The 72089-nt window shown below is 42.6% G+C and overlaps 2 protein-coding genes across 5 annotated transcripts; one reads left to right on the plus strand and one right to left on the minus strand.

Moving 5' to 3' along the window:
- The first annotated feature begins 6089 nt into the window (after positions 1-6089).
- Positions 6090-43569, plus strand: CCNYL1 (cyclin Y like 1). 4 transcript variants are annotated; one of them, XM_079781731.1, is made up of 12 exons: positions 6091-6529; positions 17180-17254; positions 19167-19201; positions 24101-24201; positions 27289-27324; positions 30281-30332; positions 31420-31539; positions 33988-34154; positions 37684-37846; positions 39012-39064; positions 42016-42080; positions 43432-43569. In XM_079781731.1, exons 1-11 carry the CDS (start codon positions 6304-6306, stop codon positions 42056-42058), a joined length of 1071 nt encoding a protein of 356 aa, XP_079637857.1. In that variant the 5' UTR covers positions 6091-6303; the 3' UTR covers positions 42059-42080; positions 43432-43569. The 4 variants fall into 4 exon arrangements, 3 of the variants coding, with proteins under 3 accessions (XP_079637858.1, XP_079637857.1, XP_079637856.1); XR_013814055.1 differs by having other exon boundaries at positions 6093-6529; positions 39012-39212; positions 43432-43487; XM_079781730.1 differs by lacking the exons at positions 42016-42080; positions 43432-43569 and having other exon boundaries at positions 6093-6529; positions 39012-42008.
- Positions 43570-46211: 2642 nt separating this feature from the next.
- On the minus strand, positions 46212-52884 carry FZD5 (frizzled class receptor 5). The gene is made up of 2 exons (XM_079781729.1): positions 52222-52884; positions 46212-51968 (listed from the first exon to the last, which is right to left on the minus strand). Exon 2 carries the CDS (start codon positions 51711-51713, stop codon positions 49953-49955), a length of 1761 nt encoding a protein of 586 aa, XP_079637855.1. The 5' UTR covers positions 51714-51968; positions 52222-52884; the 3' UTR covers positions 46212-49952.
- Positions 52885-72089: the final 19205 nt, after the last annotated feature.

Below are 72089 nucleotides of genomic sequence, written 5' to 3' on the forward strand. Positions count from 1 at the left end.
CTTCTCAGATACATTCAAAACAGTGTTCCTATTGACTGACACACCTGTATTCACTTATTTTTTTGAAGGCCTCCCTTTACTTAAATGTTAACCCTAGAGGTCCCAATTTTTTGTTTTGTTAACTGATATATCTCCAGCGCCTAGCTTCCCTAAGCCTGGAGAGTAGCAGGCCCTCAAATATTCATGAACAAATGAATACATCTCATGAAGCCATTACAAATCACTCTGCAAAATAGCAATGACAGAGAAAGATGTTAAAGGTGTACTATTTTTCTTTTTAAAGCAGTTTTTTAAAAAAATGCATGTGTAGCATAGTTTCATTTTGAAACCATATACATATAATTTATCTTTATTAAAATAAAGCTTAGAGAGATATGCAACAAAATACTAACAGTAGGTGGCTCTTGGAATGGGATTTTGATTTAGTTTGATTTCTCTCTTTTATGTGTATTTTCTCATTTCATCAGTGATTATATATTGCTTCCATAAGAGGAAAAAGACAATACAACTTGTTAAGTTATTAGGAAATGTTTTGTCAGAACTTTTAACTAATAAGTGAGAAAAAAATACATGGTTTATCTTTTTCAGTGCGGAACGGTGGGATACACAGCAGGTGGGCAATTTCTCACAGCCCCGTGGCTGAGATCACAACCTGTGGAATCAGCCAGGCTGCATTGAGGTCTCCCTTGCCCCTTTCTCAGGCATATGTGTCATGCATACTGCACCTAAGTCTCTCGTCCATAGATTGGGGTGATAATGGTACATGCAAGACTGAGGCTCTCAACTCTGGAGCAGACTGTAATTGGATATCAGTGATTTGGAAATTTGAGGACATGAAGAGTGAGAGAGCAGCCCAAGTATTTGGCTCTCCCTTTATTTCTTTTAAAGGGCAGGCCAAGCAATATCCAACTACCCATCACATTGCTTCTGGGCTCAAGACCTGGACTGCGGGGAGGTGAGTAAGGCACTTGCGAAAGGTGCCAAATTTAAGGAGACACCAAAAAACTTAGTAATCAAGACCAGTAATATTTTAATGGACTATTTTTTTAAAAATCATGTTAAAATCTACCATGAGCAAAATATCAAAAATCGTAATAAAGACAGGCTAAGTGTTACTGTTTTCTCCTATCCCTCAAGTTCCATTACGGCTCAGGACAACACCCCATCCAGCCATAGCCTGAAGGTAGGGCAACCTTCAATAATTCAAGTCATTATTAATTACTACTTAATTACAATCAATTACCCAATTATTCTGAGCCACAGAACTGGCTTGGCTCACTCTCTGACTGTCTGGCCTTCAGTCAAGGCCCTGGAAGGGTGCCAGGAGGGAATGTGTATTTTTCTAACCCCGTTCATTTCTTTCTGCTCTACAGACACCTAATCACAGTTGCTACCTAATCACAGCCTTCTTACCTCATCGAGGACTCCGAGGGGCAAAGCTTTTCCTGTTCTTTTATAGAAACATAAAGTGCCAGCAAAGCATGGTTTTTACCCAAAAGAGCACTAAGCAGACTTTGCAGATGTTACAGACTCCTCCACTTCTGGGGAAGGGCACACTGACCTTGGCATACCTTGCTTCAAAAATAGGCAACAGCAAACAGCGTGCTCATTCCATCTTTTTCCCAGGAGAAGGGAAAATCCTTCTGTGATGAGGTCAGCTGGGTTCCCTGGGGAGAGCTTCCCTGCGGGCCTTTCTTATTACTATATCGTGGGATTTTGTGGGTATTAGTTTATGCGTGTAAAGCATTTCACGGTGCACATTCACATGGAAATTGCGAGTTAAAAGGAGCAAAGGTAACATTTAAAGCGTGGTTTCAATGCAATGGTTTTATTTGACAGGGGACAATTCATCTGCTGATACCATGGATTCTAAGTTGCTCTATTGAAGTAATCACTAGAGAAAAATAGAATGTTCTTAGCATGTAGGTTTTAGAAAATTTCTGCTCTCTTCTCAGTTTGATGTAACATAAATGTTGTTCTCAAACACATAAATCGAGGCATCACGGAATAAACTTAACCTTTGGCAGATTTGTTTCTGAAAGTACCTGCAGAAATCTGTTTCTAGCTACTAAAAAACTCAGAGACCGGAAGGAAAGGGGGATCCCTCGGATGCCAGGTGGTGTATAGGACTTACAGTAAGTTTAGCATCATCCATTTGTAAGGCGATGTTCCGGATGAGCTTCACAACGGTGAAGAAACTGGCTTTGAAAGTTTTTTTCTTTAATTGAAGGAATGTTGCTCCCCACACTTTTCTTTTTTTAAAATACATTTTATTGATTTTTTACAGAGAGGAAGAGAGAGGGATAGAGAGTTAGAAACATCGATCAGCTGCCTCCTGCACACCCCCTACTGGGGATGTGCCCGCAACCAAGGTACATGCCCTTGACTGGAATCGAACCCGGGACCCTTCAGTCCGCAGGCCAACCCTCTATCCACTGAGCCAAACCGGCTTCGGTGCTCACCACACTTTTCCCTTTTTAGATTCATGTGTTTACATGAAAAAATAAAAGTGAAACACTCGGATTATATGGGGTGTCCCCCCCCCCAAATGTATACACACACTTTGAATAATTTTAAAGGCAGTGTTTACTAAAATACATTTCATTTTCAAAATGAGCTATCAGCTGTTAGCTTATGTATACATTTTTGGGGGGACACCCTGTATATTTGTGTCCAGTAAGCAATCTGACTACTCTCAGACCACCAGGCTGTGAGGGAGGTCCAGCCAGCCGCACATGCTCCAGCTTTCACAGGCCAGGCACCTGACATGTGAGGGAAGAAGCCGTTATGGACGCAGGAGACATGGCATGGAGGAGGACTGAGGAACCCAGCTGACATCCACCCAGAACTGACACTCCAGAGGTATGGCTCCAGGTGAGCCATCTGGGCCAAGCCCCGTTGCTAGATACACGCCAGCTGAGGCCCTCGGCATCCTGGAGCAGGGATAAACGATCCCCCGTGTGCCCTGCCTGATTTCCTGACCCACAAAATTGTGAGCGTTATAAAATGGCTGTTGTTTTAACAAAATGCCATGGAGGCCCAGATACAGAAAGCAGAGGCACAAACAAGAATAAAGAACACTAAAAAATAAGGAATAGTTATAACAGTTCTCCAATTCTGATTGTTGGTATTCTCAATTCCACTTTTTATTCATTCATTCATTCAAGAAAACTGTATTGAGACAGCTACAAGGCAGAGATTATACTTTGTGCTGGGGATTCAGAAAAAGGATAAAATAGGTCTGTTCTTGGGGAGTGTCTAGTTTAACGGGGGTGTCAAACAAGTAAACAGTTTCCATGCCGTATGACTCGGGGCTGCTCTTCCGTAAGGGTTTGCAGAGAACTAATGGCACTGAAGATGCAGAATCTTCCAGCCTTGAGGGGATCAGAGAAGCATTGCAGACAAGGCTCTGCTTGAGATAAGCCTCAGAGAACAAGTAGAATAAGCCACAGACACAGACAATAGTGGGGTGGAGGCCTGGGAGGGGTGGGTGTGGGTTAGAGGGGGTCAATGGGGGGAAAATACAAAGGGGACATCTGTAATATTTTCAACAATAAAGATAAATTTTAGGAAAAGAACAAGTAGAGGTTTACTAGTTGGCCAAGGTGGGGTGGCACTAATGCTATGGCTGCAAAGAACAGGGCAGTTTGGATTTGGACACTGTGGTCTCAGTTTTCCTTTGCTTCTCCTGGGAAGAATGCTGCTTGCATAACCAATTTTTTTTTTTTTTTTTTAGAGAAGTATTCTATCTGTGTGGTAAGTACGATTGAGAAGGAACAGCTCATTGGGTGTGGAGGATTAGTCAACCTAGGCTCATAGAATGAGCTCCCTACAGAAGCCTGGCCTGCTCAGCAGAGGAGCCAAGACCTTAGATGTCCACTCCCCTCACCCCTACCCCCACTGCAATGCAAACGAAGTTGTTGGTTTGTTTTTAAAAGCGTGCTTCCTGGTCAAATATGACTTTTTAAATTTTTCAATTACAGTTTATACTCAATATTCTGTATTAGTTTCAGGTGTCAAATGTAGTATGACTCTTAAAATAGGTTTCCTGGCTTCTCCATCCATCCAGTTTGCTGTCCTAATCCCTTCTGATAGAAAAATTCTAGAGGTACTTCAGGGTGGATGCTATGCTGTGAGGATAAAAACAGATTTGTCTCGCCCAGCCAGCATGACTCAGTGGTTGAGCGTCTACCTATGACCCAGGAGGTCGCAGTTGAATTTCTGGTCAAGGGCACACATCGGGTTTGTAGGCTGTAAGCTCAGTCCCCAGTGGGGGATCTGCACAGTAGGGCAATAGGGTCATCATGAGGAAACGATTGTCCTAAAGCCTATGAGCATTGTTTCTAGGGGACAAACTTGGTTAAAAAGACTTCTTCAAGCTTTGCCCTGCTGTCAAGTTTAATGAAACTCCTACAGCGTTTCTAACATCAGCTTGATCTGAGGAGGCTGCTGTCAAAAAGGCTCCTAGAAGAAACAGAGGAGAATAAGTTAAATTATTGCAAGAAAAATGGTTCTAACTTCAGTAAGGCAGGGAAGGGGGGGGGCAGGAACTGAGTGGAGGCAGGCAAAGCGGGGGAGGGGAATGGGGACACCTGTTAACAATAAAAATCAATATAAAATAAATATTTTTAAAGTAGATGGAAGGCAACGTTTTCTAGCAAGGGAGAAAATGTATGGAAATCTTATCCTTTGTAAATAATATGGAAGAAGCAGTTTGAAGCTTACAGACAGTGTGTGCTTGGGTAACAGCATCTAGTCGGGGCTTCCCTGGTTAGTTCTGGGTTAATTTGAGGATAAAACCAGCAGCAGAACTTGGTATTATTGTGAGGGTTGGGGGCAAATGTGCCGTAAGAACCGAGAAAAGCTAATTATCCTTGTTGCCACTGACTGCCAATCATTACACAGCCTTCCTACCAATAATCGAGTTCAATGAGCCTGGGAGTGTTCCAGAAACCGAAACCGAAGTCTTGTGAAACGACCAATTCTAAGGTTGACTTGGGCTTCCCTGACATCGGCTTCATGCAGTTACAATCACTTTCAGAGGATGTGTTCAAAACTAGACACTCCTTTCTGTTTTAAAATTGTTTTGTGCAAGAATGGATACATGTAAAAAAAAAAAAAAAAAGAAAGAAAACGATTCTTTTCAGAATTTTCCGAATGACAAGCTGGTTGATGGATTGGTGTTCTGAGTTTGCAGATTTTGTCAAAGAAAAAAAAAGATAAATTGAAAATATTACAGAGAGAGAGAGAGAGAGAGAGAGAGAGAGAGAGAGAGAGAGAGAAAATCTGGGAACTCCTGCCATGGAAAAGCGAATCGGTGACTCCCTGCGTTCCTGGGAGGGGCTCGCTGGGTCCCTGTTTGACTTATGAGGAAGTGGCAGGGTGACGTGTCCTCGAGTCTCATTGAAGACACACAGTCAGAGCTGTTCTGAGAGCTGGACCATGGCCCCCGGGGGCCGCTACGGCAAGTTGCCGGCGAACACTAACACGTTTGGAAGGCAGAGAGGAGGAGCATTTAGTTTCAATAACGGTCAACTAATTAGGGTAAACTAAGTTCACTCCTGAGCAATACATCACAGCAGTCAGCTGTCAGACCCAGTGAATCCGACTTGCTAACCTAGACTGGCTTCTCACTAACAGGGGCTCCGTAGAGCCCAGTGGCGGCGGGCTTCACTTGGCTTCCCGCCGGACCCGAGAGCTCCGGGCGGCGCGCGGTGAATGGACACCCGGGTCCGCAGCGCGCCGGCTGGGGGCGGGGCCTCTGGGGAAGGGGCGGGGCCGGGCCTTCTGAGTCACGCCTCCTCTGAGAGGCGGGCCGCGGTGGAGAGGACTCTGGGCGCGATTGGTCCCCCGTAACCACGTGATCGCAGGGCGCGTTCCGGTTGGCTGGTGCCAGCTCGGACAACGGCTTTCAGTTGAGAGGCGGTTGCGGGCGGAGGAGGAGCCTGGGCTGCGCTCTCCTCTCGCAGTGGTTGTAGTTTCCAGCGCCGGTCTGGTCCCCACCCCTTTTAAATAAGTCGGGCTGGGCGCAGCCCTCACAGACTAGGCAACTCGGGGGAGGCGGTAGCAGCGCGGCGGCGGGGGGTGCGGCCGGGCCCGGAGCCCTGCCCGGGGCCCGGCGGCCCGGCGGCCGGGGCGGACAGCGGGCGAGGCCGAGCCTGCCTGCGCGGCGCAGCCCGGGGCTGCCGGTGCCGGCCGCGCCATTGTTGGGGGAGGGGGCACTGCGGAGCGCGGCGGAGCCGGGGGTCGAACGGAGGCGGCGGCGGCGGCGGCGACGGCGGCGGCGAGGAGTGTCTACACCCCATGGGGAACACTCTGACCTGTTGCGTGAAGCCCGAAGCCAGCCCCAGCATGGGCCGGCGCTCGGGGCCGGCCGAGCCGGACTACGAGTCTGAGGTCTATGAGGCGGCGGCGGGGGACGCGGTGGCGGTGGCGCCTTCGCCGGCTGCCCTGGAGCCCGCCGAGTTGGATTTGGGCACCGGCGAGGGCCACCATCTGCAGCACATCAGCGACCGGGAGATGCCGGACGGTAAGGAGGCGGTTGGCGGCGGGGGCTCTCGGGGTGGGTACCCCGGCCTCCCGTCGCGCCCAGGGTCCCCCGGGAGGGAGCTGCCGCCTCGGGCTCCTTCCTGCCCGGAGCCGGCCCCGGGGGTGGGGAAGGCTGGCTCTGCCTGGCGTCCCCACCCCTCATTCTTTCCCGGTCCTGCCGGGCCGATCTCCCTCGGTTCTTTCCTCAGTTCCCGTTCTCAGCCCACATCGCCGGGGACCCTCCAGTCCTCGGTCCTGCCAGTTGATGGCTTCATTTAATGCCTGGTGGGACTTTATGAGGACTTTTGGGTATATGTTCTCCCCTTGGCTCAATGAAAGCGTGAACACCGCAACTTCGGAGTGTTCACCCGATCTCCCCTGTCGTTACCTACCCCGATGGCGCCCAAGGGAAGGGACCAGGGGAGGGCCTGGCGGTACCCTGGCCTCCCACCCACGGAGGTGGTTGGTTGATACCCGGGACAATTCAGACGCAGACATTTTAGGGCTGGTTATTTAAATTCAGAATAGAGACTGGCATAGGAGGGTCTATATGTGTTAAGTAGGCAGTTTTCAGTTAATAGAAGCAGCTTTCTTTCTTCCAACTATCATTTGAATACGGGAGGCAAGAAAATGTGGAAGAGGGAACTTAAAAGAACTGAAAGATGTGAAATGTTAACTGCCAGTGCCGTAGAGAATACGTGTCCCCCCCGCCCCGCCCCAAAAAGGAGAACCCACGGCGTCTGATTACTTTAAATTCCCACTTGGATACGACTATCTATGCCTGGTCTCCCTCCAGTGACTTAACAGACTTCACTTTCACATTGTCTGCTCTAAGGGAGAGATGGGGTGGTTCAAGAGACTGTTGGTCAACGTTTCAAAAGAGAAAAAGCAAACTTAAATGGAGACTTTAGTTTGTAATAGAGAGGTTTGGGAGTGAAGATGCCAGGTCCTGCGCAGGAATGTTTGTCTCCATGGTTCTCTCTCCTTCCTCTCCCCTCCTGCCCATAGGATCCAGTTCACCTTTAAGAATGTTGAGTAAAAGTTGTCAAGACCAAACAGCTGGGTAGGGTGGAGGGAGAAGAGAGGAAATGTCTGTTTTAAAATAATTCTGGGTAGCAACATGGCTCATAAAGCCTGTTCTTTGAAGTAGAAAACAATGAGGTATGAGATGTTAAAGGCCCATTTGTTTCATTTAAATGCCAGAGGTTATTTTATTTCATAGAGAAAATGTTTTATAGTTCTTAATCTACTTAAACTTCAGTTGAGCTTTTAATTTCTTTAAAAGTTAGGATAATAAGCCTGTGGATTCACCCAGATAGTGGATTTGGCTTTATAACTGGGAAGTACTTCCTTTTCAGAATATTCAAATATTGTAGGAAAAAAAGAACAAATTATGTGAATTAATTGTACCTTTAAACACAAAGCAAGTAAGTGCTTGTGAAAACTTCTGCTCTTAGGTGCTGTAAGGTAAGCCTCCTAGTGATTTTACGAACCAGTTAGTAGAGGGGTAGTGTTGGGTGAGAGACCAAAATAGGAACTATTCTTTTAAGATTTACAATACATTTTCATGTATATCTCATTTGCCCCTTCTAACTGCAAATAAGACCCATGCATATGTTCTCCCTATATTACCAGTGAAGAAAGCAAGACTTAAGAGATCTGAAATGAGCCTGGCTGTGGTGGCTCCGTGTTTGAGCATTGACCTATGAACCAAGAGGTCACGGTTTGATTCCCAGTCAGGACACAAGCCCAGGTTGTGGGCTTGATGCAGGAGGCTCTCTGTCCCCCTCCCTTCTTCTCTGAAATCAATAAAAATATATTTCAAAAAAGAGATCTGTGTAACACAACTACTGGACAGAAAGGCTGACATGAAGGTGATAGATACACCAAGTTTAGTTCTTGTGGTGTTTAAAAACCTCTTTAGAATGCAGCTTATCATCATCCTACCCAATCCTACCTAATAAAAGAGTAATATGCAAATTAACCATCACTCCACAACAATATGACAGCGCCCATAGCCACAAGATGGCGGTGCCCAGTCCTCTCAGCTCCGCCGGAGTCCCCCAGGCTCAGGGAGGGCTGCCGATGAGAGTCTGCAAAGTAAGTGGCCTGGCGGAATGCTGCCCAGAGGACCTCCTGACCCTTTATAAAAAACAAAAATTCACTCCCCATGGCCGGATCCCCTCCCAGCAGCGGCAGCCTGGGGTCTCAGCCTGGGAGGGGCGCGCACCCACACTGCGTGATCCCCTGCCAGCGGCGGCAGCCTGGGGTCTCAACCATTGAGTTACACCAGCCAGGCAGATATGGAGGAATCTTAAATGTTACTTTTAAAAAATATATATATATTATTGATTTTTTTACAGAGAGGAAGGGAAAGGACAGAGAGCTAGAGACATCTATGAGAGAGAAACATCGATCAGCTGCCTCCTGCACACTCCCCACTGGGTATGTGCCCCCATCCAAGGTATATACCCTTGACCGGAATCAAACTTGGGACCCTTGAGTCTGGAGGCCGATGCTCCATCCACCTAGCCAAACCAGTTAGGGCTGTCCAATATGTTAACCTTTTGCACTCGGATGTCGAGTTTGACTCGACGCGGTTAGCATTAGAATAAAGGAATGGAAGAAAAAAGCAAGCAAGTGCAAAGGGTTAAAGAAAAAACCCTATCTAATAAAGAGGGAATATGCAAGGGAGGTCATTTGGGGGTGACCGGGTTGTCAGAGGAGGACAGTTGGGGATGATCGGGCTGGCAGGGGAGCAGTTAGGCATCGATCAGGCTGGGAGGGTAGTGGTTAGGGGGTGATCAGGCTGGCAGGCATAAGCGGTTAGGGGCAATCAGGCAGGCAGGCGAGCTGTTGGGAGCCAGCAGTCCTGGATTGTGAAAGGGATGTCTGACTGCCTAAACAGGTAGTTGGACATCCCCCGAGGGGGTCCTAGATTGGAGAGGGTGCAGATTGGGCTGAGGGACCCCCCCCGCCCCCCCCTGCCCCCCCCCCAGTGCCTCTAGTATATAATAAAAGTGTAATATGCAAATTGACCCTAAGGGCAGAACAACCAGAAACGCCTGGTTGCTATGACATGCACTAACCATCAGGGGCCAGACGCTCAATGCAGAGCTGACACCTGGTGGTCAGTGCGCTTCCACAGGGGAAGCGCCGCTCAGCCAGAAGCTGGCTCATGGCTGGCCAGTGCATGGGGCCAGGCCTAAATCATTAGACATCCCTTGAGGGCTCCTGGGCTGCCAGAGCGATGTCTGACTGCCAGTTTAGGCCCGATCCCCTGGGGAGCAGGCCTAAGCCGGCAGGTGGACATCCCCCAAGGGCTCCTGGACTGCAAGAGGGCACAGGCCGGGCTGAGGGACCCCCCCCCCCCCCCAGTATTTTATAATTTCTTCATAGAGTGAGCCTATCTTAACTTACTCCAGTCTTGATTTTTCCATCAAAATTATTTTATTTTTTCCATACCATTTATGCCCTCTTCCATCAACATTATTGTACAAACTCAGAAGCAACATTTACCTCTCTTCTATATTTTTAAAGATGTATTGATGTTAGAAAGAGACAGAGACAGAGCTATTGATTTGTTGTTCCACTTATTTATGCATTCATTTGTTGATTCTTGTATGTGCCCTGAGGGAGATCGAATCTAAAACCGTGGTGTATTGGGATGATGCTCTAACCAACTGAGCTACCCGGCCAGGGCTCCGTTCTATATTTCTAAATTCCTTATGATGAATAAGAATAAAAGAGTAGAAGTCATGAAATAGCATGAATTTACCAGGTAAACGAGTTGATATATTTTAAAGAGTTTGTTCTGGTGACTTCAAATTGAAGCCAAGAACGCCTTGTATAGAGGGACTTTCAGAGAAACTGATAAGAGAGCAGGTAAGGTAACAAGGGTTAAGCATAGGACTATGATCAGGAGTGTTAAATCAGAAGAGTTGAAAAAATAGAGTTCATGAGTATAGAATTTACCTTTTTATGTTTAACATGATAGTTAAAATTTCATTTCAATTTGTTTTTAATTTTGGGAAATTCAATAAAAGATACAAGAAACCTCAAATTTCAGCATTTGCTATTAAGTTTCCATAGAAACAAGGTCAAAACACCAAATATAAAGACAAGCACATTGAAAGTTTTCTTTTAATGTCTTTATTTCAGACAGTTTTATATCAATTTCCCTGGAAACCAAGAAATACCTACTTATTTCAGCTTTTCTACAATGGAGAATTGAATTATTTGGTTACTTACACAAAAATCATACATGAATGATGCTTTGAAATACAAGAACATGATTTCTTCAAGCCATTTCAAAGAGATATTCCAAGACTTAATAATAATTTTCTACTACCTTGCCTTTATCTAACAGTATTAGTATATATAATATAACTGATGGTAGTATCAGTAACACACACACACACAAACACTTAAGATTTGTTATCCAACTTATTACTCATCACCTTTTTATACAGCCTTTTATGTTCTGACCTTCTGAGCTTTGCTCATTTCCTGGCTAAAGGTGTTTTCTCAGATAACCCCTTGCTCCCCCTACCCCTAGAAGTGAGTAGGGAAGGAATTGGCAATATTATGTGGAAAAACCTCTGAGCAACAGATCTCTCCTCTTTCCAGTAGCTATTTTAAACCCTCTTTTTTGCTTTTTTTATATGACAATATTAATAAGCATTTGATGTAAAAGATTTAGAAAATCCAGAAAAGTCACTCACTTATACTCAGAATATCAAGAACTTTTATTAATATTTTGGAATTGAACTTTATGTATGCACATAAACACATTTTGTTTGTTCTATGAAAAGGAGGTCACTCTTTATATGCTGCTTGTAATGTTTTGTTATAAAGAGAAGTAATGACCTATAGCTCCAGGAATTGCGTTTGACACCTGGAGAGTGCTCCAGGATGCATTTCCATCCAACTGCATGCCCTTTCATAACTATACAGTGTACCATCAAATGGTCGGACCATCATTCATTTACCCATCCTTTATGGTTGACCAACTTTTAAAGTGAAACCTCTTACAATCCCATAATAATGCTTTATTCTGGGGGCACAGATAAAAGTGGATTCATTGTACTTCCCTGTAGAATTCAGCTAGTATTCTTTCTTATAACTTAACTAGAGGCCTGGTGCATGAATTTGTGCACGGGTGGGGTCATGCTGGCCCACCCGGCGGGGGGGGGGGGGGGGGGCGGGTGCAGGCAGGTGGTTGGCAGGCTGGCCCCGCCCCCTGGTCGAACTCTGGTGGAACTCCCAGTCAAGGGGACAATTTGCATATTACCCTTTATTATATAGGATTAGGATGTCATTTTATAGTTAAGGCATTTTAACATTAAATGTTCTTAGCCCAAATTAAAGTAACCATTGATTTTCACTGGACATTAAACCTCTTTTTGGCTTTTGTGGTTCTTATGTCTTTAATTCTGAATAACTACTACTCTAAGATCTGAAAGTAATGCTGATCTTAGATGATAAACCAAAAGATAGCATTTGATGAAACTATAGAAGATATAGGAAAATTGGGAGAGACTTGATTGGTTTTAGGTGCACTGAAGTGGTTAGATGTCTATTGGGCACCATTCCAGATATAGGACAAACAGTGTTATACAAGACAAGCCCCTACCTGTAACTTAGGTCCTTACATTCCAGAGGAGCCTTGGGCAGACAACACATGAACAGGCAAGAAAGTCAGGGTGGTTAAAGACAGCTGCTCTCCTTAAGTGACATCGAGAGGGAGCCATGTGAGGATGGAGGCGAGGCTTCCATGCTGAGTTCCTCAGATGGCAATATGCCCTAGTGCAGGCAAAAGGACATAAGGACATGGGGATGGTTGCAGCAGAGAGAAGGGATATGCACAGTAATTTCTTGTGTGTGCATGTTGAGGGGGCAGTCATGATTTGCTTAATAGTTTTCAGTCTTACCTTTGTGATAGTGAAAACAGTGTAGTCTCATTTATCAGTCTCCTTAGGCTCCAAGGAAAAGTTAGTGGAGAGTACAGAAATACTGTGTGTGTATGAGTTTCTGTCTAATGGCTTAAATATCCTTTCTATCGAATAGCGATGCAGTATTTGTCATTAGCAAAAAGTACAAGTTATATACAAAAATTGTTTTAGGCTATAAACAAAATACTTTATAAAAGTCTCATGCGAATTGACAACATTAGGTCCCTAGTGGGTACAATACATACAGTACCAGTACATATAAATGATAGGCAACTCACCAAAGTGGAAATAGCACTGTTAACTGTGGCCAAACTGTAATCAAAGAAATGCAGATTAGAGAGACCCTGAGGTTCCTCATTCACATCACTGGGATTTTTTTTTTTTTTCCACATATCCAATGCTGGAGTAGGAGCTAAAACTGGTATGATTGGTGGCATTATACTCTAATATGCCGCCACCCTTTTTAGAAAGCAACTTAGTATTATATATTGAGCCATGAAACTGATCTAATCTTTTGGTCTAGTCATCTTATTTTGAAGATCTTTCCTACGGAGATTTAAAAAAATTGTTTTAAAAAACACCATATGTGTAAAGATTTTCCTTACAGTATTATAAGAATAGAACTTTGTACGTACCTAAACCCCAATAGGAGATTGGCTAAGTAAAGCCTAGGAATAACACTTGATGATGGGCCATTATGTCTTTAAACAGTCAATATGCTGCAATGAGGTAGAGATCGCTTGTAACACAATAGGAAATAAATTGTACACCGATTACAGCTTTCTTTAAAAACAAAGTACATATAAGAAAAGCAACTAATAGTAATGGTTGTGAGTATATGGGTAATTTTTATATTTTTTAACCTTTTGCACTCGGATGTCGAGTGTGACTTGACACGGTTAGCATTAGAATAAAGGAATCGAGAAAAAAGCAAGCGAGTGCAAAGGGTTAAGTTTCGATTTTTAAATTTATTTAAAATATTTAGGAATATTTCCCCCTAAACAATATGCTTATATTAATATGTTGATTTTTTTCAATTTGGTTATTTTTACAGAAGATAAGGATATAGTCTTTTTCCCCCCGATATTATTCTGTATTAGTTTTAAGTGTACAGCAAAGTGGTTAGAGAATCATGTACTTTTTAAAGTACCACTGCTTCAAAAAGTACCCAGCTGGCCCCATCCATACATAGTAATCACAATACTATTGACTATATTCCCAGTGCTGTAATCTACATTTCTGTGGCTATTTTGCAACTACCAGTTTGTACTGCTTAATTCCTTCACCTTTTTTTTAACCAACCCTCCAACCCCAATTCCCTTTGACTGCTGTCAGTCTGTTCTCTGTATCTATGAGTCTTTTTGTTTGTTTGTTTGTTTTGTTCATTCGATTCTACATATAGATGAAATCATGTTGTTTTTCTCTGATTGGCTTATTTCACTTAGCATAATACCCTCTTTCTATCCATGCTATCTCAAAAGGTAATATTTTCTTCCTTTTTGCAGCTAAATAGTATTCCATCGTGTAAATGTACCACAGCTTTTTTTATTCACTCATCCACTGATGGGCACTTGGGTTGCTTCCAAATCTTGGCTGTTTTAAGTAATGGTGCGATGAACATAGGGGTGCATATATTCTTTTGAATTAGTGTTTTGGGTTTCTTCAGATATATTACCAGAAGTGGAATCACTGGCTCATAAGCAGTTCCATTTTTAATTTTTTGAGGAACCTCCACACTGTTTTCTATAGTGGTTGCACCAGTCTGCATTCCCACCAACAGTGCATGAGGTTTCTCATTTCTCCATATCCTTGCCAATATTTGTTTGCTGATTTATTGATGATAGCCAGCCATTCTGACAGGTGTGAGGTTATATGGGTAATTTTTAAACAAAGCATTATGTTGGCTCTTACAAATTTTGGTTTATGATATTTGTTAAAGGAATGAGCAAATGGCTTTTACCTGTTCCCTCCTTCAGTGTGATCATCCATGCTGCTGATTAATCAGGTCTCTTTTAGTTGCAAGTTGAAGGAAATCTATTTCAAAATAGCTTAAATTTTTTAAAAAGTATTGGCTTGTATAACCAGAATTTACAGAATAAAAATCTTGATCCAGGAATTAAATATCTTCTCAGAACTTGTCTCAGTTCTGCTCTCCTGTTGATCTCTCCTGAAAAGGCTTCTTCCTCATGATGGAAAAGGGAGCATCACAACTCCAGTCTAGCTGAGGGTCCTGAGCACAGCTCTGTCTTTCCCTTTGGTTCTTGGGAGGTCCCAGGGCAGCTGTGATGGGTTGGACAGCCCTGGGGCATGAGCCCACTCTGGAACTCTCTGTGTAGGGTAGGGGGATTCCCATATTTTTTCTTTCTTGTCACGTGGGCTAGTTTTGCTTTTTTTCCCTACATGTTGTCATTTTTTTTTAATCCCAGCCTTCATGATTTTGCGTGTGTGTGTGTGTGTGTGTGTGTGTTTAAGCCTCCTCCTTCTTTGATTATGATACTTTTCCTGGACTTCCCATTAAAAATTTTAGGCCCTGGCCAGGTAGCTCAGTTGGTTAGATCGTCATCCCAATATGCCAAGGTTACCGGTGTTCAATCCCCAGTCAGGGCACATACAAAAATTAAACAAAGAATGCATAAATAAGTGGAACAACAAATTGAGGTCATTGATATTCTCTCTCTCTCTCTCTCTCTCCCTCCCTCCCTCCCTCTCTCCCTCTCTCCCCTTCTCTTCTCTCTTTCTCCCTTTTTATGTCCCTCTCCCCCTTCTCTCGCTCTAAAATCAATCAATCACTAAATTATTTTTTAAAATATATTTTTATTGATTTCAGAGAGGAAGGGAGAGGGAGAGATAGAAACATCTATGATGAGAGAGAATCATAGATCGCCTGCCTTCTGCACATCCCAGATTAGGGACCTAGCCTGCAACCTGGGCATGTGCCCTGACCAGGAATTGAACCTGGGACCCTTTAGTCCAAGGGCCGACGCTCTATCCACTTAGCCACACTGGTTAGGGCAATGAATCATTAAATTAAAAAACCTTTATCATGCCATAGGCACTGATACATGATGTGGCTACTTCCGCAAACATTTCTGCTTATTTTTTAGGTTCAGATGCAATATATTTGCTTTATTTTTCGTAGGAAATAGTCTTGAATCCTTTCAGAAGCCTGAGGTTAGAGGCAGCTGTGGAAATCTCTGCCTGTCACTTTGTCAACTGAATAATTTATTTTCCAAGTAGCTAGCATTGTCTCATTTTTTAAATATGTGGAAAAAAGCCTTTAAAATAACTTTATGGGCCTTTTACATAAAAATGTTGAATAGAAGTTCCAGAAGCAGTTTAATAAACTTGAAGGAATTTCCTTAAAAAACAAAGAAGTTGGTTTAGCTCTATAAATTTCCAGTTTTGGCAGTACCAATAAAATGGATGGTTCAGATTCCTGTTAAACCAGGAAGTCCCAAATTATGTTTGTGCAAGATTATAACTGTATTACTTGGAGGGTAAAGGGATTCTAGTTAGGTAAATTTGTGAAATGCTGTTAGACATGATTCATTATTGGATTGATTAGTTTTTAACATAGCAATGTGCATTTTGATTCCCTAAGTAACAGGGTTATAGTGTGTTTAGATTTGACCACCAAACATCCTTTTAAAAAATAGAACCATTATTATGTGGTTAGAGAAATAGTGCCTTAACCATTCCTCTTACCAGGATGTTGGTCCACTTTCTTATAAGATTGGTTAAGTGGTGTGAGTTGGACATTATTGAGTACCATAGGGGATTTATTTTTGTTTGTTTTAATGATAACTTTATTATTTTGTATGGTGGCAAACTTTGTTTAATGGAAATGTAAGTACCTTTTTTGTATTCTTGCTGAAATAGATTATCCCACCTTCGTGCAAGGTGGACTGCAGGCAGACCTACACTTACATAGGTACAGCACAGTTTTTTTTACAAGCAGCCCTATGACCAGCTCCAGAAAGTATTCTTATTGAAGCCCCAAAGTAATTATGTGGCATAGAAGGAAGAAGTAAAACTTTTTAGCTTTGGAAATTGAGGGCAAAAAGTTTAAAAATCACTTTTATAAAAGTATTAAAAATCACTATCATGAAAGTGTTCCTATTAATTGGAACATTGAACTTTTATGCTTTCCTTTTAAATCTGCCATAATGAATAGCCGCAAATAAACCACAGCTAACTAAATAAGTTCATTTGTTGAATAGAGTTAGAATTAGCTTAAATGTCTAACAAATATTTGCCAAAAACAACTAACTTGGTTTTAGCATATTTAACATATTAGTTTGTATCTGACAGTAACTGGCCACAGCGTGATTTGCTTCTTGAGACTGACTGTTCCTGGAATGTGCTAGTAATATCAGCATAAATGAGAGGACTACGTATTTTTAATCAATAAGTAGGAGGAAAGCACATGATTCATGTAAAAGTTGCATAAATTATTTGGGTGCAAGTTTTTTAAAAAGTCTAAGACATAGCCTGGTTTTATTCCAATGTATAAAGAGATTCTATAATTTTGCATTTTTTTTCAGTAGAATTTTCATATTGTTGCCTTTACTAAAATTGGCTTGTTATCATTACTAACACTGTTAAAAGTGATTAATATTGATGTATAGCTCTTTTTAAAATCATATGTTTTTCTACTCAACTAAATTATCATGTCCTTTTCTCTTCTTTTTATACAGAGTTAGCTTTGGAATCAAACCCTTCTGACCATCCAAGGGCAAGCACAATTTTCTTGAATAAATCTCAAACGGATGGTAAGACAATTATTTTTTTCCTCTGAGAAGTTTGAAACTGTTTTTGTTTGCATATTAGAGAAAGTATTCAGTGAGGAGAACTGGTAGGCTATCTGTTTACACATTTTGCCACCTCTTTATCAACACAGTCAATTGGCCACATGATTGAGATGTGGTCTGTTTGGAGAAACAGCTATGTCCTTTTCCCCTTGCTCCAAAGAGCATACATTTTAAAGATGAGTGATAGGATTTAGGTCCCAGTTAGGTTTTCATTTTGAACAAATAAAAAAAATAAATTTATATATGAAGATTGAATTTGTGATTTTTGCCCCACTTTATATAGTGCTCAACCAAATGATGCTATCTCACATCCAGATTCATGCTACTCAGAACTTTTAAGCTATTCAAAATTTTCTCATCGTAATGTAATATTGTGCCAAGGTACAGCAGAGCAAACATAGCCCTCTAGGGTTGCCCAGAAGGTTAGCCTCATCAGCAAGGGTACATTTCCTGTATCCTGCTTATTTTAGGACTAGAGGCCCATTGCATGATGATTCGTGCAAGAATAAGCCTTCCTTCCCCTGGCTGCCGGCACCGGTTTTCCTCTAGCACCTGGAACCCAGGCCTTCGCTCTGGCCGCCACCTTCAGTGTTTGCTCTGGCCGGAGCGCTGCTCCTATAGCTCCCTCCGCCCCCGCCGTCTCCCTCATAGCAGGCATCCTGCCCCACCCTGCCAATCTGCGCCTGCTTATGCAAATTAACCTGCCATCTTTGTTGGGTTAATTTGCATACCCACTCCTAATTGGATGGTGGTCTCGTCACGGATATACGGTCAATTTGCATATTTCTCTTTTATTAGTGTAGATGATCAGAACTGTAGGATTTTAACACTCCTGTTTGCCTGATTATACTCCTTTATGTTATGTTAAATCTAGTTTACTTGCTTAAAAAGCCACTCATGACCAGTTTTTTTAGTTGACTACCACAACAGAAGTACAATAAGTGAGGTTTCTATTTTGTTTGAAGTGATACAGTAAAAAATGGGGGTTTCTAACCTGCCTTTTCATGGTGTATGTGTATTTTGCCTGTCTTGAGCCGATGATTTTTGGTTAGAATTGCTGTATTTCTCAATTTCTTCCAGAGCCATGGGCTGCTCACATGAGAGAAAGTGGCAATAGTAAAGGAAAAACTATCCCATGCCTCTTTCTTCAGTCCTAAGGAGTGTGTGTCTATGATGCCCGTTCTACAGTAAAGAAGGAGTGTGGGAAACAACACCCTCTTTGGAGCTCTTGTTCTTCTGGCCTTTGTTAGAGCAAATAGATTTTGGGTGTTGTAGATATATATGTTCAATTAGGTTAGTACACGTTTTTAAATTTAAATTTAAATTTAAATAGGTTACTTCCCAATTGAGTCAAGACATTTATTTTTTAGTAAGGTATTTTAGTGGATTACCAATAACTGGTCCAGGATGGTTCTGGAAGTGCTGGTGCAAATAGGGATTAGTGCCTGGCCAGAAACTGGTTCTTAGAGCTGCCACTGTTAGATCCTGGTGGTTCAAGTAAGGTGAGAATAAGTATAGAATTAGAACTACTACTGGGTAGTTGTTCAGACATGTAACAAGTAAAATTTATTAGCTAAGTTTCTCACCTGGCCTGATTTGCTTTGCCTTTTCTTCGGTACATGGAAAGTCTTTCATTTGTACCTAATATAGAATATCTGTTAAGTCAAAAAGTAAAACTAAGTTTTTAGATTTACTTTGTGGAGCTCATCTTGCCAAGTGATTTAAATTTATAATTTTTGTTAAAAATTATTTTTAAAATGGAATGGAATTTTGTCTCATTTTGTATATTGGTAATCTGTCACATAATCAGCAACTTTTATTTTTCTAAGGCATTTGTATCAGAATTGATCAGTTAATTTTTTTTTATTCTTAGTGCGAGAAAAGAAGAAGAACAACTATGTAAATCATGTAAGTAAACAGTAAGAAACTAACAGTTTGAAATAAAAATTGTGATGATTTCTAGAAAATATAATGGACCCAGTACCGTTAGTATGGACATCTCTTTGTAGATTTTATAATTCTCTTTTGTTTTCATAATTATCAAATATGTAGTCAGGAAGTCTTTAGCTTAGTAATGCTCATTTTTAAAGGGTTCTGACATTTAACTTAAGTTTCAATAACATGGTTGTGGTTTAAAGATCTACCTTAATTTTTTGGCCTTAATTTTTAAATCTTATTTTTTTTAGAGTAACAAAAGTGTAATAGCTAAGTTAATTTTTAGCACTATTTATTGACTTCCTGCCATAGCAGGTGAAACTTAGCTTTCTTCACCATGATCTTATTTCCCTCCCTCTGTTCCCTCAGCATGTTACACGGTTTTATTAAATCAAAGAATCAGTGTTTACATTATTAGGACTATACAAATTTTTTTTTACTATTGAGCCTTATAGTTCTCTGGCTGTGCCACTTCCTTGGATACCCTTCATTCTTTTTCTCAAGTATAACTGAAATCTAGGCACTTTTATACTTTTCCAGGATAATCTAATCCCCCTCTTCCTAGCCAAGACTTCACATAGCCAAATGCAGTAAGTAGGCTGGATTCCCTGCTGCAAAAAAAGAAAAAAACGAAACAAAACACAATCCCCCCCCACACACACACACACACATTTTTTGTAGCAATTTGACAAAGATGACATCAGACAGAAATACTACATTTATGCTACATTAACTTAATACTTATTCATTTCTATGTGTGTGGAATTAGTTTCCTGACTATATTCTCTTGCCTGTTTTCTAACAACGATTTTTCCTCCAAATGTTGTGACATTTGTCACCTGCCTATCAAAAATATTTTCCATCTGTTTTATCTTTTCCTTGGAAACAACCTTCCTTAGCTTTTTATCATCCCACTCTAGTATAAACTGGTTTTCCCTAGACCTGCTCTGTGCCTGTTTTCCTGGCATATCTCCTTGAAGTCATCTGAGATCTCACATAACTGCTGTCTTGTATTGGATCCCCTATGTCCTAGATTCTGTGTTTTTCTCGGTCTTGTTATACTCCCTTGTTTTATTGGAGCACGTTTCCCATGGAAAGAGTACATAGGCAGAAGTTTTTAGAGATCTGGCCTTTCTGAAATGCCTCCTATTTGAAGTATAGAAGTCTCGGTTGCAACTAATTTTTGCAGTGCCAAACCATTTCCACTGTTATTTGCGGAGTTGCTCTTAAATCTGTTGACGTTATGTGATACATTGCATATTACAGTTTTAATCATTTCCCCCCATCCTTTTGGAAGCTTTTATTTTTAAAAAAATATATTTTATTGTTTTACAGAGAGAGGAAGGGAGAGGGATAGAGAGTTAGAAACATCGATGAGAGAGAAACATCCATCAACTGCCTCCTGCACAACCCCCTACTGGGGATGTGCCCGCAACCAAGGTACATGCCCTTGACAGGAATCAAACCTGGAACCTTTCAGTCCGTAGGCCGACGCTCTATTCACTGAGCCAAACCTGTCGGGGCTTTTGGAAGCTTTTAGTACCTTCTCTGTTCCTGGAATTTTGAAATTTCATAGTTGGTTTGGTATGTACCTTTTCATTTTTTTTTTTATGGCCACTAAGCCTGCAGATCTTCACTTATGGCAGTGAATTTAAAAAATATATATTTTCTGTATTTTTTCTAGTATTTGTATTACTCAGAAGTTGGAACTCTTAGACCAGTATTCCTGCATGAATTTCTAACTTTTTCCCCTTCCTGTTTTCCATTTCTTCTTGTTCTACTTCCTAGAGATTTGTTTGACTTTATGCTCCAATCCTTCTATTGAATTCTTTGTTTTGTCTATCTTTTTAATTTATTGAGTTCTCTTCTATTCTGTCATTTTTTTATAGCATCAGTTTTTCCACCAATGCAATTTTTTGTCTTTCTGAGGTTAAGAATTTTTTTTTAAAGTTTTCATTTGCTCCTGTATTTTGTCACTTCCATTAATTTCCTTCTTCCTGTTTTGATCTCTGTTGCTTGTTGGCTTTCTTCAGATGTGTGGTGGTCCCTGGCTGTATTTTAAGATGTAATTGGAAGCACCAGGAGTGAGCAGGACTTCTGTTAACTGATAGTCCTCATTGCAGGATTTTGGGATCAAGCCTCTGAATTTGGAACCGGCCTTTGGTTCTGTCAGATACACTGGCTTTCTTATTCTTGTCCCAGCCACTCTCTATAAGCACCAAGTTTGTGCTTCTTCTGTTCTGCCATGTCAATTATCACTCCTTTATCTAGTCTTCAGCTTTCAAACTTTAAAAATTACATGCTTTTTGTCCTATATTGTCTATAACCTTTTTTTATGCCTTTAATTCTAATGAGAATTTCTGAAAGGAAGGGGGAGAGGAAATAGATTTGTTGTCAGTCCATCATGTTGAACTTAGATTTACACTTTAAATATAAGTTGTAGCCTGGCCGGTGTAAGTCAGTGGTTGAGCGTCGATCCATGAACCAGAAGGTTACCAGTTCAATTCCCTGTCAGGGCACATGCCTGGGTTGTGGGTTTGATCCCCAATAAGGAGTGTGCAGGAGACAGCCGATCGATGCTTATCCCTCATCAATGTTTCTACCTCTATCCTCTCACTTCCTTTCTTGCTAAAAAAAAAAAAAAAATTATTAAAAACATTAAAAAAATAAATATAGGTTCTAAGTTTAAAGTTAAAGTTTTAATTCAATATAATGATATTAATTCAGAGAATATTTTTGGCTATACCTATAATTAGCATACTACACTTTTCTACTAAAGCCTTAAGAATTATATTCAAACCATGTACCCTGCCATATTGTCCCATTAATATGCAACATAGATGGAGTACTTTTCATTAATGCAGAAAGTATTAGACATTTTTTAGTTAATTAAAAGTCCTTAATTCTTAATATTCACAACTTGTGAAAAAGTAGAAAAAAGTCAACGGCTTTATTTTTTAATGGGTTAAGATGAGGCAGTGAGCACAATGGGTGGAAGCAGAATTTCAACAGGTACTTGACCTTTAATAGTAGGGTTTGGATTGTGACTTATTAGACTTCTAGGTATGATTATTTTTCTAGTCTTTGCCATTGAACCGTAAGTCTACTTAGTAAGCCCTTCACTTTCTTGCAAAGATTGTAAAAGTCCATCTATTCTGTCATTAGTGTTAAATGAAGGTAAAGTATGACTCTTTGTCCCTGTCTATCCTAGTGACTAACTTTAATAATACCTATGAACACTAAATTTGTTTTGTATTTGCATTTTTTTAATGTTTGTCAGTGTAGTGTATTTGAGGTTGTAGGCCAGCAACAGTAAGGCTTTAACCGTAAAGGACATTTGTCTTAAGTTTTCAAGCAAGATAAGGGGAAATGAACCTGCTTGCACCAATGTATCCAGGCTTTGCTCAGAGGCTTAATTCTGCCACCCTGTAGTGAATACTAGATACTTGATCCTGAAAGTTTGAATAGTTGGGAGTAGGCCTGGAGTGATGAGCAAGTGTTGAATGTATCTTTGGCTGGATCTATCCAGTATACTGTAAGTTGCTAATTTACTAAATGAACCCCCATGAGGCTATAAGCCCATGTCTAATTATGAATATTAAATGATTTAGCACTAATATTTTCAAAGAGAAACGAATATTTATAAAAGAAAAAAATTTAAATAAAGTGGAGCAAATATCACCCAAGCTTTACCAACTCATCTGTATTTTGGTACATTTCCCCCCTGTTCTTTATATTTCCCCAATGTATAAGTTTTAGTCATAGTTAGAGTTTGTTATGGTGTATTATATGCCACATTACACCTTAATATTAGTAACCTTAAAAGATAACCTTCCATTTAGAATAAAAGTATTTGAATGAATTTTCATGCTGTATTTGTTTTTTTGAGATCCCAAAAGTAAATTACGTTAACTGCATAGCTTAAGTAACAGAGTTTTAGCTATAGTTAAAGCATTTCTAGCTTCAGGGAGAATTTGTCCCTCCAAATAGTACTTTTCAAAAATGCACTGTCTGGAACTTTTGGTTAATAATAAGTGGCTTTGCAGTGAAACATCTGAAACAAGTGAAATGGTGTTTTATATAATATGTAGATATTTCTGATTATTGGCTATTGGCAATTTTTAAATGTTCTGTATTTTAAAAGGCATCAACTAGATTTTGTCCCTACCCCATATTTTGAGTATTTGTGGGGCATACTGATGGGAAAGAAGGGCAGCATGATAAAACTATTTTATATTGATACAAGGAAGGAAGGCTCATCTGAATTAGTTTTTTAAAATACAATAAAACCAAGCATATTAAAATTGTCACTATTCTGTAATAGTAAAGAATGCTACTTTTACTTTCAACGACTTACAGTGACTGGGATTAGTTATTGGCCTTTAAGGAAGAGAATTGTCCTAACATAGTATAGGCTATTTCAGTATTTGATTATTGCTGTATTATTGGGCTTTTTACAAATCAATGGATAATTCCAAAATAAATGGATACTTCTAAAGTGTTTTGAAGATAGTTTATTCTCTAGAGGGCCTCAAAAAGTTCATTGTCACCTCTCCAATACAACTGCAGATAAATTCTAATTTGTATCTGTAGTTAAGATTTACCTTCCAGTTGTAATTAATTTTAAATAATTTTTCAAACACTAGTTGAACTTCTTTCTAATTTGTCTCAGCAGCTGGAGGTAGGAGAAGAGACGAGTCCTCCCTTCCCTAGAGAAGTTTACTTTTTAATGAGGGGGATTCCCTGTAAGCAGTTCATGGAGTATAAGAAGAATCTTAATGCTTAATTGTTTGACATTTTAACCAAGGAAAAAACACACTTTTATAGGTTTAACTTACTGTGACATTTTCTTCTATTTCCCTTCCCCTTCAGGTATCTCCAGGGCACCTTACTAAAAAATATAGCTCATGCTCAACTATATTTCTAGATGACAGCACAGTCAGCCAGCCTAATCTTAGAACCACAGTACAATGGTGAGTACAACTAGGTTGCCAAGGGCTGAGTGACAGACCCCGTTATACTAAAAGCATCCTAGCCACACATAATTTCATTCATTTGATTGTCCTTTTTAGTGATTAGGTTAAGCAGCTGATGCCAACTATATATTGATTTCAAGGACCTAAATATGAATTTTCAATTTTTATTTTAACCTTAGAGTGGATGGAAGAAAGGAAGGCCAGTTAGCAAAAAAGAAATCCCAGAAAAAGTACTTATCTTTACTTGATAACATTTCTGTTGTTAAGACATTGTTGAACATAATAAAAAGAGGTACTTTTTATTGGATGTTTCTAGGAAAAAAAGTATTTCTTTATGAGACATAAACCTAAAACAGTGAGTACTACTTTGGAAGCTACTCTTGGAAGGAGGAACAGCTTGTCCCCTACTGGCACCAGAGTGTATGTGCATTTAAATTTAGTTGGACTTCGTCAGATTTTCCCCATTATACTCCCCCCCCCCCCCCCCAACACACTATTTCTGTATAAAAATTCACTTCTCCTTCCGATCCCCCAAAGAGGGGGAAATGCATCAAATCAGTATATATCTCCAAGACCCTAAATCAATCCATGTATAAGAAAATCACAACAGAAAAAAAGGAGAAAGGTGAAGTTTTGGAAACATAGCCATAGTCAGGTTTATACTTAAGCAAACATGAACAGCGTGTCATGATGATGAAAACTTCATAAATTTCTGGGAGCACCACATAGTCCACAATTGGTGGAGATGCACTTTAAAAATACCCTAATACGAACCTTTCAAGCATATTTAAAAGGGAACTAAACCAAAACAGGATGTAGAGCTTCCTGACTCCCCACTGGAGCTGTCCAAGGAACATAACCAATGTCTCCTTGGAATATGAGTGTTTATTTTCCAGAACACAGTTTGGAACATGCTATCTGAAAATATTGATACCCTCATCCCTAATTTTATTTTTCAGTCTTAAAAACATAATTAGCTCATAAATTTAATTTTGCTTCTAATGTACCAGCTTCTTTGCTAATTAAATTATCAGTACTTTAATTAAAAATAGCAAGTTCACAATCATAATAATATAACTTTCTTCTCTTACTTATAACCATAGTTGAGATGAAATTGTGTTTCGGCAAAAACAGCCTCATCTCTCTCTAGAGTCCTGAGCTTTGGCACCTATTGAGTAATCACTGAATATTTTTATTCAGCCAAGACACTAAATCATGAGTAAGAAACCACTCGACTTTGGCTACATTCTGTAGATTCTTTTGAATTCAAAAGATTCTGATGTTACAGCATATAATTCAAGAGTAGTTTTAAAGATTAATCTTGCTCAGACAAGTAGGTTTCATGCTTATTTCTCCAAATTAGTCTAATTTTTGAAAGTACAGTAAGTTTTAATTTGATCTCATTAAGTTTTGAAAATGATCATTCAGTACATTCACTATTGGTGAAGTAAAGGTTGACTGAGAAAATTAATAGAGCTACTTGGCTTTTAGGGATGATTTTGAAAAAGGTTTATCATGGGATAGTAGTACATTATTCTCAATGGGGTGGGTGAGCCTTATTAGAATCACTTATGCAACTTTTTTCCAAAATATATGTCTCTAAAGCATGCATCTCCCTCCCACTCCCTCAACACACACACTCACTCTCTACAAGCCTTTTGATAAGCTGAGGAAGGCTCTGAGGCATGATTATATGAACAAAAGCATCCAGGGTGATTCTGATTATTTTATCCATCACTATTTATCTCCTCTAGGTCCTCTTCCCCCTCCTCCCATCCCCCTTCACCCTGTAACCAGTAGGATATTTGGCATGATTATATGAAAAAAGTATCCAGGGTGATTCTCATCTTAACTCTGATTCATATGTTCCCAAACTTTGATGCAGATTGCAATCACCTGGGGAGCTTTAAAAAGAATCCCAAGCCATTTAAATCAGAACTTCTAGAGGTGGAAACAGGCAGTTTTTAAGGCTCCTCAGATGATCCCAGTGTACAGCTAAGCTTGGGAACCTCTGCCTGGTTAGCCTGTAGGGGAAAGAACTGCTTCTAGTTATTGGTGGGACCTTGAGCAAGTCAGTTGTAAGCCTTGGTTCCCTTCTGTCAAATGGGTTGTTGAATTAAATGTTATCTAAGGTTCAGTGGTCATTTTTAGCTTTGAAATTTTATACTTTGAATTCTGTGATTTTTCAAATCAATTTGAAGATGAAACTGAAGCACTATAGAAGTATCCATCTTTGATGCTAACAATGGTATGGGCCTTTTTTACAAGTGCTAATATGTAGACCAAGTTATAAAATTCAGATTTGCCTTCCCTCAATTATTTTGAGCTTCATTTTAGACACTTGAGGACAAAGAGGAGAAGCATATAATTTAACAAAGAAAACCCCTTTGGTGTGTGGTACACAATATCTTTGAATAACATACAGTTATTCAATTAGGAATACAGCAACTTACATGTTACATCTGAGGATTTACATCTCATTAATATTTCATTTAGGCTAACTTGGAAGTAACTTATTAGTGTCACACTGTAGTATTATGCTGCATTGTTAGCACTGCTTATTTCAGGATAGACTGTTTACTTTGTGGGTTCTTATATTTACTCTTAAGATTTTATTTGATATAGAGCACGTTATTTGCCTTTACAGAAATGATGGAAATGGGTGGGTAGAGGGATAGTGAACTAAATTAACTGAAATGCAGAGCCTAACAACCTTCTTTAAAAAGCACAAAAAACTACTATATAGCTTAAATTGAAGCATGTGCACAAATATAACTTGTACAGAATGAAAGGTTCTATGGGTGAAAGGGCAAATGATGGGAAATATGTAATAACATATATTATAATAATAAACCCAAACATGTCTTCTAACAGCATATTACTTAGCATTTTGGTTTTCCTATTTTTGCTAAAAACCAAAGAACTAAAACAAAGGGACAAGTTCCCATATCATACTGTTCTGAATGAGGATTTCAAGGCCACTGGGCAGCTGGGAAGGTCTTCCCCCACCCTAACCCCTTTTTAAAAATGTGTTCGTACCTAACATATTAAAATCAATTGTTACAATTTTTTTTCCCTCCACAGTGTGACGTTAGCCATATATTACCACATAAAGAACAGGTGAGTTTAAAAACCTGTCTCGTTATTCTAGCAGTAAATTTACAAGCTATCAAGTTTAGTGTTAGGTAATAACTATAGACATTATTGGAGTGAACTGTAGAGTGCTTTATTACATTATTGGAGTGAATCATTTGTTTTTGTCTTAGGACTCTTAATGCTTACGTTATTGTGGATCCCAAAGAGTATTTGTTTGTATTAGAAATTAAAATTGAGAATTTAAAAATAAGTCCATTGTGTGTTAAAACAGGATTTTTCTAGCACTCTTGAAATTTTGAGCTAGATACTTTTTGTGCATTAGAGGATATTTAGCAGCATCGCTGGCCGCTCTATGCCTTCTACTCAATAGATGCCAATAACAGCCTCTCCTTAGTCCACATTGTGACACTAGAAAAATCTCTCCAACCATGACCAAATGTCCCCTGGGGGACAAAATCACCCAATTGAGGACCATTGTATTAACATAATTATTTTTTCGCAACAAAAAAATGGAGTGGAAAGGGTGTCATTTATTTACATTTTTGCAAATCTCTTAATGTCTGGCTTAATAGAAGACAGATGATTTTCATGTATGCTTTGTCTTCAATCATTTGCAATTAACTTCAATCATTTGTTTTGTAAAAACCAACATGAAGAAGACCCAGTCTCATGTAGTTACATAGCTACAAAATTGTGTATTTCTAAAGCCTTCAAATAATTGTGGATATTCTTTGATACCATGCCAAAAGTCCATAAGTGCTGGACTAATTCCATTAGTTACAATGGAATTTAAAATCATATCCACAAACTTATAGTAGGTAATTTGTTAAATTAATACCCATTGATCTATCTTGTTATGTTTAATGAATGTTTTATTTGCACATGATTTTATTATAATATTATGTATTGGTCATTTGGAAAGTATTGGTTCACATTTCTTTATAAAGTGGCAAAAGCTCACTTTTGTTAGTATCACCACCAATCTTAAGTATTGAAAAGCTGTCAAGCTCACAAAAGAAGGTACATATTTTCCCAAATCCTGACTTTTAGCTTGAGAGCTTGAATCATGTCATTGGCAACAAACATACAAATTATTTTCCTTGAAGTGCCAGGCTCATTTTTTGTTTTTGAGAGAATGACAGTTGTACTATCAAATAAATATGTTATTCTATGAAAAATAAATAAAAAGGCTTCTTCAGCTCACAACTAAGTCAGAAGTGCTTTTCTTTAACACAACCACATTTTATAATGCAGAAGTGCTTAATGCATACTTTCCATTTATTCAAAATTTAAGAAGAATGATCAAAGTTTAACCTTTTGCACTCGGATGTCGAGTGTGACTCGACACGGTTAGCATCGGTAGCAGGAATCGAGAAAAAAGCAAGCGAGTGCAAAGGGTTAATAACACTATCAATTTTTACTGCTTTATCAAGGATGTTCTTAAGCAAAGCAGTTTTTTTTTTCAACTGCAAGAGGCAGTGAAGAATAGAATGACTACTAGTATAGTGTGGTTCTACTTCCTTGATTCATACTCAGAAATCAGTTTTACTCACTTTTGCTTTTATACAATCACTTAAGGCCTGGTGCACGAATTCGTGCACATTGAAAGGAAATTAATCAAAAGGTGGCCGGCGGGGCAGGACTAGGCAAGATAGCCGGACACTCCCTGGAGCCAACCTCCCACGGTCCCTCCCTGGCCGGCCGCACCTGGGGTGGCACCGGGGCTCGAAGGGCGTCTGCGGAGTGAGCAGGGTCCCTCTGGCAGGTGGGGTCCCTCAGCCTGGCCTGCAGGGATTGGGCCGAAACCGGCAGTCTGACATCCTCCGAGGGGTCCTGGAGTGCAAGAGGGCACTCTGCAAAGTTGCTGTCACTCGGCAGCTCCTGCATTGAGCGTCTGCTCCCTGGTGGTCAGTGCACATCATAGCTACTGGCTGGTCGCTTAGCTTTTTATGTATATAGATAGAAGATTGCAAATGTCAGGAAAAAGGCAGGCACTGCCTTAATATTTCTATAAAAATGGTTTTGACCTCATGGGCTTCCTGAGGAGGAAGGGTTCTAGGGGAACCCCAGAGGCCTACAGAATATACTTGGAGCACCACTCTTTAAATGAGCAGAGTGTATTGGTGTAGTGAACATTTAAATCAAAAGACTAGTCACTTTTAAAATAAAAAGGCAAGTTTTTAACTTAAACTATTTAAAAGAGACAAGAAGAAATACATAATAACAATCCTATATAATAAAAGCCTAATATGCTAAGTGTCCCACTGTTCGTTCAACCATTCAACCAGTTACCATGACATGCACTGACCACCAGGGGGCAGACGCTCCTACCAGTAGGTTAGCTTGCTGCTGGGGTCCGGCCAATTGGGACTGGGTGAGATGGGAGCCCTCCCATGCTCCCTCCCTGGCCCCCATCATGCACTGGTGGAGTCCCTCGGCCTGGCCTGCACCCTCTCGCAATCTGGGACCCCTCAGAGGATGTCAGAGAACCGGTTTCGCCCATTCCCCACAGGCCAGACCGAGGGACCCAACTGGTGCATGAATCCGTGCACCGGGCCTCTAGTATAATATAAGAAACTAATGAGAGGAAAATAAATGGAAAAACATGAATCTCATATTCACATGAATTAAAATTCTAAGGACATTATTGTCTACTACTACCGCTTTATAAAATGTCCGTGTGTATTCCATTGTGAAGTCAGAAGAGTGCAAATGTGTTTGGTTCACTAGCATTGCCATTAGGGAGGGTCAGTGCTTATTAAGGCAACTCTAGCTGGCCATCGTAGAAATGATTTCACAGAATTTGATATGCTGAGTAAAGAGATCAGGAAATCCTCTTACCGAATCCAAGAGAAGAATTTGTAAAACTGCTTTATCGAAGGTTAAGCTCCCTCTACCCATCTCTACTCCCAGCAGTTGTGTTGCTAAGATATTATCAATTTCTGAATTAGTTTTTAAAAACCACATTCTTATTTTTTAGAGATGCAAATAGGTCCTTGGATATTTTTGATGAGAGATCACATCCACTCACAGTAAGTCAGTTTTATATTGAAGTTGTATTTTTCTCTCATACAGTTGTGTTTATTTCATGCCGATTTTCTTTGAAATTAATTACTAAAAGAAAATTACTCCCAGGTTGAAGTCAAAGTCATCTTTTAAATCCTTTTCCCCACCCCATGTTGTATCTAATTATTTTACAAAAGAAGTGTTTTATAAGGGATATGTCAGTAAGAACTGAGCTGCAGCTTTGTATAATTAGTGAGCTAAGGTAAGTAAATGGATCCAAAAAAACCCAAAGTGTATCTTTGTAAAAGATAATTTTCAGTACCATCAAACAATATAAATATTTGTAAATAAACTTAATAGAGATGTTAACATCTCTATGAAGAAAATTAAATAACTATTTAAATCTTAAGTTAATTTAAAAGACAAATACTTTCAAATTCACTACTTCAGATGCTCTATAGCAGTATGTGGCTGGTGACAACTATATAAGGCAGTACAACCTTAGACCTGGTGGTTACAGGAAACAAAATTATTTTCAGAGTTGATTGCAGAGGAGCATGACATGGTGATCAAGACTTTTGAACCTAAAAATAACTTACATTTAAATAAAATTTTGTAGCAGGAAGGTAGAAGGAACACAAATAAATTATTTGAGGTTGTGTCTATATTTTTCTTTAATGAATGGTGGTAGTGAGTATTGAATCACTATTATTTTTTAAGATCCCATTGTTTATATTTAAATGACTAAAAGATGTCATGCCTGCTGGTTTGGCTTAGTTTAATAGAGTGTTGGCCTGTGAACTGAAGGGTCCTGGGTTCAAGTCCGGTCAAGGGCACATGCCTGGGTTGTAGGCTGGATCCCCAGTTGGGGGCATGCAGTAGGCTACCAATCAGTGATTCTCTCTCATCATTGATGTTTCTATCTCTCTCTATCCCTCTCCCTTCCTCTCAGAAATAAAAACATACATATTTAAAAAAAATAAAAAGACATGTCACCCAATAAAAATGTTATTTTAAGGGACATGTGGGCACAAGTAGAAGACTGCTATCATAAGAGGATTTAGGTATTTTTCTTCCCTGGATACTTATATTGCATTTTTTTTCTCCTTTCAGCGAGAAACAGTTCCGGAGGAATATTTTAGGCATGATCCTGAACACAAATTTATTTACAGATTTGTTCGGACTCTCTTCAGTGCTGCACAGCTAACAGCTGAATGTGCTATAGTGACTTTGGTAAGATAGTTTTTCTTTCAGAAAGCATCTTTTCTCTGTCTTGTACACAGAGTATGGTTCTGTTTTTGAAATAAAAGTAGGTTCCTGAAATGATCATCAAGACTTTATTAAGAGAAACCTATCAAAGGAAGTAAAATACACAAATTCAAGCTAAATAGTCATGATTTAAAATGTTGCCATTGCTTTTCTCATCACAAACAATTGCTATTAAAAGCAGCAGGAGAAATTTCTATTTTTCCCTTCTACACCTCAGAAGACACATGCATGTGCAGTGCACACACTTGCACACATACAAGGTGTGCTGGTGGGGTAGGATGGGGCAATACAAACCATCTGGTCCCCAAGCAGAGACTGAATCAGTGTAGGTCTAAGCTGAGTCCCAGGTTGTATTACCCAGGCAGTTCTAATGTGTCCTGCTTGAAAACTATAGCTTTAAATTCTCTGTTCCTTGGATGATGGGTGTTAATCTATCCCTGCTGTCCTCTTGTGCCTGCCTTTGAAGTCACCCAGGATTATAGTGCCAGTAGTACCTGAAAAGGCTTTGCTAGTTGCCTGCTAAGCTACAGCTGTGTGAGGACCTGGGTGTCATCGATACAGAATTCCTATGGTAAGATTTTATCATTTGGAGTAAGTCCTATTCTATTGAGAAGTGGTTAGAATTATATTACCCCTTCCTACACCAAACCTAAAGGGAAAAGTCAACATCGTGGTTTGGAAGGAAAGAATACTTAGGTCAAGGCCTCTTCCTTTAGTACCCTGTTAAAATTTTAGTGAGGCACTGGGTCAGACATAAGCCTCTTCATGGAGCTATCAACTGTTTGGAGTGCATAGCACGTGCTGGAGAATGGCAGGAGCGGTGCTTCTGTACAGAGAGCTAGGTAATACAGGAAGGAGAGCATCTGGGCTAGAAGAGGAGGGGAGTTCTTTTTAGACACGTTAAGCTAGATGTACCTGTGAGACAGCAGGGTGGCAGTGTCTAGTGATCATTTGAATATATGGAATTAGAGCATGAATCTGAGCTATAAGGAGGGAATCGAGAGTAGCTGTCCAAATGTAGAGAAAGCATTAGCAGACAGGATTCTTCAAAAAGGTAATTGTGGGAACAGTGTTCTGCAGACGTGGGATGGGATGGATTTCACTGATAGAAGAGTTAGCTTCAGTGAGAAGGGAAATGTCACTTCCACTGACACGGGAGGGCAAGTGGTGTGAATGAATGAATAATGGCACTTCCAAGTCTGCCAGTAAAGATGACAGGAAGTTGAGAGAATGCCAGTGTTGTGTAAGTGCCTCTGATACTTTCTATAAAGTAGCATTGAACCTTGCAAGGAGATTCATTCTTAGAGTGGGGAATAAGTGCAGAATTTCACTAAGAACATATGTTCAGTAACCATTTGTTTTTGAAAATACAGTTGAGTTTGGAGAACATTGGCAAATCTGAGCTCTCAATCTGATAACTTTCAGACAGTAAACATACTCTTTAAAATTGGACTTTTTTCTTTTTGTCAAATAGCATGTATACTCTTCTGCCGAGCAACCTTTGAGGTAACAACAAATCACAGCTTAGCTCTATAATCTTTACTCAGCTGTTAACTTCTCTGAGTTCTTTGTAGAACAGACATTTAATGCATGTAAAAGAAATCTTATAAGCTACCTGGCAGGTTTAGGAGTACCAGGGATACAGAGGCTGGCAGCTCTCTTACCACCTAGAATCCAACAGAATTGACACTAAGTTTCAGATTATGTAAGACAGAGATGAATTTCACAAAATGATCATGGAGATGTGAGCACTGGGGGATATGAGAAGGACTATCCTTTGTATGCATGTGTGTTCCTTATAAAAAGCACTAAAATGGGAAGACCTGACAGTTGTACAGTCCAGCCTTAAGCACACCTGCTTGTACTGCCTGTCCTGCTGCACCACACAGCAGCCACTGGGAGGCTCCATTGACCCAGTTTTTATTTTCAGCCTGTGTCACAAAAGGACTAGTTACTGTGAAAAGAAGATCTAAATGTGCTCAGTATTATTAGGAATTTACGTGTTCAAGTATTTTGAAAATCACCATGTAACTACCAGCAGGTATGAAACATTGTATGTGATAGGCACTCCAGTATTTATTGGACAACTTGAATCTACACTGGGCCTATATATGCTGTCCTTCACAAGTGGAGAGGTAATACACAATGCATTTCTTCAGGATGACCTTTGCTAAGATGTGCATTCATTCCTGTGACCAAAAATTGAGCTGGAAATTCACATAGGCAAAGTAAGCAACAGAAGTATCTGATTTGCAACTGTGACTTGGCTTCTAGCTTTGGCTGGCCAAGCAGCCTCTGTAGAACCTAAGAATAAAAGACATGTTAAAAAACAGATGAAATCTGTCATTCTAAGAGTTGTTATCACACCACTTACACTGATCTGAAATCAAAGACAGTGCTCTACTTTTGCAGGTTTACTTAGAAAGACTTTTAACTTATGCCGAGATCGACATTTGTCCCACGAACTGGAAGAGAATTGTTTTGGGAGCCGTTCTTCTTGCCTCCAAGGTTTGGGATGACCAGGCTGTATGGAATGTGGACTACTGCCAGATCCTCAAGGACATTACCGTTGAGGACATGTGAGTTTGTAAGGTTTTGGTGAATTTTCTAACCAGTTTCTAGTACCTTATTTGCTCCCATAAAGTTTATATGTTAAGAAATATTTGTAAAGGTTACTTTGTGCAGAGAACTGAAAGAGGCATAAAATTATATACTTCTGTCTATACCTTTGGTATAATAATTCATATTCCTCATTATTAACTAGGTCTTGATGTGTTATTGTAATAACCTACATATATAAAAGGCTAATATGCAAAGTGTCCCCTCAGGAGTTCGACTGGGAGACTGAGAGTTCGATCACTCACTATGATGTGCACTGACCACAGGGGGCAGTGCGGAATGAAGGAAGGCCCCGGCCAGAAGGGAGGCCCTGGCCGGTAGCTAGAAGGAAGGCCCTGGCTGGCCCTGATCGCCGGCCAGGCCTAGAGACCCTACCTGTGCATGAATTTTGTGCACCAGGCCTCTAGTCTGTTTGATAATTATGTCTCTGGTGGTTTTTGACAAACATTCTACAAGCTCATTACCAGAACAACAGTACAGTAAATATCTCAGTGACTTTCTTAAAGCCACCTATTAGATCCAGTCCCATTTTTAAAGGGTATACATCTGACCCTTGAAAAAAATGCTTGGCCACTGTTAATGTCTTAGGGCCACTAGACTATTGAGAGGTTATGGCTTAAATCCGAGTCACACATTGTATATTTGCTTTAACTGGTCTTTCCCTCCTTTTATCTGAAGTTCAGTTGTTAAACCATGATGGAAAATTAGCTGCATATAAAGGCTTCATCCCTGTGCTCTTGCCTGCCCTTTTAAGAGAATTGCAAGTGTTTAAAAATAGGTCTGATGAGTTAGGAAACTCCTACCTCTCCGTCAGTTGGCAAAGCATCACTGGGCACCACCTAGTGCCCATGCCATTTGAAAGTTTTCTGCGGCACTCAGCAACCACAGCGGTGCATTGTGGGGGGCTGTAGGTAACCATGAGGGTGTGCTCCTCAGAGATGGCATGCTAGCATGAGAGTGAAACACTAAACTTAACATGGGCATCTGATCTGGCCACATTGAAGGGCCCTGAGGTTGGTAGGCAGGATGAGCCAAAGAGGTATTTCCAGCAGACTCACCAACTGCCCACCTGACAGTGAAAATGTCTTTCTTTGTGGGTGGCATTTAGGAAAATGTGAAAGAACTCCTCTTGATAATATTGAACAGCATAAGAAGAGCAAGATTGTAGCAGGCAGAGGCAAGAGTTTGTTTTTGTTGCTTTTGCTCATTACTCCTGATAAGACTCATTCAGAATCACGAGAGTTCATATTTAAAACTGAAGTGAGGATACTTGTGACCAAGAGGAGGGACCCCAGTGATTGTCAGTATCTGTCAAAGTGGCTTTTGGGGCAAATGCCCACTTTGATAATAGTGTACACTGAGTAGTTTTGGTGATATTGCTGGTAGCCTTCTTAGCAAACAGTGTGACAGCAAATAATGAATTTGAAACAAATGGAAATACTTTAAGAAGTTGCAGAAGCTCAAGTGACTTTGATCACCATTGTCATGAGTCTTCAAACTGGTCCCTTGAAGGATGGAGAATTTGTGATCATGAACACTAGCTCTGCCATGATGACAGCTGATCTATTCTCAAAACCTGTACCTCAACTGGCTGGGGCTCTGGCTCTAGTTATAACATCAGAACACACAAGGAAATGTGTGGGTTTTCATAGACGTGAGCCACAGAGGCAATGGTGGCAGTGTCTAGCTACCCGATGACTAGTAGTAAACAATGCTTTTTGTATATGAACAGAAACACCAGGAGCTGTGTTTATAATAGGCTGCTTTTGTTTATGATCTTTGAAAAGGGAAGGCATTAATTACAAGTGTTTAGTATACACTGGTTTCATCCCCCTGCTGTTGACTACTATTTGTAATGATCTCATTTTGAGTCTAAATTGAAAAATTGGTGTCTCTGCTTTTTCTTAAACTTTCCAACATCTATGTGTCTTTTTTAAAATATATTTCCCTTCAAAAGAATAAGTTAAACTGAGCAGCTGCTATTCAGAAAATTTGCTGTGCCTGTAAATGGTATGCTATTCAACCATCTAGCCATTGAAAAACCAACAGAAGTTGCATATTCTGTAGGCATAATGCTTTTCTTCCGTCATTAAACCTCTATTAATAGACATTTTAATCCTATGAAGTACTGTATTTCTACACAATTAAAATGTATTAGTGGAGAAAATATAAAAGGGATACTGAAGTGCATTTATTCCTGTAGTAAATTAAGTCCTGATTATCTGATTATCAAAACATTATCTGATTTACATTTCTATAGGCTTATGGCTATATGAATAGGAAATTAATTTTGGAATTAGGTTCAGTCAGGTTGAAAGTTCACCAAATGAGAAAACCTCATCTCTGCTCATATTTTGACTGCTCTCCATACAGGAGAACATCAAGCCTTTGTTGACCTGTCCAATGGATAAACTATTAAAGCTTTAAAAAAAGAATATATTAAAAAATAAGTCTCTCATGTTTAGGTATTATTTTTTATGTAATTAGCTCTATCAAGGGATTTCTGTAGAAGTAGTATGATTTGCTCTGATTTTATATTTAAACAGTTGGCAGGTGATGGCAGTATGGTCACATAGCACAGGACTGCTCCCAACTTTCCTTCCACACCTGATTGAGCTCACCCCTTGTGCTATGTTCCCATCTGTCTGGCGAGGGGGGTGGATGCTGAGCATTCCCAACATGGGAGAAACAGGTTGGAGTTGGAGTCCAGTGCTCTGTCAGGGGTCATATCGTAGAGTGGGTTTAGTCCAGCCAAGACATCTGTCTGTAATCTTTCTGCCATCCAGTTTAAAATGTGCATCCTGACCTGTCAGAGTGACAGTTGCTCACCCCATAAGATGAAGGTGAACAAAAACTTGCTTTATGCCCTCTGACATTAGCTCCATGCACTGGGGTAGGGGGAGGCTTTCCTATCGAATGTGGCTTATTTATTTATTTATTTATTTGAGATGAATTCTTGCTGCTTCAAGAGTTTTCCCCCTCAGGGATAATAGCGGTGGCTCTCGATGCATCCATTTGTTGCCGTGGTGATGTGCCCACTCCTTTTGTTGGCGCCTCTCTACTTCAATAAGTCCCTTCCTGTTATCGGCCTGGTGAAAATGTCTGCAAGTTCTTCAGAGCTAATAAACAGCATACATCATTCCTTTCATCTGAGCACTATAGTGGGGCCTGGTGAGTGAGCGAGGAGCAGGAAGCGTACAGCTGCACTAATGGAACTCTGAAGAATGAGCCCCGAGTCAGCAGCACAAGTGCACAGAAGGGCCATCACCTCTTCCCGCTTGTCCCGAACCCAGAATGCTGGGATGCAGGAAAGACCACAAATAGCTGTACCTTGTTTGAACATTAGTGTATTAATACAGCCATGTAGCCTTTACTTGTTTCAAAACAAAATTTAGAGCCATCCTAGTAGCTCATAATGATATTTTTGAAGATAGTAGTCCAATTGACTAAAATTGTCCTGTGTTGGTTTTGTCTCCTCCTCCTCCCCAGGAATGAGATGGAAAGGCATTTTTTAGAGCTTCTTCAGTTTAATATTAATGTTCCTGCCAGTGTTTATGCCAAATATTACTTTGACCTTCGCTCCTTAGCTGATGACAACGACCTGCCTTTTGTATTTGCTCCTCTTAGCAGAGAAAGAGCCCAGAACCTAGAGGTAAGGCTGTGGCATCACTAAGTGGGGTTTCTGTCAGTCACCAAAGCTGTCATCTGTGGACAAACCATATTAAGCAGTGATTAGGAAAATGAAAAGCTTTTTTAAATTAACAAATTGAAGAAGAGCTTATTAACCCTTTCACATCATATATCTTATGGTTTCTATAAGGATCCCACATTTTAAAAAAATTATAGATCTCTTCTGTGACCATAATTCAGAATGTTTTAAATCAAATTTAATCTGTTAATGGTTTTCCATTTGAATCTCTACCCTTCCTTATAACCGAACATGAATAATTTCTATTCATATCTACATACAGAATCTACTTACCATTCTTAATTCAGTTTGCAAATTCATGTCTTTTCTATATATATCATGGTTCAGTCTCATGAGTTTATTAGTACTAGTGGCTAACCTGGGAGACATATACTTACAATGTATAATGTGTGTTTCAAATATTGGGTGTAGAAAGTACATGGGTTTTTAATGGAAATGGCAAAGTACGTGGTTGCAAAGTAATATTTATGGCTTATGACTTTTGGTGAGTATACAACAAAATTATTCACAACTGAAATGGACTCTTTTAAAATGGATACTTTCTGTGGTACCTGGGAGGTACTTTAGAAAAAGATGTTTTTCTACCATAATTAATGTGCAAGTGACATAGTTCCTTATGGTGCCTCAGTCATTAGACCTTCCCATAAAGTATAGCACACACCTGCCTCATTAAAGTTTGCTTAGCATATATTATAACTAATGAAGATTGGATAGAAATTGAATAGCTGAGTAAGTACCGATTTGCCCAAGTGTATGCTCTTTATGTTTAAGGAACAAGTGTACAGGCAATAGATGATATTGCTGTTAGGTGCCTATTACGCTCTTGACTTCTTTGAGAACCCAATTTTTAAATGCTTCTAAGTTCCCCTTTGCTCTAGCAATCTAATCATAGCCCCTAAAAGACTTACCACCTTCGTGAATTAGCAGGAAGGTACATCCCTATAACCTGGCAGTGTAGACCTTAGCTGCCCAAAGCAGCAGAAACTATGAACTATAGAAAGGAGTGTGAATGTGTAGCTTATCAGTGATGCTTTTTGTGAAGGTTGGAACTCTTGTTTTTTGTTTGTTTTTTAACTGTACCTGTGTTCTATTTGATTGCCTTTCCTAGGCCATTTCCAGATTGTGTGAAGACAAAGACCTGTGCAGAGCTGCTCTGAGAAGGTCTCTTAGTGCTGATAATTTTATTGGTGTTCAGCGTTCTAAAGCTATCCTCTCGTAAGGGAGAAGAGAGGGGTGGTAATATCGTGAGCCCCTCCCTCATCTACAAGGACTGGAGAAATATCACCTCTCCTGCTCAAAAACCAGCAAAGTTAGTATTTTCACCTAAGACAGACGTCAAGTTGAAGAGACTTGTGGGCAGCAAGGACTATGCTCATAGAAAGAATGGGACCTTGTCAATGCGACACACACTGTCCTTTAGTTACAAAAATCACTCAAAAGCTAAAGCTCCCAACCCACACAGATATTTGCTTACAATGTAGGCTGATAGCTGTGAACTATGTGAATTTTTTTTTAATTCAAGTTTAAATTTTGATGCTTGAAAGGCACTAACTATATAACTTATGTCTTTCCTACTTTTCTGAATCGCCCCTCCAAAAAAAGGAATAAACCTTCCCAATATTGCTACATATTCCTTTACAATCAATGCAGTATTACTATTAAAACATGGGACGCCTAACAACTCACAAAGCCACTTAGGAACAGACTGTAGCATTGTTAGGTATTAAAGGATTCTTCATATTACATGGTGGAAGTTGCTAGTCATTATTGGCAAACAGTTTAAATAAAAAAACTGCTGAATAACACCTCATTCAAATTCTTTGCAAGTACTACTTATTAGCACAGTAGCATGTTTGGGAAAGTGTCAGTATTGATTATCTACTTAGACTTGGTCCACCCTGCAGTGGGATTTTAAAACAACTATAATGATGCTTCTCATTTTCTGATGATTTTCTTTGTTAAATAAATGTATCAAGAGATATTCTCATAATTCCAACCAACATGGTGGTCCAGTGATATCTGCTTGTTAATGAAATAGGTGTTCCCCAAGTGCAATTCTAAGCTTGGATAATAGTGTGCTTGGGCCCTCCAGGGCACTCCTACAGAAGTATAAATGCTACAGACTTTAATTTGAAAGTTTAATTAAATTTCTCATTTAGTTTTTTGTTTTTCAACAATATGTTTATTTTCATTTTTATATAAAAAAATATAGGAAGCAGGAAGACAAGAGTTGTCATGGCTATTCCATAAAATCAGCAGAGGTGTATATTTATTCTGTATTTCTGCTCTACCCTCCTTAATAACCATTCTCAAAATTCCATAAAACTACCAGAGCTGCAGATTAGATGTCCACATTGTAGACAGAGGGAAAAAATAGAGGGAAAAAAAAAAAAGATTGCTACAATATCCTGATTATTTATTTAGCAAATTGTGAAATGACAAAGATTGGCTGAAACCAAAAAGTTTATTTAAATTGTAATTTTTTGGTTCAGCCTATCTTTGCCATCTTTAAGAGGGGATTAAAACAAAAAAACTGAAACAAAAGCTTAATATTTAAAATATACAAAGCTAAGTTTAAGAGACCTTTAAACTTTCAAATGTGTTGTAAGGCTGTAGCATTTATACTACTACAAGTGCCATTGCTTAAAACTGCACTAACACTGTAGGGAGAGACCTTGTGTCTTCATAGGAATGCCCTCCTCTTTAAAAAGAATTCTTTGCAGATCTGTGCTATATACATGCTTTGATCACCAAAATTATTTTGTTTTTCTAAATTTTGGTAAAGGAAGATTATGAGGAGCAGTGTTATTCAGATGTAATAAATGGAAAGGAATTGGACCCTAAGAGTAGTGTTATGAAAACAGGTGAATGAACCAGCTTTTCTATCCTACATGTTGACTTGGTTGTTGGTGTCCCATATAAGTCTTGCTATTTAAGAGGAAGCATACAAATCTTAGGAACTCTTACCTCAGGCTTTAAAGGGCAGGGAGTTAAATAATCTTTTAGGAGATTGGTAAAATGTCGCCTAAACTTGAAATACTTTTAAAGATTAATGTTCTCAACTATTTGAAATATTTCTCCTACCTTCTCAAATGTATTCCTAGAAATTTTGCCTATAAACAAAGCATTTCTAGGCCAAGGAATACTTTCAGTGTAGCAAGGCTTCACATTATATTGAGGGCTGCAGGTTCCATCACTTAAAAGGATAGAAACAAAAAATAATGGTATATAAAATATTACAATCTACCACCTCAAAAAAACATTGTTTATGGAGTTCTGAGCTTGGAGATTCAAGTATTGATTGCAATTTTATTTTGAAAAGAATGCTACAACTTATGTGGTTTTTCCTCATGTTTATATTAAAAGAAAAGCTAATAAACCCTATTTTAATTAAAACATGGCTAGTATGTTTGTAACACTTCTCCCTATTCACATAGCATCATGTCTCTGTCTCACTTACATGTTTCCCATCCGCTTTGATAGTGAGGCCTTAAAGCATTTTTAAACTGACCATAGATGGTTTGACCCTTGCCTCTAAAATGTCATTTATTTGTCTTTTGCTCTTTTCAATCTAAAGATAATTTATTACACTTAAAATCACTGGCATGGTGCATTAGATGGCATCTGTGAATAATTCATTATTGTGCCAATACTTGGAAGGTAAAATGAGGTAAAACATACCAAAGAGAAAGGAATTACAGGATGGTTTCCTATCAGCAATTTCATATGGTTCATCCTAAAACAACTTAAGGCCCAATGTTTCTGTTTAAAGAGAAGTTTCTTCTATGCTGGACCAGATTCCAGATTATTTACTCTTATTATATCCCGTATGCCCAGACATTAATGAAGTCCAGCAGCACTGAATCCTGGTTTTATGACAGCTCATGGTTCATTTCTTGGTTGAGTTTTCCTCTGTCTATAAATACACTATTCCTTGATTTAAAAAAAAAATGCTGAAGCCAGTATTTACCAGAAAAGAAATCACTCTGTATTCGGGTTATGCAGTGATTTGGGAAATGTTTAGCTATGACATGTAGGTTAGCTAAAATCTTTCATCACCCAAGCCTTCTCCCTGACCACATCTAAAATGACTAGCCTGTTCCCTCTCCCAGAAGCTGCATTCTCGAGTACAGAGCTACTTGGAAAAGCACTTGACAGCGAGCAGAGAAATCTCCAGGTAAGTGTTTGTTTCAATGCAGAATCTGCAGATTATACTAGCGTCTATCAACAAGCTAAGGATTAGATTACCTAAAGTCTTCGCTTAGCCCACTCACCGACCTGATCGGCCTGACGCTGTGCCAGTAAGCAACGCAAAGCATCTTGGAGCCCTTCAGCAAAGCCTGCTCCGCCAGAGCAGAGGCGCAGTGGGTTTGGTTTCTGAGGCTCTTCCACTCAGCTATTCTAACTGGGGTTGTCAGATGAGAGACCATGTCATGTGAAATAAATTCTAGGAAAACTGTTTGTGGTTTAGGATCTCTAGGGTGCAGAAAGAACCAGGAAAGTGAAATAGTTTAGAAATTAAGAGGAATCCAGAGTCAAATAAAAAAAGGTTAATACTTTTAAAAGGAACAAGTTTGGTGATTATTTTAACTGTTGTGAAGGGAGCTAATTTGAATGGTTAGAGAAATTCTGTGATAGCCTCAGAAGTTACCAATAGTATTTAAAGACCTCAAATGATTCTGCTAGCATTTTCTTGAAACATTACTTTCTCTTACTCTTCTCACTTCTTTTACTTTTAGGCCCCAAACGGTGGCCCCTTTACCGCCTCACTGGAATGGACTCTCCCAAAGGCAGAGCTTCCATGTTCTGTCCCCTCCCACTGCAGGTTAGGGCTCACCCTCAACCAGATCATCTCAGCCTTTGCCCTCTGACCTTCTGCTAATGTCCACTGGGCAGCGCTTGATGTTGGTTACTCCTGTGACCCACTTCCAAAGCAGCATCACCAGGTTACAGCAAATACAAGTCTCATATGGCTCACAGGTTATCTCGACCCTTGTAATCCCCTTTAATCCCCTATTTGAGTCCTCCTGTGTCCCCCAAAGCAGCTGTTCCCAATTTACTGCACTTGCTGACTCCCCTGAGCTGCCCACAACCCTAGATGTATCTCCTGTCTAGGCAGCATCCCCACATTCCAAACTCCAAAACTCATTTCCTGTGGCATTAGGAATAGAAATCTTGCTTCTTAAAGTGACCCCCTCGTCTAACGGAGGGGATTCCACCCCAATTCTAAAATCAACCACATATCCCCACCCTGCACCAACTTATCCCCTTCTGCCTCAAAACTGCATTCAGCCTGGCTGCTGTGAGCATTGACCTATGAACCAGGAAGTCACAGTTCGATTCCTGGTCAGGGCACATGCCCGGGTTGCGGGCTCGATCCCCAGTGTGGGGCGTGTAGGAGGCAGCCGATCAATTCAATGATTCTCATTGATGTTTCTATCTCTCCTCCCTCTCTGAAATAAACACTGCATTCATCTCCCCAATGTTGGGATGGGGCAATTTAACTTTTCTTAGTCCTTTACATCTAGCGTTTCTCAAGATGTCCCCAGACCACCTCTCATCAACTGCAAGTGCCTATGAAAGTTTCTCTAAATGGAATGAAGAATCCTGGATTGGATCCTGAATCTGATGGAAATTCTGGTGAAATCCAAATGGAGTCTAGGAGAGTAATGAACCAATGTTGACTTGTTTTGACAAATGTACTATACTATGATAACATTAGGGGGAATGGGTAAGGAAGGAGTATATAGGAATGCTGAATCATCTTCGCAACTATTTTGTAAACATAAAAAAAAAAAAGCAAGCAGCAGTTTCTTGGGCCCCAGACCCACCAAATCTCAATTCTTAGAGCTGAAGCCTAGGAATTTAAATTTTCAATAGCCCCAAATGATTCTTACACAGACTCAAATTTGGAAATCTAATATTTCAGTTGCCTTTCCATTCCTTGCCTGAACAGTGTCTTCTACCTTGCTTTACCTTGACCTTGCCTTACCTGATTTAATCCTTTAGATCCTCTAAATCCTAAGATATGAGTAGTATTATTATCCTCCTTTCACAGATGAGAAAACTGAAGTACTAACAGGTTAAAATGTCCAGGATCACACAGCCCTTAAATGGTGGGACTGGGATTAGATTCCCTAGTTAGTCTAGCTCCCAAGTCTATGCACATGAACATGCTGCTGCCTCTCAATCATGTTTCCACCCATGACAAAGAGAAAAGCTCTATAATTAAATCACTAAAGGAAGCATTATGACCAGTAATGCTCTGGGCCCACCTATTTCTCCAGCGTCTAAGTCCCAACAGTCCCTTTGCTCCAGCGTGTGACTTTGCCCTTTCCATCGGAGGAGGAGGGGAATGAGCAATGAGAAAGCATTGGGAAGAGGTGCCAACTGGAGAGTCCTGTACAAGCACGGTACAGATACTCTTCCTTAGAATCCAGCTCAACTACCGTATCCTCTCTCCTCCCAGTTGCCCTAACTTACGAACCAATCTGATCATGTTCCCAGCACTCATTTTGACATTGAATTATATATACTCTTATATTGGACTTATCTCCCCTAAACAACATTATAAGCTCCTAATTACCTATCTTCTCCCATACTTATGCCTCAGTGTGCTGGGAAACAGACATACCAGGCATTCGAATGAGGTAGATTGGTAGCTAATCTGTACCTTGCCAAAATAGCAAGAAAATCTGACCACAGTATCTCAGGTTTACGAAGCATCAGCCGGATTATCAGGAAGGTGCCAACTCTAACTCAACTCTTATCTGGGTTTTCTGACTTGTATTTATGGCTTAATATCAAGTTGTGGTTCTAACTGGTGAATGATGGAATAGTTTGGGGAGTTACTGCTCCCCAACCAGACCCGTAGAACAACAGCACAAACATCGACTCAGATAGGTTTGGCACAGAGCAGAAATTTTCAACTGGTGAGCCATAAGAATTGTTAAAGCATTTACTACCTGACTATTTAGTAAGGGGCACTGACCTCTTTTCTATTAGACTGTCAAATAAAAAAATGACAACAGCCAACTCAATAGCTGTCTGGTGTCAATACCCTCTCTTGAACCATAAATATATAGGTCATATAACAGAGTTGCATCTTATTGGTCAAATTGAATAAGGTTGCATCTGATTTGTTAATTCTTGGTACCAGAAATCCTTATATACAAGTATAGGCATCTGATTTATTTAAAAAGTCAACTTTGGAGCAAAAAGGGTAGATTATTATTATGTTTGATAATCAAAGTTACATCTATTTTTTATCAGATTGGCAAAATATATATTTTTGGTGTGCCAAAAATTTTAGTAATTTATGTGTGCCATGAGATAAATCGCTGGTATTACAGTATAGATGGAGGATTGATAAAACAGAACACAGTCTCAGGCAATGTCTGTTCTGTGTATTTCCCTTCATTTCTTCAAGTGAGTCATGAAATAATAACAGGATCAGCAGGAAAAACCCATGAAATATATTCAAGTAAAACAAGTTTCTATTAGTTCTGTTTCTGGTGATTGGAATTTGCTTGATTTTCTTATTAATAAAAACATTACCACTTATATTTTAAGTACATTTGAGAAATCTGATTATGAAGTTAGAATCCATGTATCTCCTCAGATATTCTTAGAAAGCAGTGTGTCTCCATAGAAGCATGAGGAGAAAAAGACTTGTACAGCATCTCATTTTCTTTACCATTGCTTTAATGCACTTTAAAATTTATCTACATTAGTTGGGAACAAAGAAACAAAAATAGACATTTCTTTGTTTTTCATAAATAACTACTCTCCATATTTGATAAAAATCTCAAAGCATTATTTTACCTTCCCACAAATATAATATACACAAAATTTTTCTGAAATAATAAGGTCAGCAAATTATTATGAGACTAACATAACCACATACACAGCTGTTCTATTGACTTCCAGGTTCAAAACAAAAAAAAAAAAAGGAACTCAAGATGCTCTGGGTTTCCATTTGTTAATGCTATGGTCTCAGAATTATAATCATCTGCCAATAATAACTTATAGTTTCAAGTTGATTGTCTACAAATAAAATATCACTGGCTCTGATTCATGAGTTCTGGAGATGTCTTTGTGAAGCTACTGCATGGGATAGGCACTATACATATATGGAAATCATAAGTATTAAATGCCCTTAAATGCCCTGGACTCGAACTACTGACTCGGTATGTGCCTCATTTGGCTCAGTAATAAATTCACCTGCACCAAACCCGTATCAAAAGTCACTAAATCTCTCATATATATATATATATATATATATATATATATATATATATATATATATATATGTAATATATATTATGTATATACACACCCATATCACATACATACTATACATACAGTTTATAACAACATGAAGAACAATATTGTCATAAAATGTTGTACCCCAGGCATTACCCTGGCTGAAATCAATCCTGTAATTGTCATCAAGCTGCTAGAAGGTTTTCGAGTTCTGTGTCAGGTTACTTAGCGACTTGCCTACCCCTCACCCTGCTTTAATGTCTTCGTAGCTTTTTCTTTCAGATCCACCCTCCCCAACTCAGGCATTTCTTTCCCAAGATCACTTGATTAGACTTTGGAGGCAAGAAAGGACATGCAGAGGGAGCAGGCAAATCTCAGCTACGCTACCTCACACCTGCCTAGATTTGTGATGTGCTCTGTCCTGTTTGCCACATTCGGTGTTAGAAAGCAGTTATTCAAAGCTTTGTCCCTTCTACCCCCCTTGGTTTTTCTGTAGAGCACAGAAGTGAAAGAAGCCTCTTCAGCAGGGGTAGCAGTTCATTAAAATATACAACTACATTTCCTAGCTCTGGGGGTCCCATTCTGTACTTGACAGTGCAGGTCACGGATGCTGTTATTAAGGTTCGGTGTGGGATCCATGAGGCTTGCTCCTGGCGGCCGGTGTCAGGATTAGTGCAGCCCTGGCCCAGGAGGAAACAGCCTAATGAATACCAGTTTGGAAACAGTGCTGTCGGCACATTATTTAAGCTTGTACGTGCGCACAATTACACACAACACACTTGCACAGGCCCGTCATTAGAAGTGGTCAGGTGAAAATATGACAAAAGGTTTGCAAGGATAAACCAATAAGGCACCAAGAAAAATTATTTCAGCCAATTTAGACAACTTCAAAACGTGAGGAGGGAAATAATATAAATTAAGGTCATGACAACTGATTCACCGAGAGGTCACATTAGTTCCTTTAGACAACCTTCTAAATCTTCACCCCCTAACCTAGAAGTAAGACACTGCTTAAAATTGAACTGTTAAAGGAACAGCCCCAAGGCTGCACATGTGAGGCCAAAAGAAGTCCCCGGTCCTCTCCAATTTCACAAAGCTGGCTGGGAAGAAATTGCTAAGCCACCCCACAACCTTTCATTTTATCATTGTTCTCATGAGTATTAATTGTTTGCATAATAAAAATGCAAATGGGGGGGGGAATAATGTGCCGGATGGAAATAGGGAATGACCATAAATAGCTCGGCTGCTCTCCCCTGGGTAGGGGTTGGGGTGGTAGATACTAGTGAGATTTCAGGGAAGCAGGTGGGCTTTATCCTGGAGGGAAAGGAGAGCAAGGCAGAAAACAGATTGAAAACCAAAAGGCAGCTCTGAAAGTAGACCCCAAAAAGCATTACCTGTATTGCCTTTCCTGGGCCTAGTATGCTTTGTGTTAACTGTCTTATTTTTTAAAGTAAATTGGTGGTTCTTTTTAAGTTGGGCATGTTGCCAAAATGAAAAAAAAAATTTTAATGAAGAATTAAATTACTTTTATCCACTCATCCCACAACTTTTAGATACACAGTGCATCATTTCTAGATTCCTCCACAAAGAGAAAGGGAGGACAATCCAAATTAGGCACAGTGACTGAAGACAACAGAACCATCTGCACTTTCTGGGAAGATATACTAAGTGTGGGAAGAGGTCAAGGTGCTCAGAAAAGGTCCTCGTTTGAAAAACAGGAGAAGAATGGGCTCTCAGGGGAATTATCTCAGGTTCTGAGACATCTGAATAAGTAGAGGAGCAAGATGTGCAAAAAGTTCTCTAAGCTGTGTGTACTAGGTTTTGTCAAATCCACTGAAAACTGATTCAGTTCTGAGTAAGAGCAGTGCATTTTTATAACTGAACAGCTTTTGAGAGTCCTTAAAACCATAATACCAGGCTTCCCACACCCCCAGCACAGTGTTTAAATTCACTATGGGAACTATTCATTTGTTTACTTAATATCCATGAAGTAGAAACTGAACTGGGCTTCGATCTTACTTTTCCAACTTTGGTATAAATGAAGCATAAATTCCTTAGACGTGTTTCCCTAGGGAGATGTTCTCAAATTTTAATTGCTTTTTGCCATTTTAGCTTCCTAAATTTAGTCCCCACTCAACCTTGGTCATTGGTATTTTGCTGGCCAATGTACCATCACCCTCTTCCCCAGTCACAACCTCACTCTCTTCATGAATGAATGGTTCAGCAGATTAGGAAAGTAAACAGAATTTTCTAATAGTAAAGAAATCTGTGTGTGTATACTCATCATATAGGCTTCCATATATGAATGGTTAAGCTAGGAAGGCAAACAGAATCCTCTTACAGCAAAGTGTATGTGTGTGTGTGTTCATCAACTCATCGGCTTTCTCAGAAAAAGAGGGAAAGAAAAATGTACTGGGGGCGGGGGCAGGGGAAACAGCTTTCCTCCTGCTACAGCGGTACACCGGTTCATCTTTTAAAAACTAATGCAAGTGTGTTATGGGCCTCGATTGTTTTCAGAGACTGCAGAGAGCAATGTCTTGCTGCTTTTGGAATATCTGGCTATCCACTAATCCAAAATCCAGGGACACTCATTTCCTCTCATTGCTGCCAATGTTTGTTCACAGGTAGCCAGCTGCCCTCCCCCAGTTCAAGCACCTGGTTGGAGGGTGGGTGTGGTTTCTAATCACAGCTCTCCGGGAGGAGGCAGAAGAAAAGCAAAAAGACTGTTTAACATGATAAAGGAGGTGGAGTGGGGGTGGAGCAAGTAAATGTTGGAAATTTACTTAATTACTGGAGGTATATCCATTTTAGTCCTTAAACCTACAAACAGCCCCCTTTAGCAACTATCACTAAGTAGTTCCAGAAGGAGTGAGTTTACTTTTACCAAATTATAGCACAAGTTGTTTTGTTAAAAAAGATGGGATCACTGAAGCCTATTAAGAACCACCCACTCCTCTGGCACAGAGCTGCCATCTTATCAGTCTAGAATTCAAGCTCAACCAATTTCCATCCCGTGGGTCTTCACTACTCCAAATATTTATGCTGGGCACTGTGAGGCTACCTCTAACTTATTCAAAAAGCTGGCGCTGCTAAGAATAAGAATGGTTACAAGTACTACAGAAAAAAACCCCCCGAAGCTCACTAAACAAAGCTAGAATGGACACAAAGTCGCTAAACACTCCCTAACCCTGCCACTTTGGGGAGGCCCTAACCACATTATGCCCTCGTTGGCATGACCTGGAGTTTCATAAACAGGGACAAGCAGCTCACCTTAAAACATCTTGGACACTTCAAGCAGTAGAAGGAGAAACAAGCTGAAAAAGCACACCCATCGATTTCTCAGTCATAGTAACCCAAACTTTCACTGTTCACATTTTTCAAAAAGACACAAATAATAGGAAATATATTTTTTCCAATTCAGACCACACAGTTCAAAGAAACCTCAAGTGGAACTTCATGATAATGCCAATGTTAGGATTGTAAAGCCCCCAAAGCAAAGGTAAATTTTGTTGCCAAAATGCAACAAAGTTAAAAAATTGAGAAAAATACATATTAAATTAAAAACAGAGTTCTCTTAAAGAAGGCAGCAAGAAACGTAACATAGAATACACGTGAGCTGAGCCCCTCTGAGAAGTCCTGGGACAGCCACTCCCTCGCCGGGGCCCTTTCCCCCTCTCTCCCGCTTGGCCCAGGAGGGGGCGTCAGCACCAGGAAGGTAAACGGAAGTGACCTTGGCAAAGCTTCCAAACAAAACACCCCCCCCCTCGCTCCCGGCCGCGGCCTCCTACACGTGCGACAGGGACACCTGCTTGTGGTAGGCGGCTGCGGCGGGGCCCGGTGGCCCGGTCCTGCCAGTGAGCGCTGCGCTGGCCTCGGCATAGTCCCGGGCGGCTGTGGCGCCCCCGCTCTTGTGGCCCCGTCGCCGGCGGCAGCAGCAGCGTCTGGTGAATCGCCGCCACGACTCCACAGTCTTGCTGGACCAAATCCAGACGCCGGAGGTGATGCCCACCACCAGGCACATGAAGTACTTGAGCATGAGCACCCAGTACTCCGGCTTGGCGCGCGGCTGGCCGGTGTCGGGGCCCGGGCACGCGCAGGTGAGCGCGGCCTCCCAGCTCTCGCGATAGTGCTGCTCGTACAGGTAGCAGGCCACCACGATGCTGGCGGGCACGGTGTAGAGCAGCGTGAAGATGCCAATGCGGATCATGAGCTTCTCCAGCTTGTCCGTCTTCGTGCCCCCCTGCTTGATGACGCTGCGGATGCGGAAGAGGGACACGAAGCCTGCCAGGAGGAAGAGCGTGCCCACCAGCAGGTAGAGCACCAGAGGGCCCAGCACGAAGCCGCGCAGCGAATTCAGGTTCTGGTTGCCCACATAGCAGATGCCAGCCACTGGGTCCCCGTCCACGGAGCTCAGGGCCAGTGCGGTGATGGACTTGACACTGGGGATGAGCCACGCGGCCAGGTGGAAGTACTGCGCATAGCCTGCGATGGCCTCATTGCCCCACTTCATGCCGGCTGCCAGGAACCAGGTGAGCGACAGGATGACCCACCAGATGGAGCTGGCCATGCCGAAGAAGTAGACCAGCAGGAAGACGACGGTGCAGAGCGCCGGGCCCGTCGTCTCGTAGTGAATGTGGCTGTGCTCGCGGCTGCACGCGACACTGGCGTGGCCCACGACCAGGCGCACCAGGAAGCCCAAAGACACGCACAGGTAGCAAGCGGACAGGAAGATGATGGGGCGCTCGGGGTAGCGGAAGCGTTCCATGTCGATCAGGAAGGTAGCCACGGTGGTGGAGGTGGAGATAAAGCACAGCACAGACCACAGGCCGATCCAGAAGGTGGCGAACGTGCGCTCGTCGGGGCTGAAGGAGGGCTGGTAGCAGGGCACCGCACAGTTGGGCACCTGGCCCGTCCGCACCTTGTTGTAGAGCGGGTGCGACTCCTTCAGAATGGGCACGAAGGGTTCCCGGCACTTGCACACCGACGGGCCCCCGGCGGCGCACTCGCCTCCCGAGGAGGGTGCCCCCGGCGGGCCTGGGAGGGTGGGCTTGGCGGGGAAGAGCCTAGGAGGCACCGTGGTGGCCTCGCTGCGATTGTAATCCATGCACAGGACCTCGGCGTCGCGCCCCAGCACGGGGAGGCGGTCACAGCTCATGCGCTCGGGCCACGCGAAGCCATACTGGCGCATGAGCGGCGAGCAGCCGGCCTTGGCGCGCTCGCACACGGAGCGGCAGGGCGGCAGGGGCTTGTGGTAGTCCGGCAGGCAGATGGGCGTGTACATGGAGCACAGGAAGAAGAGCAGGTCCGGAGAGCAGTGGATCTCCACCAGCGGCCAGAACTGGTGCACCTCCAGGCCCGCCTCCTCCTGGGTGTCGTGGTTGAACTGGTTGGGCATGTGCGTCAGGTTGTAGCCTATGCCGCGGCACATGGGCACCGTGATTTTCTGGCACACCGGGGCCTTCGAGGCGGCCACCGCTCGGCCTGCCAGCTGCGCCAGCAGCAGCAGCAGCAGCGAGGGCGGCGCAGAAGGGTCAGGCCGAGCCATAGCCCCCTCCCTCCCCTCGCCTCGCACAGCCCGCGCGGGGCCAACGCAGGCCGGGGGAGCCGGGGACCGGGCTTCCCTCTCCGCCGACTGGCGTGCAGCGCCGGGGCTGGCAACCTGTTGGTTCTTTTTTCTCTTCAAGAAATCCGTGCCCCAAGACGAACTGTTTCGGGAAGGCGCTGCCTCCCTCCGTGCTCAGCTCTTCTCCGGAGAGGGTTTGGGAGGGGCAGTTAGGGCTCCGATTCCAGGGAAAGTACTCTTTAAAAAAGAAGAAAAATTGCAACCACTCCCAGTTAGAGGGGAGTCAACGGCTCCGTCCCCGCAAGCGGTCTCCAAATCTCTAGCTGAAACTCTCCCTTCCACCTCCTGAAACCAAACTGCTGACGCCCCACCCCGCCTCCCTTCCCACTGGGCCCTGCAGGCTGGACCCCGGGGTCGGAGCGACCAGCCCCTCCAGAAAAGGGCAGAGGGCCGGGGAGGACGGGGAGCAGGGGAAGGCGCGGGCTCTCACCTCCGCGGATCCGGAAAGGAGCAGCTATTCCACAGCCAGGCTGGCTCCTCCGTCCCTGGGACACTCGGCTCAGAAACGCGATTCAGAGCCAAGCTGGCACCTGGAAAGTTTGGCGCTAGGCTGGGTATACGAGGCGGCGGCACATGGCAGCAGGTGGGGGCGTCTCAAAGAGGGGGTCGCCCCCGGAACGCGATCGCCGCAGGCCCGTCACTCGCCCTCTCCTCGTCCGGGGCCCCCCGCATGATCCGGGCGGGGCAAGGCAGGGGCAGGCCGTGCGTTCCACCGGGGTCCCGGAGCCGCACGAAGGGCGAACGCGCCCGCAGCACCTAGGCGAGAGGGAGGCGGTGCGGCGGCCGGGAGGACCCGCCGCCTCACGGCACCGCGAACAGTCGGCGCTGGCCCCGCCGGGACTGCATGGTGCGCGCCCGCCGCCGCGTCCCGCCCGCCGCTCGCCTCCTCCCCTGCAGGGGGCTCCTTGCTCCAGCCGACTCCTGGGGGCGGCGGCGGCGCTCCTGGGACGCGCCCGCCTCGGCTCCTCCCCCGCGCACTCGCACCCTTTCGCCCACCTCCGGCCGGCACGGAGCGGCGCGCGCGGCGGCGGCGGCGGCGGCGGCGGCGACTGCGGCAGAGGAGTCACGGCCGCGGGCTGACTAGCCTCTCCCACTCGGCCGGGTCACCTGCTTCTAATGCCCGCCGGGAGGCCCCGCCCCGGCCCCGCCCCCTCGAGCTGGGGCTCGGTTGGTGGGCCGCCCCGCCACGCTCTCCGCGCGGCCCCGCCCCCTGTTCCCCCAGCGTGGCCTCTCCTCCGGCGCCCTGCGGCCCCGCCCTGAGCGGGCAGCCGAGCAGCGCGGGCCAATCGCGGTGCGGGAAGCGGCGGGGGCGGAGCGAATGCTAATCACGCCTTCTTGAGACGCGGGGCGGGAAACCCTAAGCTACAAGTTCCAGGGAGTTGTCTGCAGCCGCCCGCGGGTGCGGGGCTCCCTTGCCTGGAACGTTCTAGCTTAAGAACCTTTGCTCCCAGGGCCCCTACCGGTTCTCCTCTCGGCAGCTAAGCGTTCTTCCCGAGCCCAGCGCTTGTTTCCTAGTCAAAGAACCGCTCAAAGATCCGCTCTTAACCGTGCACCTGTCTCCCCTCCGTGCTGTCCTCCTACCAGGTGAGCTCACGTCCAGAGAAGAGCGAATGCTTACTGAGTGAGCCCCTACTGTGTGCCAGACCGCGCGTTAGTCGTTTACATCTTCATACAAGGTCTCGGATCCTTGCAACAATTCTATGAGGCAGGTACCCCTTACCGGTGAAGAAACTTAACCAAGGCATCCCAGCTAATCCTTGTTCCCCAAGAAAACCTCAACCCCGTCTTGTTCCCAGAGCTATGCCGAGCGCCTGGCACATGATAGGCGCTCAAATGGCAAACCTGTGTTCGAACCTAGGTACTTGGGCTGCGGCATCCACAATTGTAACCACTCACCCCTGTGCACAATAGGTACCTCCAAGGTTTCAACCTTTACTCGCATTTCGTAACAAAGTCATTTGGTTGTGACAAGAAAGTGATTTTTTCCTTTCTTTCTGTTTTTGCAAGACGCGAGATGTTAATCCTTTATTAGAGGTTTAAAATCCCAGGCAGTTCCCCGCAGAGAGAAGCAAACGCTGGCTCCGGGCTCTGTAATGGGCAGGGCGCTGGGCCCCCTGGGGGCTGCAGGCTGCTTAGCTGCCCGCCGCCGCCGCCGAGGGCCGGGGGCGCGCGGGGCAGCCGCCGCCCAAGGGAAGACCTGCTGGGCGCTCCAACTGCGGCGGAGACACACAGCGGCGCTCTCCAGATGGGTTTTTATGCTGCACGTTTTAAATGTCCTAAAAACGCCTCTTTTTCTACGTGTTCTAATTAGGTGGAAGACTGAGGTGTTTAGCATACTTGAAATTCATTCAGACGCTTACAAAGAGGGCCTGAATTGTTTCCCACTCCCCCACTTCTTCCTCTGGGAAGGTGGTGAAAAAAGGCTGGAGAGCCAGGGAACTTGAAGGACTCGGGACTGGACTCGGGGTGAGACAGGCCGCGGTCATTGTTCTCGTGTCCTGGATTCCATTTGGTACAGATTGAGGGATTAAACGGCAGAATAACGCTCTCCCACTTAATCAACAAGGCTTTGGGGGAAACCATGAGGAATATGTGTATTAACCCCAGCCTTAGAGTTAAAAGGAATAAGTACCAATAGCTTTACAAACATCAAAACTATTAGTAGATATGTTTTACATGGACATTACAGCTTTCTACAGGTGTTCATATTTTATTTCTTTTTTGTTTTTTTTGGAAATACTTGGCACCCTGGGTGGACAAACTGGCCAGGGTTGAAAGTAGTGGGCGTTGAAAAGCCGTGGACTAAGCAGTCAGAAAGAAAGGGAAACCCTCAGTGGAAAGTATGTGCAGACGGTGGACATGCCAGGGGAGGGCTGTCTCATTCTGTGCCCTTCATGCAACGTGTGTATTATTGGGGATGGACAAGTGTTGGCTAATAATAAAAATTATTTCAAGTTGGAGAATGTTAACCATTCCCACTGGAATTTAGCCAGAATACTTGTGTTATTTCACATAGTTCCGACTCAAATGATGTTATCTACTGGTTTGTAAAGCTGTCTCTGCTTAATCAATAATAGTGAAATGTTAGTTTTGCTTGGAGGTCTCTAATTATAAGTAGTCATAACAGCAAAAAAACTTTGCCAAAGAGACTTATTTTGCATTGCATAACTTTTTGTACATTTGAATTTTTGCTTTTTAAAAATATATGTTGCTTCAATTTAACGGCAGTTTAAAATATGCTGACTATTTAACATGTATTAGGCAGAGTGCTAAATAATTCGTTTATGTTAACTGATTTAATCCGTACAACAATCAGATATAACTGGCCTCATAATGACTTGCCTGAAGTTACTTATTCAATCATTGGAAAGCATAGAAATCAAAAATTTCTCCTGAGTCATAATTTATTATTCAACAAGCTAGATGACACTAAATTAGTTTTTAATATATTTTTATTGAGGAGAGAGAGAAAGAGAAAACAGCAATGTGAGAGAGATTTATTGATTGGCTGCCTCCTGCATGCCCTTCACTGGGGATGCCCTGACCAGGAATGGAACCTTGACCTCCTGGTTCATAGGTCAACGCTCAAACACTGAGCCACGCCAGCAGGAGAACACTAAATTATTTTAAAGATGCATTTTTAAGCACCCAGAACATTGCCAAATATTCTAGTCTATTAATTTACTCCTATAGCCTTCCATCCATCCATTCATCCATCCATCCAAAAAACACCAGTTTCTGAGTTGAAAACACTACTGCTATATTAAACATGTTTCTACAAAGCCTAGTTCATGAAATTCAACTTAAATTCTTGTCCAAAGTGAGTTTAATAACTGATGAAAATACAGATAATGATGCTAACTAGCCATCGCATCTAGAAAGTGTGTGACATTCCAAAAGTTTGAAGTGTTGGTTTTGGATTCTGTCATCAGGGAATAGTTACAGCATTTTTAATCTTACTAGACTTGTATTGATTATACATGTATCATTCTGCTGAGACAGTTGAGAGTTCAATGCTATAGGAATGAATAAGCAGTAGTCTGTGTATACCTTTCAATATCTCAATAATCAAGCATGGAACAGTCTTGATGAGATGCCTTCAATAAGGTTGTGAAACAAATGGATGAATGAATGACAACTGAGATTAACTTTATATATATATATATATATAATTGATTTCAGAGAGAAAGGGAGAGGGAGAGAGAGATAGAAACATCCATGATGAGAGAGGATCATTGATAGGCTGCCTCCTGCACGTCCCCTCCTGGAGATCCAGTCCACAACCCAGTCATGTGCCCTGACCAGGAATTGAACCGTGACCTCCTGCTTCATAGGTCGATGCTCAACCACTGATACACGTGGGCCGGGCTGAGAGTAACTTTAGCAACTGGCATTGAATCCTTGCACACAGCTTACCTTATGAGAGCTGTATCTGCGGTTGACCGTACCCTGTTAAGTGCAGCATGGGTCCAAACCTTGGCTCTGCCTTTCATAGCTGTGCCACCTTGGGCAAGTCACCTAACAGCCCCAGGACCTCTCTCCTCATCTGCAAAATGGAAATACACATAGTTATCTATCTCATAGTGTTGTATTGAGAGGTAAATGAATTTATATGGTAAAGGGCTTAGAGCCTTGTCTAGCACCTGGTAAGTCTATATAGGTCTTAGTTATTATTATTATTATTATTATTATTATTACTAGTGGCCCAGTGCACGAATTCGTGCACATTGAAGGGAAATTAATTAGAAGAAATATTTTAATATTGCTTTTAGTCCTTTCTCTATAATAGAAGTGCCAACCAAATTCATGATCGACAATGATAGATGGAAACACACATGTGCAATTGGCACCAGTGAGAGCTTTACATGTATCCCGCATGCGAGAGTCAACTTAGCTTTTTATAGATATAGAATAAACTTGCTTATTTAGACCTGCTTTCTGATTTAGCTAAACTTTTTCCAGCCCAGTGAAGCACCCCAACTTCTCTTTCAGGTAATTGTCAGCAACACAGCAGTAAATATCAACACGAAGTAGATTATTATTGTAGTGTTTGACTATATTCTGCACAGTGAGAAAATCTGAAGTCATTTTCAAGGTCTACCATTTATTACTTCTTTTCAGTCAGGTCAAGTTTCTAAGCTTTCTAAATCTCCGTTTTCTGGCTAATGAAAAGAAAATAGGATTCCACCGAGTCTCCTATCTACCTACTCCAGGACTCCTGTGAGAATCAAATGAGATGAGGCACAGGAAAATGCTTCACAGACATTTGGTTAAAGAGTGAAATGTTTGCACCTGGCTATATAACAAGTCATGTTCCTGGGCTAAAGAAACTCCAAGGAGGTTAGTCGTCGCTAGGGAGAGGAAACCGGGCATTGCTACATGACATCATTACAGCAACCGTTTCTGGGCTGGGCTGGGCTGGGCTGTGGGCCGCATTTTGCGCCAAGGGGTCTTGGCAGTGTAGGCTGTGATTTGGTGGGCTGTCGCTACAGGGGGTGACAGGGCCTGTGTCCCACTTGGGGGAAGACGAGTGTTGCTTTGTGGGCACCAGGTCCACGGTGCCGTATCTCTGTGCGCTTCACAGCAACTCCTGCATTGAGTGTCTGCCCCCTGGTGGTCAGTGCACATCATAGCAACCAATCAGATGGTTGGACACTTAGCATATTAGCCTTTTATATATATAGATGGTTGCTGTTGTTTTCTACTATGGTTTATTCTACTTTTCTGTTTTCCCAATCTTGTATATTTCCTTTTATATGTTACTTTAATAATGAAAACATAGTTACATTTTTTAGATGTACTTTGTGTCTGAGCACACTCCCAGCTGTCACTAGCGTTTAGATACCAGCTAAGTTTGATGCCAAAGCAGGGATCATTTCACTTGCCCTGGATCAAAGTGCATGCACCTGACATCAGCAGCCAGTCCAAGAGTGTGCACGGCACTGGCACAGGCCAGACACCTGTGAGTCAACACCGGCCCTTCACAGGTATTGTCAGGCTCACTCCATACCTATCCTGGAGCATTTCTGATGAGTCCTCATCAAATCAGACACCTCTAGACAAGAAACCAAGACACTAACCAGAGGATTAACATGATGAACCATTTGTCCAGGTTCATAGTGAGAATGTCTTGTTCACATTGGAAGTGGAATAATTCAACTATAATCTTTAGTCTTCTCCCCTCCCCCATGGTGGTGGCGTTATAGAAAGTCAATGCTTTTTTCTGCCCCCCCCCCCCCCCGCCCCCCGCCACTCCCGGCGGGTGGGTAATGAAAGTACTAACTAATCTTTCCCATATTGGGCAGTGGCTCTCAGCTTCACATTACAGTCGCCCTGGGAACTCGAAGAAACCCTGGTGCTTGGGACCTATTAAATCAGAATCTGTGGTTTAGGGCCCCAGACATTGTTTTTTGGTTTCGTTTGTTTGTTTGGGTGCTGTTTTGTTTTAACTCTCCAGGTGATTCTGACTATCAGCTTGTGTAGAGAACCACTGACATGGATGGTTTTGTTGTTTCCTCAGCACAGCCCCACACCTGGGCCTGCCTGCACCTTCTGCAAAGGGGGTCAATCACCTCAGCATGGAATACCGAACACCTCAGGAGCAGGCATTAGAAAAGTGCATTCTAATCTAATGGCATGGGAATCTGGGCTGGAAATTTATGTAGAAAAAACTACATAGCAACAAAATTGTGGTCCAGTGATGGTAACATTAACAACAGTGACGACCGTAATAACAGCATCTGATGGGTGTGGAGCATTTCCAATGTGCACATGCTGTGCTAAGCATGTTAGACATAAATTCCTTTTACTTCCAAGAATTCTGTAAGGTTGATGTTATCGTCACCAGTTTATGTTTTTATTTTTTTGTTAATCTTCACCTGAGTATATTTTTCCATTGATTTTTAGAGAGAGTGGAAAGGAGGGGGAGAGACAGAGAGAGAGAGAGAGAAAAACATCGATGTGTGAGAGACACATTGATTGGTTGCCTCCCACACGAGCCCCGACCAGGGCCAGGGATCGAGTCTGCAACCGAGGTTCGTGCCCTTGACCAGAATCGAACCCGGGGCCCTTCAGTTCTCAGGCCGACACTCTATCCACTGAGCCAAACCAGCTAGGGCCATGGTGGGCAAACTGTGGCTCGCGAGCCACATGCGGCTCTTTGGCCCCTTGAGAGTGGCTCTTCCACAAAATACCACGGCCTAGGCGAGTCTATTTTGAAGAAGTGGTGTTAGAAGTTTAAGTTTAAAAAATTTGGCTCTCAAAAGAAATTTCAATCATTGTACTGTTGATATTTGGCTCTGTTGACTAATGAGTTTGCCGACCACTGAGCTAGGGCATTACCGCCATTTTCTAGATGAAGAAACTGAGGTTCAGACAAGTTAAATAACTTGTCACCCACGGTTACACACCTTCCAACCTGCGTTTTCCTCACTCCGACACCTGTGTTGTCATGGGTTGCAAGCCTCATCGCAGTCCCAGCTGTAGAGGGTCCTGAGACCCACCAGAGAGTAAATATTGAGACAAACAACGCCCCTCATTCGTTAGCATTCCTTTCCTGGGGACCAGGTTGAATCTTCAGTGCCAGTGTTCGAGGGGGGCTAACGTGCGGAAAAGCTGCAGGCTCTGGATTCACCTGGAATCCAGTATAAGTCCAGCGCCAGCTTGTTCGTTGGGCGTCGCCGATCAGGCATGCGGTAGGGTGCTCCTTAGACCGGATTTCAGCACCCACCTGGTGTCGTGGCAGAGGACGTTCCAGTTCCGTCAGCACGGACGCAGCACATGCTGTGAGCCAAGCGCTGGGGCCAGGGGTGGAAAGGCGCTGAGGCTCGGGCGTACCAGCAGGGCGTGGTGGGAGAGCGGAGGGGGCACCTCGCCCAGCCTGCTGGATCGGGGGGCCCAGGCTGTGCGTGGAAGGCGGCATCTGAGTAGGGGACCTCTCCGTCAAGGTTTCGTGCAGGAAACAGAAACCACTCTAGGTATTTTCAGCAGGTGCTTACAGAATTGTTGGCACGGCCTGAGGCACAGAAGTCGGGGAGCTCCCCCTGGGCTCCTGAGTTCAGGGGCCCCCTGCAGGTCTATGTGCCAGGAGCCAGGAGGGTGCTGCGGCAGCTGCTCTTCACACCTATGCACCTGGCGACGGGCACTGAGGCAGGACCGTGGCTCCAACAGCATTCAATGCCCATTAACGTTATTTCTCAAACCGGGCTTGCCAGCAGCAATAACGACAGGATGGTGCCTTCTCCTGGCAAACCTTCCAAGAGTGCACCTGGTATTTCCTATGCGGACCATCCATCGGTGCACGGGAGTCTGAGGCATGGAGTATTAAGGTTTCCAGTCATGCACCTGGCTACTAGAAGGAGAGCACCGAGGCCTGGAGAGGCAATCCTCAGAACCCACTACATGTGGACCGACAGTGAGGCCTTCCCCGGCAGAGGAAGCGGCACAGGTGAACGTCAGGAATGAACACAGTAGGCGTGACTGACAGCTGGGCGTGACGAGGCGTCAGGGAGTCGCAGAAGCATTGACTCAACGTTTTACCTGGAAGAACACTCTGTCTAATCAATGTATTTCATTTATTTGCTTACTTTATTTATTTATATTGATTTCAGAGAGGAGGAGGAGGAGAGAGAGAGAGAGAGAGAAAACATCAGTGATGAGAGAGAATCATTGATCGGCTGCCTCCTGCACGCCCCCTGCTGGGGATTGAGCCCACAACCTGGGCGTGTGCCCCATTACCTGTACTTCCTATGACCCAGTCCCTGTATAAGAACATGAACAGCCCTCGGTGCTGACGCCCACACACTGGCTCAGCCCGCTGTGAGAGGATGTAATACAGTTTCTTAGACCCTCACAACGCCTCTTGGCCTGGCTTCTGTTGGCGCAGACCTGACATTTTGGTGCCCAAACCCGGATTCACCGAGGGGCCTGAAGGGACCCCCCCCCCCCCCCCCCCCCACTGCTGGCTGCAGGCTTCTCCAGACCACGCTGACCACTCGAATTTCTGGTGACTAAGAGTTACTTCCCTTGACCCTCCAATTTGCTGGCTTTGGCCTCACCCAAGTCCTCGCCCACGGGGGCCAGAGGACCCACTCTTCTGGAGCCAGGTCCCTGGCTACCCTGTGTTAGTGGGGCACCCTAACGTAGTGGTCAGCCTTCCTCTTCTCTCCGGTGCTCAGTTCGGACGGTCGGGACGCCTTCCCTTCGGACTTCTCACCTCCGGGATAGACTTCTTACTCGCCTCTCCCCAGTCCACCACACCAACCCATTGTGGGAACCAGCAACCTACTCCTGAGAGCCCGCCCCTTCGGGGTGCCTCCTCCTCACAGCCTTCAGGCTCATTTTCTACTGCAACGGGGCCTGGCCCCAAAGTGATCATGAGTCCATCTGGCCTGGGAATGGCACTTTCAATTTCAGGATCTTCGCTGACTTAGACAGCTATCGCCACCGCACCGGAAATTCCCTACGTCCAGGCCTTCTTCCATCTCCTCAGTCGCCCTTCTCTCTGTCAGGACCGCACTGCTTACCAAACTCTTCTTCATTCTAAACCCTCCTCCGCGTCCTCACTTCTCTGTGACCCAACTGTTCATTCAGCCCCAATACCAACTCGGGGACAGGGAATTCTGGCCTGTGAATAAATCTCTAAACTGTAACACTGTTCTCCTGTGAAGTTTGTTTTGCTAATGCTTATAGCCCTTTACCAAGCTAGGGATTTCAGGAAAACTTACACAGTGCGTATTGCCACAATTACAAATGAATTCATGGAAACGTTCCTCACAGGCCCAGCAAACGGCCTGCCTCTCACAAAGGCAGAGCAGCCTGCTTTCTCACCAGCCACCCCCAACCCCCCTCCCCCGCCCACACGCACAGAGAGCAGTTGCCTGTTTAACCCTTTCTTTGTAACAAGACTGCAGGCACTTGTTTGCAAAACTCACCAATCCTGCCACTACCAGGAGCAGACCTCATCATCGCCCAAACCTTAGCATGTTATCTCTGAGAAAAGTAATAAATTGAACTCCTGTTAAAGGAATTGTTCAGGTCTGTTAAAGGCCGAGAACTTTGGGGGATACATTTCATCCAACAGACAGCCTTAGGCAATAGGAAAAAGTTACCAAAAACTAGCCCAGACCCTCAGTGAGCAACTGGCAGAAATAACCTTCAGTGTTTTAACAATGGAGACAGGGCAGAGAAAGCAAGAAGCCCTCCCGTAGGAACAAACAAATCCGTTTTAAGCCATATGCCACCTCAGGGGCCATGCCCCCTCTGCCACAGGTTCGGCCACTGGAAGAGGGACTGTCCTGGGGGCTGGGGGGTCCCCGGGACCAGAACCTAACCACACAATGTCTTTGAACTGACAGGGCCCAATGTGCCAGTCGGCCCCCACTAAGAGCATCACTATGGAAGGGATGGAGCCCAAGGTGACCCTCGACATGACAGGTAAGACAATTAAATTCTGCTTAGACACAGGGGCTGCTTACTCTCTCCCCAAGGCCTCTTTCTCATAGGCATCCTCAATGCTACCTTCCACTCTACCCCTTCAACGGTAGCCTCACTTTTTTTTTAAAATATATTTTTATTGATGTCAGAGAGGAGGGGAGAGGGAGAGAGAGATAGAAACATCCATGATGAGAGAGAATCATGGATTGGCTGCCGCCTGCACACCCCTATACTGGGGATCGAGCCCGCAACCCGGGCATGTGCCCTTGACTGGAATCGAACTGGGACCTTTCAGTCCGCAGGCTGATGCTCTATCCACTGAGCCAAACCGGCTAGGGCTGTAGTCTCACTTTTAGGCATGCCTTCAGAAGCTACCAGGAGGAATACAGCCCTTCTCCCTGGTAAGGAAAGAACGTGGCGCTTTTAAATCCAAGTGGCTGGCAAGCCTGGAGGCCTGCTCCCTCCTCTCCACCACCTTTTTCTCCAGCCTCCTAAAAAGTTGTCAAGGTCACGTTATCCCTGTTACAAAATTTACCAAGAAAATAGCTTGGATAATAATTGGCTTTAAAATCTCATAGCGTTGTGCCTGCTAGCATGGCTCAGTGGTTGAGTGTCGACCTATGAACCAGGAGGTCACGGTTCAATTCCCAGTCAAGGGCACATGCCCGGGTTGTGGGCTCAATCTCCAGTCGGGGGCATGCAGGAGGCAGCCTATCGATGATTTTCTTTCATCATTGATGTTTCTATCTCTCTCTCCCTTTCCCTTCCTCTCTGAAATCAATAAAAACATATTTTTATAAAATAAATAAAGTGCCATAGAGCTGTTAAGACAATAAATGTGACTGAAATAAGGGTTTTGATAAAGCTTTTCAGTAATAATTATATCTGCCTGTACACAGTTTTCCGAAGTCTTTAGTAATTTAAAAACTTTGAAGCATTGCTGGGTTAAATGATAAAAGTCATTGAACATCTAAATATTTTAGAATAACATGAAATTCTAAAACATTCATTGCTAGACAAGTCTTAAGTTTGCCTGCTCTTAGCTTTTTATTGCAGAAGGTCTATAAGTGGATTTGGGACTGTTGATGTAATGTCTTGTGCTTTGTTGAAGGTGTGTTTTCTTTAAAGTAAGAGTATGTTTAAAGTGTGTTCATAAACATCAACCTAAGGAATACTGGTTGTTTACTTTTGGTTATCATTGGAAGTTAAGGTTTCTAAGAATTAAAAGTTCAAATTAAGGAAAAAAATTGTATAGTTGTAAATGATAGAAGGCATAAAATAGGAAGACACATTTTACAGGACAAGGATTGAAATTGAGTCATTCTAATGATAGTTATTTCTGAACAGATAAAAAGATTTATACAAATTGTAAAAAGGTGTATAAAAGGTTGTGAAGGTTACAAAAGTTTGTAAGTTTTAAGTTTGTAGAAAAACCAGTCAGGTTCTAGACCCCTTCCTCCACCTAATGTCTCCCTAGTGGACCCAGAGTTGCTTTCATTACACTTTCTCTTGCTCTTTGTGGGTGTGGGGGACATCTACCTGTCCAGCTGCGGAGTTAAGTCCTTCCTCAAAATGCAGCAATACTAAGAGGAGAGGTAAACCTGTCCTCTGAATACGAGTCACCCGCTGGCCCCACCGCCCCCAGGCAACACCCGGGCAATGGGGTCCAGTGAACCAGAACCTGATCACGCCTGACTTTCGAAGGGACCCTCCTCTCCTAGTATTTCTAACAACCCCGCTCTTGTCCTGTCACATCTGAGGTCACCGGGGCTTCTAACCTTCTAGTGAGCCAAAGCGGCCCCGCCCAGGCTCTCCCTCCTTGCTTAAGTCCTTAGATTGGAGCCTAGACTTCCTTTGCTTCCAACACTGATTCACAGCCCGTAACACTTTCAGTGAATGTCTCAACAGGCCTTCCTGCTTGGTATTTGGGAACTTCTCTCCCCTTTTGTAACCTTCTTAAAAGTCATCAAAAGCAAATGAAAAATCTTATGTCCTCTCTACAAAATGAGTAATTTTAATCATGTGTATAGTCTTTATGTTTTTATCTATATATTATATGTGGTGTGTTTTCTACCTCTGGATGGCACAACTAGGGTATAATAGCTTGTTGGCCTACAGAGAATTAAATAAGATTCTAGGGTCTAGACAATGTGTTTAATATTAAAGCCAGTTTAAGTTTAATTACTATCTTTTAAAGTTATTACCATAAAATTGTATATTTGTTTTACCTAAATTTACAAAAGATGTATAACATAATCTTTCGGTTAAGTATATTTGACAACCCTCCCAAAGTTTAAATTTCAAAAGACTTTTTTTTTTTAACAGAGAAATGACTTTGAGTTATTACAGTGGGCCCTGAAATACCTCAAGGATTTCTTTTCTCTCCTAAGTTTTCAAACTAATTAGGCCTATTTCATGTGCTTGAAAAATTACATGGGAAGCTTTGCCAAATAAAAATTAATAATAATAATAATAACTATGTTTAATTATATACATATATTTTTATTAAAATAGAGGTTCTGGAAATTTCAGTCTCTCTCGGAAGGAACTTGCGAAAATTCAGAGCCGAGTTCAGACAGGAGATTCTCAGGAGTAACAGGTGCCCTCTCCAGGACACCAGAGGAGCCTAGAGTAATGGTTCCCTGTGGGGGGCACCTGGCAGGAGTGCTCCAGGTGCCTGTGGCCCACGCACTGGGGGCATTTATGAATTGTTCCCAGTACTCCATGCACACTTCCAATAAGCTGTGTGCAGCATTTAAAATCTTACACATTGCTTGCTCTTTGTATATTACAACTCTACATTGAACCTAAGAAAATAAACTTCATGCCATTTTATAACAACTATTATTTCCCAAGAAGTTGTTATCTTGGACTATTCTACCTTACAGAAAAGCAAGGTTCTTTGTCAATTGTTTTATGGCCAAGTCTATAAGCATGTTATTTTAACTTTTCATTTCCTTCAGATAAAAGAGACCTTGTTTCTATTTCCCCTGAACGATTTGGTAAATTATATCTTCAGAAGCAATATGGAAGCATTTATATTTTTCTTCCTACCTAATCCCTCCAGAATTTAACAACTCTCAATGAATGAGTATCATTATTCTCATGTCAATGTGTTTGTTTGCATAAATCCAATAAGAATCTATTCTCTTGCCCTAGCTGGTTTGGCTCAGTGGATAGAGCGTTGGCCTGCGGATTGAAGGGTCCCAGATTCGATTCTGGTCAAGGGCACATGTCTGGGTTGTGGGTTTGATCCCCAGTGGGGGGCGTGCAGGAGGTAGCCAGTCAATGATTCTCTCTCATCATGAATGTTTCTATCTCTCTCTCTCCCTCTCCTGTCCTCTCTAAAATCAATAATAAAAATGTATTAAAAAAAAAAAGAGGGAGGAATGTTTGTATGCACTACCCTTGGCCTCTCCTGTTTGGACATGTTTTCTGAGATATATTGCTATAAGTTTATTTCCATAGCTTGAAGCAAATGGCCTGCACCTGCAGAAGAGAAGTTACACTCCCCAGCCAACTCGGTTGCTCCTCTCTGCCTGCCTGAGTTGTGTGCCCACCAGACATCCTGCTATCTTCCAAGGATGTCCTGTGGTTCAGGCAGCTCCCCCAGCTGGCCGGTGCGGCCCTGACCCAGTCCCTATAGAAGAACATGAACACCCCTCGGTGCTGACACCGACACACTGGCCTCAGCCGCTGTGAGAGAATGTAATACAACTTCTTAGACCCTCACAACGTCTCTTGGCCTGCCTCCTGTTGGTGCAGACCTAACACACTCCACACATCACACTTTTTCATTGATCCAGTACTGGATTTATTCAACTAGTAAATCTAATGCAGAAGGAGAGAGGGAATGAGCAAGAAACGCAAGAGAGAACAGACAAAAATGCTGGGTGACGTTCATCCACCAAGAAAACAGAAGCTTACCCTTCTCCACGCTTCATGTTATGAATCCTGTGGATTACCCGCCCAAGAGCCATCTCCCCTTCCTCCTTCCTGTCAGAATACCAGCTCTTTGCTTTGTTTTGATTTGCGTGGGAATCCCCTGTTTTCTGTACAGCCATGTGCTTCAGGAGGAGGCAGGAGCTCCAGTCTACGTTCCAAGAAGTAACCCATGATGGTTTCCCATGATCATGTTGCTCCTCTTCTTAACGGTATTTAGGTTTCATGTGTGCATGGGACACAATTCTGGCCAATAAGGGAATGGGCCACCCTGAGGTCAGTGTGTCAGGGGCTTATGGGAAAGATTTTACTCAAAAGGAAAAACAGGGGTCTTCCCTATTGGGTGTTGTTTTGTCTGCATATGCTGCCTACCACGTGACATCTTGCAACCACAAAAGACCTGAGCTGACACTGAGGAAGGATGGCACTGAGGCTGCCTCCAGACTGCTTGCTCCGTGATACAATGTCCTGCTTATTTCTAAGCCAAGTGGAGTCAGTGTTTTCTGTCACTTGCAATCAAAAACATCGTAACTACTATGTGCAGTCTATGTACTTAGAATGGGCTTAGCTGATGGAAGTCTCTGGAGGAGATTTAAGGACAAACATGTTTTCCCCCTTTTTCACCCAAAATATTGTTTTTCATTCTTCAAAATCATTCAGGACCCAGTTAAATAGCACTTCTGTCAAGCTGAACAATTTATTTTTTTGTGATTTTTAAAATATTTTTTATTGATTTCAGAGAGGAAGGGAGAGGGAGAGATAGAAACATCAATGATGGGAGAGAATCATTGATCAGCTGCCTCCTGCACGCCCCACACTGGGGATTGAGCCTGCAAACCAGGCATGTGCCCTGACTGGGAATCGAACTGTGACCTCCTGGTTCATAGGTCAACACTCAACCACTGAGCCACGCCGGCCGGCCGGGCAAGCTGAGCTATTTGTTACTGCCTGTGGTCCCACAGCCTCTCTGGCACTCCTCGACCACAGCATTTTACTCAGCCACTCTTTCAGCAAATATTTACTGAGTACCTGTTATGGGCGTGGTAAAATTTTAGGCACGGGGAACTAGATACATGGAGATTCCAATCTAATGGGAAGACAGAAAATAAACTTTAAAATTTAAATGTGATGACTATTATTTAAGGGAAAAATTCTTATGAAAGCATTGAAAAGAGGGGAAAATAACTACCTCAAATTTCATTTTATTGTTATGTGATTTTCTGTTTATCACTTTTTTCTCACTATACCGTGTGTTCATGCAATCTCCCATCCCCCACCTCACCCCGGGGAGACTGTATTTTCTGAAGACAGTTGCAAAAGCTTCTCACGTACCACGCGTTCTGCACCGTGCCCTTGCCATACCCCAGCGGGGAGAGGAGGTAGGAGGTCCTGAGGCCCCTCCCCTTGAATCTCAGTGAGCTTGTGATGGTTTTGACCGATAAAATATGTTGTAAGTGATGCTATGGGACTTCCATGGAGAGGTCACAGAAGACAATGCAGCTTCCATCTGGTTCTCTTGCAACACGTGTTTTTTTGAACTGTTCCTCCTTGTGACACTCCTTGGAACCTGCATACAGAGACTCCGGTTGATAGTCCCAGCTGAGTGAGCCTTCACGTCACCCCAGGCCAGGTGTCTGACTTATGAGTAAAACAGCTTCCGGATGATTCCAGTCCCCGGCCTCCGGTCACCCCCAGATACTCACGTCCTCCCAGCTGAGGCCCCAGACATCATCAGGAGGCAGAGACAAGCCATCCCTGCTGTGCCCTCTCCAAATCGCTAACCCACAGCACCCACCAGCACAGTACAACGCCTGGTTTACGCCACTAGTTTGGAGCGGTTTGCTACACGGTAGCGATGACTGAAATACCCCCCAATTTGCCTTCCTGTGAAATCTTAGACGACCGAGTAGAACATTTTTTTTCTTTTTACCTGACCCAGTTGGTGATCAACTTATGCACTGAAGCTTGAGAACTTTCATCCATCCCACTTTCATCCTCTGGAGTCTCGCTGTTGATGATATGCACGGGAAATGTCTAATCTTTTAAAACACAAATCTTCACCATTGACCTGAATATCCCGCTGCAGTGAGTTCCCAGGTCAATTGTGTGTAGTGGGGGAAAAAGTACCTCCTTTTATCCATTTTAAACATGGCTCCTTTTCGTCTCATCTTGTCCTCTTGTTCTTCCCCAAGTAAAACGATTTCCATTTTGTGGGGACCTAGACACAGAGAACTGAGTTGAGGCAATCATCTTTCTTTGAGCTGGTCGCCCAGAAGGCCTCGGGCGTGCTGGGACACAGAGCAGTGGGTTTTGGCTGGTGGCTTACACAGGTGATGGAGCCCACGATTCTAATTAGTCACAAGTTTAGTTCCAGGCTTGTAAAAAAAAGGGTCTCTAAATGCTGCAAGAGGCAATGAGTTTCTTCTCGTGGTGCCGATAAGTGGAGCGCAGATAGTGGGAGGAACCCTGGCAAGTTCAAGGACAAGCTGGATTCAAGTCTCCTGTTGTGAGCCGGCTGTGTGCCCTTGGGCACAACACTTACCCTCTCTGGACTTCGTTTTCCTCAATTACAGGATGAGGAGATTCATCAGAGGGCCCTGTGGTACCCATTTGCCTTTAACATGTTTTGACTTGTGTGTATTTTCCAGTTAATATGAAACATCTACTACCTCAACTCGTGGGAAGAAATAGTTTGTATGATAAAGAGTTCCCAGAGCTCTAAAGGGGGCCTGGAGAAACATCCTCCCCCTTAGAAATACCCTCTGGTTTTTAGAAAACAAATACCTTTTTTCCAAAAACAGAACCCACATTCGTCTTTAGTCACCAAAAACACGTTCCTGCTGTAACCGTGAAGTGCCAGTTCTGGCAGCCCGAGCCCTTTTGGTTTGGGGGTGCATTCCTCAGGGTCCATTCGGTCTTGCTTTCTATCAGTTCTCAGAGCTGCGTTGCTGAACACTGGTGCTGGGACAGTTTCATGCCAGGAGGGTATGAATGGGTGGGGGGACAGCTTCGGCTGCAGGCCACCTTGGGGAGGAAGAATAGCGTCCCACTGAGGAATGCAGCAGGAAGCATTCAGGTGGATCTCAGTGTGAAATGCCTTCCCAACCCGCTGCTCCGTGCAGAAGGGAAAAGCAGCCACTATTTGGGGCGAAGGGAAAGTATTGGGCCTCACTCAGCCTGGACTCATTTCACTTTTCTAGTCTGCTAAATGTTTCTCCAGCAGTTGTGATTCTTTTTTTTAGATTTATCTTTATTGTTGAAAGTATTACAGATGTCCCCCCCTTTTTTCCCCCATTGACCCCCACCCTCCACCACACCTCTACAACCCGTCCCCCCCCCCCCCCCAGCCTTCACCACACTATTGTCTGTGTGCATGGGCTATGCATATATGCATACAAGTTCTTTGGTTAATCTCTTCCCCACCCACCCACCCACCTTCCCTCTGAGATTCTTCAGTCTTAGAACTTGGTGGACTCAAACTAATTTCTTCAGCTCTGCATCCTGTTTTGCTGAATTTTCATTTTCCAGTCCCAAGTAGGAGAAATGCCTCTCATGTCTGATTTTAAAATTCATTGTAGAGGCACCAGTGTTGAAAGGCTGCCATGTATTGGGAGGATGGATTGCTTTTCACTGGTGGGTTGACAAACTCTATCAATAGCCACAAGTAGCATGACAAGGCCCTGTTCAACAGAGCTTATTTGCAAGGTTAAAAAAACAAAATACAAATAACCCTTGAGGTCCATATAATTCACAGAGGGTATAAAATCTTAGACAAGCCTGACTGGCGTGGCTCAGTGGTTGAGCATTGACCTATGAACCAGGAAGGAGCTCACAGTTCGATTCTGGTCAGGGCACATGCCCAGGTTGCCAGCTTGATCCCCAGTTGGGGGCGTGCAGGAGGCAGCTCATCAATGATTCTCTCTCATCATGGATGTTTCTTTCTCTCTTTCTCCCTCTCTCTCTCCCTTTCTCTCTCTCCCTCCCTCCCTCTCCCCACCTCTCTGAAATCAATAAAAACATATTTTAAAAAATTAAAATAAAATCTTAGACAAAATTTCAGACAAGTAGGAGAATAACAGCAGTGAAATGAATAAAATAGTATATCTACTGCCCAGAAGAGCTTTTGAAAATAAGTATTCTAAAGCAAACACCTCTCCCACCTTCCTTAATAACATATCTCATGTCATATATGATCACCCACATCTACTTCCTCCTCATCTATAATAATAAAAGCGTAATATGCTAATTAGACTGAACATCCTTCCGGACATCCTTCCTTCCGGACAAAGCCGCAGCAGGCTAGTCATGATATAGAAGAACATTCTGATGTCTTTGCTAAGGCTTTCAAGGAAGCCTTGAAAACATCACAGCAACATTTATAATAATGCGCCCAGTTGTACCAATGGGAAAACCAGAGCTCATGTAGGAGAAATTATTTGGTTATTTCTTGTTTATTTAGGCAGTTTGGTTAAAGCAAGTCACAACTACGATTTGTTTCTCAGAGCTGTGCTGCCCTCACTAGGCTGCCTTCATGCGCTCACTGACCCCCTGGTAGTCGCTACGAAGGGTAACTCAGTGCAACCAAACACCACGTCTGCTCCCCTCCTGCCATTGTACTCACACTGGCTGGGGGTGACTTTGTTGGCTTCCAAACCCTTCTGCCGTATTGGCTATGCTGCATCATTGGCTGTTGCCCAGAGGCACTCTGCAGAGATCGTTTCCTGTCTAAGTGCATCATGAACCGGTCAAGCAATGGGTTGCAGTTTTTTTTTAATTCGTAGACTTTGTTTTTTAGAACAGTTTTAAGTTTTCAGAAAATTGAGCAGATAGCACAGAGAGTTCCCACATATCCCTTCTTTCTCCCACTCATAGTTTCTTCTATTATTAACATTTCACATTGGTGTGGTACATTTGTTATAATGGATGAACTGAAATAAATATGTTATAATTAACAAAAGTCCATAGTTTACATCAGGATTCCCTCTTAGTGTTGTACAGTTCTATAGGTTTTGACAAATTGTGTCATGTATCCGCTGTTACCATGACATACAGAACAGCTTTGCTGCCCTAAAGATCGCCTGTGCGTCACTTAATCATCCTACCCCATCCTCCTCCCCAACCCCTGGCAATCACTGATCTTTTTATTCCCAAACTGTGCCTTTTCCAGAATGTTATAAAGTTGGAATCATATTAACTATGTGGCCTTTCAGATTGGCTTCTTTCACTTAGCAATATGCAATTAAGGTTCCTTCATGTATTTTCGTGGCTTGGTACTACATTTTTTCTCTTTCTTTTTAATGTAATTTTTTAGTACAATTTTAGGTTTATAGCAAAAGTGAGTAGAAAGTACAGAGTTCCCTTATGCCCCCCCACTTGCACAGCTTCCCCTATTATCAACACCCACTCCAGAATGGTACACTTGTTACATCCTTTTTTTTTTTTTTAAATATATTTTATTGATTTTTTACAGAGAGGAAGAGAGAGGGATAGAGAGTCAGAAACATCGATCAGCTGCCTCCTGCACACCCCCTACTGGGGATGTGCCCGCAACCAAGGTACATGCCCTTGACCGGAATCGAACCTGGGACCTTACAGTCCACAGGCCAACGCTCTAGCCACTGAGCCAAACCGGTTTCAGCCACTTGTTACATCCTTGATGGCATATGATGCACGGCATCTTTTCATACACTATCTTCTTTGGTGAGGCGTCTGTTCAGATCTTTTGACCATTTTTTAATTGAGTGGTTTGATTTTTTTTTATTGCTGAGTTATAAGAGTTCTCTGTATATTTGGATATATGTCTTTTATCAAATATGTGTGTTACAAATATTTTCTCCAAGTCTTATTATCTAACATTGTCTTTCACAGAGCAGACATTTTTTTTTTCATGAAGTCCAACTTACCAATTTTTCGTCCATGCAT

The sequence above is a fragment of the Cnephaeus nilssonii genome (genome assembly GCF_951640355.1).
Source record: "Cnephaeus nilssonii genome assembly, chromosome: 10".
Classification (NCBI taxonomy): domain Eukaryota; kingdom Metazoa; phylum Chordata; class Mammalia; order Chiroptera; family Vespertilionidae; genus Cnephaeus; species Cnephaeus nilssonii.

Coding starts and splice junctions, on each gene's coding strand:
- CCNYL1 (XM_079781730.1), top strand. CDS start 6,304: ATGGGGAACACTCTGACCTGTTGCGTGAAGCCCGAAGCCAGCCCCAGC. Junction 6,530..17,179: donor CGACCGGGAGATGCCGGACG/GTAAGGAGGCGG, acceptor CTTTTTATACAG/AGTTAGCTTTGGAATCAAAC. Junction 31,540..33,987: donor AATGTGCTATAGTGACTTTG/GTAAGATAGTTT, acceptor CTACTTTTGCAG/GTTTACTTAGAAAGACTTTT.
- FZD5 (XM_079781729.1), bottom strand. CDS start 51,713: ATGGCTCGGCCTGACCCTTCTGCGCCGCCCTCGCTGCTGCTGCTGCTG.